The 69,530-nt window shown below is 52.6% G+C and overlaps 2 protein-coding genes across 4 annotated transcripts; one reads left to right on the forward strand and one right to left on the reverse strand.

Moving 5' to 3' along the window:
* Positions 1-264: 264 nt before the first annotated feature.
* SMAP2 (small ArfGAP2) lies at positions 265-19,563 on the reverse strand. 3 transcript variants are annotated; one of them, XM_086480350.1, is made up of 10 exons: positions 19,443-19,563; positions 5,939-6,072; positions 5,229-5,314; positions 4,291-4,369; positions 3,829-3,915; positions 3,277-3,358; positions 2,660-2,760; positions 2,386-2,551; positions 1,799-2,118; positions 265-1,394 (listed from the first exon to the last, which is right to left on the reverse strand). In XM_086480350.1, exons 1-10 carry the CDS (start codon positions 19,543-19,545, stop codon positions 1,269-1,271), a joined length of 1,284 nt encoding a protein of 427 aa, XP_086336476.1. In that variant the 5' UTR covers positions 19,546-19,563; the 3' UTR covers positions 265-1,268. The 3 variants fall into 3 exon arrangements, with proteins under 3 accessions (XP_086336476.1, XP_086336475.1, XP_086336474.1); XM_086480349.1 differs by having other exon boundaries at positions 1,799-2,121; XM_086480348.1 differs by having other exon boundaries at positions 1,799-2,121; positions 2,660-2,775.
* A 2,902-nt stretch (positions 19,564-22,465) lies between these two features.
* On the forward strand, positions 22,466-36,350 carry COL9A2 (collagen type IX alpha 2 chain). Its single transcript, XM_086480347.1, has 32 exons — positions 22,466-22,537; positions 24,461-24,535; positions 25,384-25,419; positions 25,514-25,576; positions 27,021-27,074; positions 27,347-27,382; positions 27,613-27,636; positions 27,783-27,836; positions 28,160-28,213; positions 28,423-28,473; positions 28,771-28,827; positions 29,300-29,353; positions 29,659-29,712; positions 30,451-30,504; positions 30,725-30,778; positions 30,868-30,921; positions 31,121-31,174; positions 31,394-31,447; positions 31,729-31,782; positions 31,973-32,017; positions 32,185-32,238; positions 32,603-32,656; positions 32,736-32,789; positions 33,439-33,510; positions 33,608-33,643; positions 33,850-33,894; positions 34,122-34,154; positions 34,489-34,635; positions 35,210-35,264; positions 35,345-35,533; positions 35,700-35,777; positions 36,145-36,350. The coding sequence occupies exons 1-32, from the start codon at positions 22,466-22,468 to the stop codon at positions 36,348-36,350; spliced, it is 2,076 nt and encodes a 691-aa protein (XP_086336473.1).
* The last annotated feature ends 33,180 nt before the right edge of the window (positions 36,351-69,530 follow it).

Consider the following 69,530-nt stretch of genomic DNA (forward strand, 5'->3'; position numbering starts at 1 on the left):
GCGAGTCTCTCTTGTATATAAAAGTGTCAACTGACCTGATTCTGCCTCTGCTGAGCCTGGTTCTTTGCATGCTGAGAGTCCTTAGCTTTCAGGCAAACACTGTTCCCGCTTGACATTTGGGACACAGCCCTGCTACAAAGCAGATGGAGTTGGTCTCATTTGGATGAAGGGCTCCCAATCCCCACACCTGAAGTGAACAACTCGCACCGCTGACAGCAGCGTTTCACACAATCTGTTACACTGTTTAAAAACAAGGTAAGTCAGTTGAGGTTTCACTGCAATATTTTATTCGGGAATTTACATATACACAGGATAAAGTAGACCGCAGAAGTCTGACTTCTTGCTCACGCCGATGAGTTAAAGCAGTTGTGTTCTACTGAAGATGAGAAAAGAAATCTGACCCACCCACTTCTTATGCCTAGATTAAAATGTCAAAAGCTAGCCAGGAAGGGGTACCAGGATTACACAGGAACAAAAAAAAATATGAAAAAAGTATAAATTAGGATGTCATCGTCATTTTAAAAGTGTAAGAAACCTTGCAGTGGGCTCTCAGCCCTTGATAAGTTAACTCTCAGTTAGATTGTTAAAAGTTAAATACATCAATACCACATATTAGACAGAAAAGCCACTCTGAAGTGCAAGTTTCACATTCCAAACAGCTTGCCCCCACACTGCGCGAGAATCCTGCTTGCTCACGGGGGGAGGGAGAGGGGTCTTCAAAATGACTTTGGTTCCAATGAGGGTTGGCGAGCCAAGCACAGCGAGGCCTCAGCTCCGGAGAACTCCACTCAAGGGAAGAGGTAGCAAGGCTTGCTTGCCCCTGGGCTTGGGTTAAAATCCAGTTCCTCAGCACCGAACAAGGTTTCCACCCCTCTGCTAACCAAAACCCCTACTAATACTGGAGTTGAAGTGATGCTTAAAAAGGCCTGACCTTACAGGCAGTATTAAGTACAGATTTCCCAAGTTCCTCAGTCACACCTCTGCTAAGACACCCAGCAGGACATTAAGTGCTACCCAGAAGCATTAGTGGAGGTTTGTGCAAGGAGGGGGTCCACCCCAGAAGTGTGCATTGACTGTGCTAAATACAGGGGAGCTCATGTTCTGATCACTGAGGTTTCACCGTGTCTGACAGTGAAAAGGCAGAGATGGGTCTTGGTTATGGAAAGAGGTTCAGGCTGGGCAGCCAGCCAGAAAGAAAAACCCTGAATGTCTCATGGAGCAGTTTCGAAGAACAGAACAGAAGGCAAAAATGGTCACAACGCAAGGGATCATTTCCACATCTGAGTGCTGAGGGACTGATTGCTTCCCTGGGCACCTCCTCCACCCATCGACTGTCCATATCCCATCATGCCATTAGCTCCATAGAAATTCATCCCAGCCATCTGCTGGGTCATCTGCAAAGGGGAAAGGAGAGAAGTCAAGGCTATGTCAAGGAGACTGCCAGCCCGCAGCAGTCAAAAGTAAAACTCTGGCTCCCCAACCTATTACAGGCTTAAGTTCTTCTAAAGAGTTATGGTGAAGAGAAGTCACTGGCTTCTCAGGTGCACGCCCATCTAGCCAGCTAAGGAAGTTTTCATTTTAGGCGACACTGCACCGATTTTTGTTCTCCACCAAGCACCAAGACCTCTGAACAAGTTACTCCTTTGGGATCCCTCAGTTTGTCTGCCCGGTCAGCAGACCTCACCCAACCCCAGGAGCCAGGCTACGAAAGCACTGAAGTCTCCAGGTAACAGGTTTAACTGCCCGGGCCTCCCCTGCCCTCCATCCACCTTTGGGTCAGCAGAAGGTCACACCTCACCTGAGCAATGTTCCACTGAAGCTGCTGTGCTGGTTGCACGCCGTAGACGGGCTGGGGAACTGCTGCCATGCCAGCTACGTAGCCAGCCTGCTGCGCAGCCATCATCCCGTTGGGGACGCCAATGACAGCTGCCTGCACGTTACCCACATATCCAGCTGGTATGGCCATGGGAGTCACCATCCCTGCAGCTCCAGGCTGGGCCATCATTCCCACTGATGGTGCCATCATGCCTCCCATCATGCTGCTGGAGGGGGCTACTCCTGGAAAGCTAGTATATGCTGCTGCAGGATATGCCATCTGAGCTGGGGCCATGAACATTGCTCCTAGAGAAAGGCAGAGAAGCGATGAAGGGGAGAACTGCTGCATCCATTGTTGGGGCTGAAATACCAACCTTTGAATTGGAGACTCTCACAACATTCACTTGGCCATGACATCCAGACTAAGCTGCTCAATTATGCTACTCACCAGTTCTCAAGAAGGACCACCTACATCCCCACATCTCTGTAGCTCTTGTCAGTGATCAGGACACCCCACCCACTCCGAATTAGTGTACTGCCGTTCGACAGCTCTATTCTGAGATCCGTTACCTTGCGCAGGCAGCTGAGGTGTTTGAGAGCCGTACAAGGAGAGGATAGAGTCTTTAGAGAGCTGCTTCTTCCCCACTTCCTCCCCTTTGCCTCCCAGCTCAGGGAAGAGATTCAGATTTTCGGGAACAGAACCGGCACTTCCAGATGTTGGCATAGAGCCGGTGACCTGCGACAGAGACAGCACAAGTGCAACAGCCACGTTCAGGGAAGACAGATCATCATCTCATTCAAGCATCTAACTCGGCTTTGTCGAGCACCAATGTTCCCCACTTACCTTCCTGGAGTCAGAGTTTGATCCCACCGATGCAAAAAGATCAAGATCCTTCTCTAAGCTGCTAGGCCTGCCGTTTGTAACCGTGGTCGTCACAGGAGCATCTGGGAGAGACAAAGCTGTGATGGATGTTCACACAGATGGCCTCAGGCCGAAGGGCAGCCTCCTTGCCAATTAAGCAGTTGGCGCATATGCCATCCAACCCAGTGACCCGGCCTGTAACCCACTTCAGCCAACATACTGCCAGCTCTTGGCTCGTCCTTCTGGTGCTGGGAAGGAACTGGCTCCGAGGACCAAGGAACAGCACCATATCTGTCCTATTAACCTCGGAGCAGCCAGGAGCCACGCTGTGTCTGGAGCCCACTACAGCAGCTCCTGTAATACTACAGGCACAGCCACTGCACCAGCATAAAGGAAAACAGACAGAAAACTTCCTGCTGCAGTGCTGAGCCCTGTGCTCGAGTTGCAGTGGAGGAGTTTAAGCAAAACACTCTAGTCTTCCTATCAGCTATTGTTCACCTGACATGGAAAACAAGTTCTGAAAGCTCACCAAATTCACAAGATCAAAGATGGGTGTAGGGTCACTGTCACACACGCAACGAGGCTGGAAAGGCTCTTACCAAGTCCTAGCAAGTCGATCACTGGTTCAGTAGATTTAGGAGAACTTTTTCTAGACTGCTGCGTTTCTTCTTTCTTTTGAGGCTAGGGAAAAAGGACACCAGAAGCCTCGTTCAAATTTTGGTTTTACTCTGATACACTAGAGGCTTTCATGAGAGATTAACCCTTAAAATCCCTTTTTTCCCAGGGGACATAAGTGCTTCCAAAGCAAACAATTGGAGCGTATGACATAGTTGTTTTACTGTCCCATTATGCTGGAACCCACTGCCAGATACAAGTATGCATGCTCTAAACTAGGAAAAAAGTAACCGCTCAAGCTGGACAGCTAAGCAGGGAGTAGCTGGATTCCAATCTGCTCTACACTGCAAGGCAGAGCACATCTGCTTAGTATCTGGTTGAGCAGAGGAAAACAAGCTACTACCATTAGTGTGACTCAATGCATCCACTGCTATGACTGAGGCCAGAAAAAATGCTTCCATATCAAGCTGGATTACCTCTGTTCTGCTTGAGAGAAGTCTTTACAATTGATCCATGACCATGCCTTTTGGTCTTACCATTTTCACCTTCTCAAAGATGATAGGTTCCAGTTTTCTTTCTGATACTGGCTCATTACTCCTTTTCCATTTGTCATCCTTTTCTTTCTGTAAGAAAAAAACCTCAACACTGACGTGAAGGTGAAAACTCATGTCACCATACCAAAAGAAAGTTCATACAGAGCTTTACAGGATGCTGTTACTAATCTAAAAAGCCTCAAAGATACAGCTAAAGACCTGTATTTGAAGCTAGTCCTGCTTTGAGCAAAGAGTTGGTCAAGATGGCCTCCAAAAGGTCCCCTCCAATTTAAATTCTTTCCATGGAATGACTGAATTCAGTCAGCCTTGGAGAAGAGATTAGTCACTAATACAGGAAACATTTAAACTGTCTATTTTCATAGAATCACTGCTTACTCATAAGACAGACATACACTTGTGTCTTAACATGCATTCAAGCTTCTGTAGAAGTGATGAGAAACTAACCCTAAATGCATTGATGTCAATACTTCGGTCCATGTATTTCTTCTTTTCATATTTATCCCGAATGAAGCTCTCCACAGCTCTGCAAGCAGCTTGTTAAAGACAAATGATTCAAGAATAGAAGACTTACGTAGTATTATTTGACATGTGGATACAAGGTACAGGCTGTAACTAAACTAATGACTGTTTAAAGAGCATTTCCAGCAGTAAGTTTCTTAAAATACAGTGTTGGATCCACCTACTTTAGCTACTCAGTTTCTGCCCTTAGGTTATTCCAAGCATGACTGTGCTATAAAAGGTACATCAAATTGGGGCTTAAATTCCTAGCATATTTTCTTCACTGATGCATATTTACTTCAACCATCACTTAAGGGCATACGTGTCATTAGCACGAATCACAGTGGTCAGAAAAATGGATCCTGCTCATACAAAAGCACCTCAGTCACCAGCTTAAGACAAAAACGATGGTAGAGAGGTGCTCCTATGTTTCTCTAGGTTCATATCACTATAACCCTGTTGTGCTCAGCGTCTACAAACCCTCCTGTAAGGTAAAAGTTACAGCTTAATTTTTTCAGAAGTGTTAAACCTTTTTATCTCTCTCCACCGAGAATTTTAAATGCTCAGCACTTGGCAAAGTCAGCCCTCCTAACTTGCCGCAGACTCTGAAGTGCATCTCATGCAACAGCTTCAGGTTGCAACACCCGTGTTCCTGTTCTCCACCCTCACAGCTCGGAAGCAATCCTTTCAGCTCTCTTCTGCTTCGGTCTGTAAGCAAGCAGCCTGCAGGTGAAGCAACGCCCAGAAGGTGCCTAGCTAGGAACTCCTTCTCACAGCTGATGCCCGGGCCCACGAAGTTAAGCCTCCCATGCAAGGAGCGCAGCTACAAAGCGACAAGATGAAAAGACTCCGTGTTTCCCCAGCAGCAAAGGAAGAAAGGATGCTGATCTGTTTGAGGTCGTCTGAAGTTCTCTGGCAGGTAGGCTTCATAAAGACGATTCGCTTTTCCATTTCCCATCTCTTGCATGCACTGCAATTCAAAAGAACTCTTGAGCCGTTTGTTTCACAGGCATTAAAGCTCTTACACATATTGGCAGGCCAGGCTACCAAGCAAGTGTCTGTGTTAACTAGGAGGCACGCGTAGACTTTTGAAGTCTGTTCTGTACCTGAAAGCTGCTCTTCAGGCTTTCGGTGCACACCTCCTAGCTAGGAATCCCTGATGCAGTTGCTATGATTCCCCCCGCCACCCCACCCCATACAATTAGCCAGTCCTAAGCACCACAGCACAATATTTATTCAAAGAAAAGATAAATATCACGTTAGTCTAAAGTCACTCTGGATGTCCAGGATTTGACTGCTGGAAACCTCAAGGAGAAGAGGTGGGCAGCAGCTCCAGACAACAGCAGCCTTTGGCAGTAATACAGAAACTTGCAGAGCATTTGTCTTTACCCTCTGACATTTCAGGCTCTGCAAACATCAGAGGGTAAAGACAAACGCTCTGCAAGTTTCTGTAAAAAGAAAAAAAAAGATACGTAGCTTGGTATCTTCTTCCTGCTTCACTTCCCACATCTTTGGCCTATTCAGACTTTGTTTACTTTCAAGTTTATGAAGCCCTGCTAATGGAACAACACTGTTCATGTTTTGCTCCCGTTACCTGTATCTGTTCTTGTGTCCACTGGTCAAGATTGACAGATTTTACCCTGGATATATGAACTCCTAAATTCCTGTGGATCCCAGCACAACGTATACAGATGAATACACCGATATTCCAGGATGCCCATCGTGGCCCTGCAAAGAGATACAAGAGTTTCATACCATCAAGTCAACCTGTAGTTGCCTTGAGCAACTGAGAAACTGTACCAAGTGAACTGGGACTGAGGCGTCTACATTTTCATCCAGATTAGAAACTGGAATTAGACCCCAACAGGATGTTTAAAGGTTGTCTCCCAAGCATTAAACTTAAAGCTAGTATTTTATTGCCTCCCTCTCCTATTTTGAGAGCTCTACACCAGACAAACTCTAAGAGAAGGAGGGAAGAAAACAGGCATTCAAACCACCCGAGACACTACAAACCCCTGATTTCATCTTGCTTAAACCAATGTAACAGTCATGTCAATATAAGTCTGTGTTCCTGCATTAGCAGTGGAGAATCTTTCTCAGATAACCTTATTGCAGTGGAATCAGTTCCAGAATATTCATTACTGCTCTAGGGAAAGCAGCATAAAATACTCAGCATTTGACACACAGACTGCATCATCCAATCTTCTTCTGCAGGAAGCTACAGCTGAGTAAGTAGCGCAGCACAGACAAAGCCCAGTATTTTGGCCACCAAAACCGTAGAGCCAGGGGCAGAACCCCAGGTTGCAACCCTGGCACAAGACCGATCAACAGTTCACCTCACAGTTTCTACAGCTCTAATCAGATTCATGGTTTGCATGCGGCTTTCAGACAGACAGGAGAGCTCCAAGGTGTAGAAGGGAGATCATGCCAGGGGAAAAAAGCCACAAGGGAAAGATTAACAAGCTTAGTTTTACTCACTGCAACCAGCTCTCTGAAGGAAACCCAGCAATGCATTACCCAGGGGATGGCAGAGGTCCACAGGCACTCCCACCACTCGCAGCCCCCCTCCCAGCCAGGACCAACAGACCCTGGCCATCGAAACCCCCAGTCCCACTGAAGGAAGACCAGCTTCAGAAGTAGTCCTCTGCAGTGCAAGACAAGCAGGTTTTAAAACTAAATCATCTGGCTAGAGCTGCCAGCCAGCCACGCAGTTCAGGTGGCCAGCTTCCATCACGGGTTGGATATCACTGTCCACAGGTACTGGCCAAACAGCCACAGCAAAGCCAGCCTGCAGCAGGGACCCAATGGCCTCCAATAAACCCTGCTAGCCCTTTTTATAGGCATTACAGGCATGATTGCAGATGAAAAGTTATTCTGTCTTTTCTTGCCATAGTTAAAATAGCAAGCCTCAAAGCTAATGAGACTGAGGTGGGAGGGGGAAGAGGGGGGAAGTGTAATTTCAAAGCCCTAAAAAAGCAGCACTGTATTTGACTCTCATAGCTATGCTCGATGGCTGTTAACAGTTTAATTCCTATTTACTGGGAAAGTCTAGAGTACCCTGAGGGATTCAATGCGGCTAATGCAATCATTGGCTCATGGTCCCTTCCAGGGCAAAGGAATGCAACCTCTAACTTACCTCCAGTACCTATTCCTGCTAATTCGTGCCATGAATTTTAAAAAAAAAGCCTTTTTATTAAGTCTTCTGGCCTGTCCTGCCATTGCTTTCTGCGTTATCACTAGAAGAGAGGCCCTCGAGGATGATACTAATTTGATGAAGCTGATGAAAGTCACTTTCCAGCTTAGGAACAGCTCCTGGTGAAGATCTTGAGAAGCATATTCTTGCCTATACCTCAGTTTCTTTATTATACCTACCAAAATCTAGGACTGAATGGATCAAAGCAGGGGCCAATACTCCTAGCAGCACGTAAGTACGCAGTTAAAAAGTAAGGCATGGGAATAAAAGGTTGTTTCTGTGTGATGCCTGTAGTACACCAAGGTGAAGCCAGGAACCCTGATCCTTCATCTGATTTATTTGCGGAGTTCTCTCCCAGATATACCCTGAAGGCTATAACGTGAGACTGCCAGCAGGATTAAGCATGAGATTCAAGGTTAGATTTAAACTCTAGATATATTTAGCCTTTATAGGACTAAAAGGATTAGCAGTCAGCTAGATACTACATCAGGGCTGTAGTAATCAGCTCACTGGTTTGTCACATGTGCTAGCTCAAGCCACTGCAACCTCCCACCCTGCGATACCACAGAAGAGAATGACTCAGTCTGTTATACCCGTCCCGCTTCAGCGTTACTTAATTTGTGATGCAGGATCTGAAACAGCAAGGGCTGAGTACAGGAATAACAGCTGACCATTGCTGCAACTCATAGACCCCAGCTCTGGAAGACCCCAGTACTGAAGCAGCTTCATTATGACAGTGCATATTAAAAAAAAATAAATAAGTAGGCTTTCAAAAATCCTCCTAGCAGCTAGCATTTGTTTTGGTGATAAATACTATTATACAACCAAGGGTAGCTCTCTTCACCAATGCTTAGCCCAGCCAGGGTTTGGGTGTCCTTGCAGTGCCAACAAGTGCCATAAGAAAGGCTTCAGATCTATGGACTAGAGGAACTGCCAGAAGCCTGGGGATGTGGGGTCACTTTTGTCCAGAGACAGGAGGAAGATGGTGATCCCAGAAGCTCAGCAGTCTGCTCTGACACGGTGGTGACTCTAGAGCCACACAAGCAGGGTATTTGGCCAGTTCTCTGAAACGCTGCCCAAGTTCTGCAAGGCACTTGAACTTGAACTCTAGATCTGAGCACCACATGCTTTTGGATATAACTAGTCATTTCTTTAGCCCAGTTACACAGCCCTGTATTCTATCAACATTGTGATGAAAAGATGAACAAGACATGGCTACAGCCCTCAAGAGTGAAAAGCTACTTTAAGATAAGCAACTGCACAAGAGAACCACTTGCCCTGACAGCAGCGAAGGGCTGACACAGCAAGGGGCAATGCAACAGGGAAAGAGGCACTGCTCGAATGATCAGCACTGAGCAGAACAGCTGTCTGTCTGCAGCAGTGAGGCAAGGGAAATTCGTCCAGCTGACTCAAACTCCAAATAACTTCACACTCATTAAAATTATCATTTGATGCCTTGGGCAGCGAGGAACATCACAGAGTTTTTCTGTTGCTGAAAGCAAGGGCATTCAAAGCAAGACGGCCTGTACTAAGCAAGCTGCCACCAAGGAAGCCGTGGGCCAAAGCCCAGATGTCCCAGCCAGGTTGGGTCAGATGCAACATGCAGAGGCACCAGCCCAAACACACACTCTTACTAGACCTTCAGCTTTGCCACCATCTAACGCCCCCATCCATTAACCTAAAACAACATTTTTACCGCTTCATCTCTTATAAAGCACTCAGGTTTTAGAGCAGGGGGGATGGGTTTTGATGCAAACATAAACAAGCCTCCCACTTCCCTCTTTTGAGGCCACAATGAAGGAGCTCGCACTAGAAATCACACAAGGAAGTGCCCAGTAACGATCTGGCTGGGGAGAACTTTGTACAGTCATTTCCCCACAGTTTCACATGCCATTTTCAAGGCGACTGACTTGCAGAAAGCCCCAGGTGATATTTACAGATGTGAGTTCAGTCACATGTTGCAGCATTTAACTTGCCCCAAGCTGAAGACTGTAGAGAAGCTACAGTGACCAAGCATTGACAGAAGGGGTAAAATGCCTTCGTAGAAGTTAGGGCAAATTTTTTGAGAGAAAATTATACTGGTAAGTCACTTCAGAGAACACCACAGCAGTGTTTATCAGCACTGTCAAGGCCACCATGGAGCACTATCTTCCCTCTCAGCCTCGGTGCACGCCCTGACACTTGCCACTAATTGCCTGCGTGAGGGAGCACTTTGCCCTCCAGGTTCAGTGAATCATGGAAACTTATATGGCAAAGGGTTTTAGGACAAGGCTAACAGAAGCTTGTTAAACCTCTAGAAAGAAACATGAAAGAAATTGGTCCTTGCATGAATACTCTCACTAATGTTATAGAACCAGTTCCCTTGAGGCTGGCATCCTCACAGCCACCAGATGGCTTTAGAGCTTAAGGCCTAAAGGAAAACTGACTTCCCGTATGCAAAACTGGGAGTTTGCTGCAATGACAACCAGTATCAGACATGCAAGCCTGATGCTGCAGTCACTTTTGTTTCAGTACTATGGCTAATTTTAACATCCATGGTAAGCAAGTTATTTGGCACTAACCCAGGCTGGGCATAGCTTGTTCTGATTAAGCATCTCGTGCCCCTGCACATCACCTCGCACGTGCACAGATCCTTCCTGGAGAATGCCAACCATCTGCAGGTGAATACAAGATTAAAGAAAATGATAGTTTTGAGTAAGAATCAAAACAGATTTAAGAACTCAGCTATACACTCCGTTCTAGCATGATATTAGGGCTAGATCAGACCACCTTGGGATATATTCCTAGCCTGGCAGTGGTTGCAGGAAGATCACGAGCTTAAAAAGCATCTATTGCTCAGTCAGTTTTCATTTTAGAAAGCTGCATTGAATACTTGAGTGTATTCCTGAGCGAGGATGCATCACCATCCAGCAGAGACTTGAGAGCTATGTGCGAGAAACCCAGCTGCCCAGTCAGTGCTTCCACGAGACAGTTTCACAGCCTGTTTTATATCCCAGCCTGTCAAAATAAACACCACATACCAAGCTGGTCATACCAGCTTAAGTTAGCATGTAAGCCGGAACCATTAATGCCTACAAGGACTGCTTGAATGATCTGCCCTTACTGAAAAGGCTCCTAATTCCCTTTAAAACCCCAGCACAGCCTGGCTAGTCCACTTCACATCATGTCTTAGACACTTGCTGAAAGTTCACGCCCTTGAGTGTTTTTAATCAAGGAATCCCAAAGGGATTCACTCCTCACCCTTTATTCAGACATCAGATTTTGGCTCAAGCTACTCATGCAAGTTTCTTCAGCAATAACCCTCCAGAAGGCATTTAAAAATAAAACAGAAGTTGGCTGCAAAGCCACTGCTCTTTTGAGAAGAGGGGGGTCAGGAAAAAATAGATGCTTTCATCGGCAGGAAGGAGAGAGCATCGCTATTCAAAGCCTAATGAAATATTCTTAGTGCAAACAATCGTTTGACTTGCAGGCTCCCTGCCTGCAAGCACTCCAGCAAAAGCCCAGCTGTAACAGGGAAATGTGCCTGCTCAGCCCATTGATCCCAGCTAACACTGCTGCATGTGTTGGCCTGCGGCACCGTACAACCGTCCCCTCTCAGCACTCGCAGGGGTAGTGGATGTGGGAAATTCTCCTTGGAGCCGGATAATCCCTGTGAGATGACACTCACATCCTCTCGTACAAGCCTTCACCAGTACTTGGAAATTTCTCATCGAGAGAAAGTTGAAAAGCCCTACTTTTTGCAGAGCCAAATGAGGAAATAGCCAAGTATCCAAGGGCTTCCTTTGACTTGTGGTTTCCTTATTCTGGAAAGAGATTGCTTAATGGCTTACTGAAATTCATTCCGCTCATAGAAAAGCTATGACAAAGGCTGTCTTACAAAACAACTTCCTCTGCTCTTTTTCGTAGATGTCTGTTCTACAGTCAAGTGTTCAATTAGTTTGGGGAAACGAGGTAAACTCCACTGGTGAGTAAAAAGCACAGAAACTCAACGTCAACTTCTCTAAATTACGCTATTTAGCTGTCAACACAGGCTAGTTAGTTACTGGCCTGGGCACACATCCTGATGCAGGGCTCTGCTCCACCCCCAGATTTAGTATCAGGCTAAGCTATTTGTGAAGTTTTCACAAAGCCATTGGAAGGAACCCAGTGAAACAGGGATGCTAAAGCCTAAAAGCTCTGTGGCAAGGGAGTTCGATAAAGATACATGCCTAGTTAAGCAGTTCAGTGGTTCAAAAATTCAACTTTATGCCATCCTTTGAAAAAGGAAAGGGCTGTTTGGGAGGGGGTGGTTCTTTGTCTTGGTTGTTTTGGGGTTGGTTTTTTTTTTTCAGTAAAAGATTGCTGCAGTAATTACAGGCTTTAACCACTCTTTGCAGGAAGAAGGAAGAGCCAGAGGCATCTACGGGGGTTGAGAATATTGCTTCCAACAACAGCTTGGAGCTTTGACCTAAAAATCTTCTTGGCTGTATTAGCAGCAACCAGTATACTGCCTCCTTCCCCAAACCATGTTTGTTACAGGTACCTCACTGGCTCCGTTTCCTCTCAAGAACAGGCTTTGAATCTTCTACAGTTTACCAGAAACACATAACATTTGAGTGCTCAGTGTCCTTGAAGCAGCTACGCAGCAACATTTGATCTAACTTTGAGTAGCAGTAAGCTTGCAGAAGCAGCCTTCAGCACACACCTTATCACTGTTACCATCTTGTTCTCTGAAGAAGCGCTGTGATGGTACAAACGCAGATGGAGCAAGGTGGAGGAAATTAAAATAGATGCTGTGAACAGCAGGGTGGGTCTTTCCTGCTGTTTAAGGAAGTGATGTTTATTACTTCAGTAAATAAACTGTGAAAGTGACAATTTCAAGCAGAGCCTATAATAAGAGCCCATGCAAGAGGACCAGCTAACTTTACCAATACTGATGGCAACACAGCCTACAGGTGTAAAAATCAGTCAAGTTCCACAATCCACCTGTTTCCTGTGGTCACTAGGTTTTGACTAAAACTACACACTAGTCAGTGCTAGAAGTTGCTAGGGTAAAGGCAGCAGACTTCAAGGAAGCCTGAATTTCCATGCAATGCAAAAAATTTACATACCTGTGCCCAAATGCACATGTAAACAGAGCAGCAGGATGGAAACTCACACTATCACTACTATTTTACACCATCAAAATTCAGCCTAGAATTTCTTCAGCACCAAATCCCTTACAAGATGTCTTTAGCTCTTCACTGCATGTTAAAAATATTTAGACCCTATTTTCCAATCTCATTTGAGTACTGGAGACATGTAGAAGTCACCAAGTCCTTAAAATAGCTCCTAAGAGAGGAAGGAGTCTCAGCTCCTGGGCCACTTTTTGCTTGATTGAGAATCTCTTCAGTATCTAGAGCTAGACATGAACTATTTTTCACTATCACAGTTACCAAAAAGGACTTGACATTCATAAGGAAAGGGCATAACCTGGCCAGTAAGGAATGGCATGTTTTGCCAAAAATAGAGGTAAGCAGTTTAACAAGGCACTGGAGGTCCGATCCTACCACAGGTAAATCCAGCTTCGCAGTCAGAGGAAGCTTTGCTCTAAGACAGTTTCTCTTAAAAGGTCAAAATTTGTCCTAGATTTCCTGGGACACATGAAGTAATCACTATTCTGGATCAACCTGAAGGAGACTAAAGCTATCCTTGATTCTCTAGTTGGTTTTGATAACCTACTTGCATTTTGAGAGACAAATTACCTTTAAACTGCAGAGGCATCTTCTGAAGAGGCTGGCACACCAGTTCCTGAGCGTGTTTGGTACCTTATGTAATTCCTCCAGCAGTTACTATAGGAACAAACTTTTACTAAAGTTGCAGCTAAGCTCTGAGGATCACATGGCATTTTTGGGCCCTTAATTTACACCCTCTGCTACACAGCCACTCAGCACAGGGGCTCACCATTTCACAGGTGGGTCAATATAGCTGGTACAGAAGAACAACGCTATTAAAGCTGACATGGTTTGCCAAGATGCCCTCTACTTGGAGGACTGTCTTTGTTACCTATTTCTGGCAGAGGCAGAGACACGCATCCACGTATGTGAGTCAGAGCTCTGCATATCTTTTCTTAAAGGAGGGTATCTTCCTACAACTCCAAGCACAAACCAATTCCAGAATAAGTCCCCACTGAAAAAGCTGATGCTTTTTTTCCCCCCCTCACTTTGTGCTTGAATGGGAAGTTACAACTTCAAGCAGATCTGCGTAGGGTCAGGCTCACAGCCAGACAGAGTTGTGTTCCCTCCCAGCCAGTCTTGCACCACAGCAGCACTGCTCAGACTCCTCAGATGAAGATCACTAAGGGATAAAGCCAGCCTCACAGACCAAGTTAGTTTCTGAACATTAACACTCACTTGAAGTTAATACTGCTTTATGCACAAGACTAGTCCTTTCAGACCTGACTTTAGAACAGTCGAGCAGTTCAAAAGCAGAAGAGACAATGTAGTGCTCATTAAGATAACTGCAGAATCGTGTGACTGCAGCTAAGAATTAAAATGAGTATACAAGCACATACACATCCCCCCTCTAACAAGCTTCCATTATGTAAGACTGAAATTTCTCCCAGTACAAGATTTTCCAAGACAAGCTGAGCAGCTTTAGTCCTACCGCTCCGGTTTCTGAAGCCCACTGCAGGCAAACAGTATGCATCACTACCCACTGCTCAGTTTTCCCATAATGATAATTTCTTCATCATATGCAGTTGTTCTAGGCAGCTATTTAAAAAGTTACTCTTCATGTTGCTTTCACTGAAAAGGAAATTCAGCTGCAATTCAATAGTCTGCTAATGGAGGAGTTGAGTCACAACGGATTTTTGTTGAATATTAGCAACGTGTTTTATATTAAATCTAGTCTGGCTGGACTAAACCAACTGTAATAAGCTAACTCCTCCATTTCCCTGGAAGTCACCCTTCCTTAACTGCACCTACTTCAGCCCCCAACTTTTTATCCTGCTCTTCCTGCTTCCTATCCAATATTGAACCACCTACTTTCAAAGTTCTACCCATCTTTCAGAAAAGGCTGCTTGAAGAATTAGATCTGGGTGAGTGTTGTGTTCAGCAACAAATAGTTTCCCATCTAACCACTAAAGTTCGAAGAAGGGGTTGATTTTGGCATGGAACCCACAGTTCTCTCAAGACACAAGGGACGAAGGGAAGAGTCAGACAAACCAGGAGGAGCACAGGGCAACCTTAACTGATGGACAGATACAGCAGTCCTCGTTGGTGCTCCCTGTGGAGGAACCTGCCGTTCCGACGTCAACGAAACTGGATCCAAGGAGCCTGTTGGATAGATAGGACTGGAAGAGCAGAGGGGAAGAGTTTGGGAGAAGGAGAGAATCAAATATAATTAGCTGTATGTTACACAAGTTCAGCACAGAGCTTGAGTCAGAAATACAGACAAGAACTCAGTTAACGTAAGTGCCTCTCAGCCCAAGATATTTTCCATTTACTGGAAGACATCTGAATACTTAGGTCAAGTCCAACTTGCCCAGATGACACCATATCCTTCTTTCATCTACATCGCAATTTCAGCCTCCAGACTGATTCTGATGGTCAGCAGCGTGACAGATACTCGATAGAGTCACACTGCTTCAGTTGCGCTATCTTACACACATGTGAAGCCACAGCAGCAACACAACTGCCCTCAAAGGCCCTTCACCATGAGAGATGCGCTGGTAGAAGGGATCCCACTCTCACTCATCAACAGCTTCTCTTTTAAGGTGTTTTGTTCAAGAGATTCATACAGCAAAGGCCTACAAAAGAGGATTATGATAATTCATCACTCCAGCTTTTAATGAAGACAGCCACTCTACTGCCTTAGCTGTGCTGGGGAGAGTTGTGCCACTGCAGGTGTGCAGTGCTGCTAGGACTGCACGCTGGACCATGGCATCTGATCGTTGATGTTAGTATCGTGACAGCATTCAGAGTTGCACGTGAAAACCGCCGAGGCGAGTAACCTTTGACAGCACTTGCAATGGGAAATCTGCTGTTCTGCGCCTAACTCTGCCAGATCACGTCCTGAAAGGCTGCCACAGAGCTCCCGAGTCCCTTCTTGATCGAGTAATGAAGACCCCTCTCACATGCACAGAAGTTTTCACTCCTAAGCTCGGCTGCCAGAAAGCCATCTAGCCACGCTCTGCTCCTGCACAGGCTGTACTACTTACTACCTGCCCACCCGCTTTCGATCCCATCACGCAGTTCACCCACAGTTACTCTGGACAGAAAGTCTGCAAGGCAAAGAGGAAGCAGCAGGCGAGAGATCTCGCCCAACTTCCTCCAAAATAAGAGCCTCTAACCACCGCAGTGTTTGTTGCTGCAGAAGCAAGAACGACCCTGAGCTTTCTTTCCCAGTTTCCTTGTCTTTTTTCCCCCCCACTCCAACCACTTAGACCCAGGACATTAACAGCTGTCTAGGGAAGCAGTTGGGCTCATGCTTCTGCAGTTCTCCTTTCAGGCTCATCTGTGTAACTCTCAGAGTTATGCAGACAAAGCACGTGAAGCCATCGCTGTCTCCAACAGCTTGTCAGAAGAAATGCATTGGGAAGAGCAACATGCCCCATAGAAGTTACTTGAATCCCAGACATATGAGACATATGAGGGAAGGAGAATATATTGGAGAAACTAGTTTTCCACCCTTTTATCACACTTACAGATGCAAGTTGGACTAGGAATCTCTTACACGCACTGCCTGCTGGAAAGCAAGCAATAGCAAGAACCCAGAAGACCACCTTCTCTCTCAGCAATCACTTTGACGAGGGCAGAAGAGATGGAAGATACCCATCTTTTTACCAGCATGGCATAGCAAACGAGATGGTGTTTGCTATACTGGTCCCAGAGTGCAGGGCCCAACCAGTGGCCAGCATCAGAGAGCTGATGTTCCTGAAAACCAGACTTTTACCCTAACACTGAGAGTTTCTATAGAGCACAAAATCAGGCAGGTACACACTAGCACCGCAGCTCACACTATCGGGTACTGTAATCTCATTTAGTTCTGTACATAGAAGTAGAAAAAAAATACAGTAACAAAACCCAGCAAGTAGCTAGGTCATTGGGAACATGCATAATGGAAGTGTGGGTGGCATCTGAACAGTCTCTACCTATGTGTCATGCTAGCTTTGAAACGCTCAGATCAAGCGCCAAACCACTACAAAATTCAGTAACTTCAGCATAAAAACAGATGGTCAAAAGCCAGTGTTTTGTTGTAAAAGCGTCTCGATAGGTGCTGTGTGAGCTGTCAGGTTCTCACTCTGCCTTCAGCTTTGTTGAAACGCCTGCAATAATCCATATGATGCTGAACGTGAGCTGACCAAGGAGGGAGCCGGCGTGAGGACCACCTGCCACCACCGACCAACCCCCCTAGCATCATTTCCTAAGAGCAATCAGATTTCAGCCATGACCTCGGCAAGCTACTACTCACAGAACTGTACACAAGCACGTTCTTCGTGTGCCTCAACTAGCGTAGCCAGACTTGCAATCGGCTGAAAAGAGCAACCATCAGCTGTACAGAAAAGCAGCTGTTCTTCCAGGTAGTGCTGGAAACGTTGAGGGAAGCCCTCCGGAGTTAGCAAATACCACGTGGTCTCATTTGCAGAGAGTTTTAGTTATTAAGCAGCCATACAGCAAACAAAATGAGCTCTTTACTCTGCACATGTGCACCTGGGGCTCAGCTCCATACCCAAAGCAGAATGTTGCAGTTCCTTTCAGTGGCAATAAGAACATCACGGTCCTACTCTGGCAGGGGGGGTTGGACTAGATGATCTCTCGAGGTCCCTTCCAACCCCTAACATTCTATGATCAGGCCTTTCTTGCTACAGCTGCAAGCCAGCTCCTGTGCTGGGAGGTCATGGTCATCAAGCCACAGTAACCGAAATGCAGCCCAGTACGATGCTTTGACTGGCACCACCTCCCCAGTCAGAGAGCTGGCTGGAGAGGTTACTGCACATACACCTCCTGTGGCCCCAGACTCCGTATGCTGCCCTCAAGAATGAGATTTCACATCTCCATGAATCTCATTAGCACAGTGGATAATTATTTTGCCAGATAACTCAGTACAACAGAACATTACTCTTCATCACGGATGCAACCTGCTTTCCCAGACACAAGCAGCTTCCAGCTTTAGCAGCAATGCTGAACTGTACACTTTGACTTCTATGCATAATTTACCACAAAACTGCGTTTCCAGGATGTATGATGAACAGGAGAAGCTATACAATCACACCAAAACAAGTAGCCTAGAACTGTGATAAGAATTTGTTTCTACAGTGTGTACATGACTGCCTCATGCCTCAAAATACAAGATAGCTATTTCTGCCCTTGGCACTGGCACTAGGAGCCAAGAGATAAGTGATTTGCAAGTGAGAGGAATATTCTGCTCTCTGCCAACAGCACCACGTTCAACCTGCATGGCCAACCAAAGCCAGGTGTGAAACATCACAAAATACGCCACCTCCAAGATAAGACAGGCTGTCACGCCATGGTTACTATGTTTTGAGATTTGTTTTTTTTCAGAGCAGGGCTGAAAGCAAACCTTAATAGCACCACTTTTAATGCTGTTCAGTGGTGCTCTCTGCAGTTTTTAGAGGTCATACTGAGGTGACTAAGTCTCCTACCTACAGATAGGCATCTAAAGACAACCCCTGATCCAAGTTCATTTATTGCAGCTATTGAGAAACAAGCCTCAGGTTCAAGTCTCCAAGTCATCATTACAGCTCATTAAAATAGGATTTCAGGTAGGCGTGGGCATAACCTTAAACCCTTTTGCTATAGAAAAGCAAAGCATTTCACAGTAGCAAGCTACAGAAAGACACCTGCACCACCACAGAACAAGTAACTGTCATTTTATCAATTTGTTTTGTCTTCTGGAATTCAAACATTTACATCTGACTTCCTCCCTACCCCCCTCCCACTCCTTTCTAAGAAAGGTAATGATCGCAACATGCCTCGAAATCAATATTAAGTGGAAAAGGAAACACAGGACAAAAATCTGAAATTCCTTCAGTGGTACATGGTTCCAGGGCTAGGTTAAAACTCCTTTCTTTTCCTTACACACTGTATCTTCAACTGCTGCTCCCATCAGATCCTCCAAAGATGACTCGCTGCTCACGTTACAGCTCCGATTTACAGGATATTACTCCTCAGCAGGAATGCCCTCCAAAATTACACAACACCAGCTTTCCAAGTTCCTCTTATTACAAGGCTTCTCCACAAGAGCAATCCCCACATGAGATTAGGTTTTTTCCCGCTGACATCCGAGATCAAGCCCCAGGAGGGTGAGAAAGCCGCTGAGGTTCATAAGCGGATCCTGGGCAGTCCGCTACTCAACTCACTTGCCGAACAAGCAAGAACAGCAGACGCGGGCTTAGAGGCACTGTGAGCCGTTTCTCCAACGGCAGCACAGCCGGCTACAACTAACTGTGAATTAAACTCGGCTGAAGCGAAATCTGGGTTTGTTTTTGGTTGGTTTTTGGTTTGTTCTTTTCACCCCACTCAACCAAAGGTGAAACCACTTGCCGTGCTACGAACCCCCAAACCACCCGGGCCCCCGCTACAGCGGCCTTAAGCAGCACCACTGCCCCTGCCCGCAGCCGGAGCGCTCCCTGCCCGCTCCCAGGGAGGCTGGAGCGCGGAGCCGTCACCCCCCAAGCCCCAGCCGGGCCTGTCCTCCCAGAGGAGGCCTCCCACCCCCCGCCGTTCCAGCGGACCCCAGGCAGGGGGGGACACCGGAGGGCCCCGACAGCCCACTGCCTCGGCAGCAAACCACGGGGAGGGAGAGGGGGGCAGCGCCCTGCCACACGCTGCCACCGAGGGGGTGACGACCGCGCGGGCCCACCGGTCCCACCAGGCCCCGCCGCCCCCTCAGCCGGCGCGGCCCACGGGGAGGCCGCCGGTACCTTTGGCCTGGCAGTCGGCGCAGTACTTGTTCTCCTCCTCCACCAGCAGGCTGGCCAGCACCGCCTGGTACCGGTCCACGTCGCGGACCGACTTGCCCGTCATGGTGCGGCCGGCGCAGCCCGCCCGCGGGTCACGGCGCCGCCGTCCCGGGCACCCGACGCTTCCTACTTCCGGCCGGCAGCGGAGGGGGGCGGAGCGACGAAGGGGAGGAGCCAATAGGCGGCAGCGCGCGCGCTTTAACGCCTTTCCCACCCCACCCTCCCCCCTCATGCCGCTCCCCTTCGCCGTTGATTCGCTGCGACGCGGGAGCCAATCGGAGGAGGCGGGGCGGGGGCGGGGGCGGGATGAATGGGCAGGGTCACGTGACGGGCTGAGCCGGGGGCGTGGGGCTGCGGCGGGAGGGGAGGGGCTGGGAGGGGGCGGGGCGGGGCGGGAGGTGTTGAGGGGTGTAAGGAGGTTGGGTGCGGGGTTCGGGGGGCTTGGGGGGGCTGGCTGGGGGTGCTGGCTGGGGGTTTGGGGGGCTTAGGGGTGGCTGGGCGTGCAGGGGTGCTGGCTGGGGGTTTGGGAGGCTGGGGTGCTTGAGGGGGCTGGGTAGGGGTACAGGGGTGCTGGCTGGAGGCTTGGTGGGGATGGCGGTAGGATGGAAGGGGTGCTGTGGGATGCGGGGGGCTGCTTGGGGGGGCTGGGGGTGCAGGGATGCTGGCTGGTGGTTTGGGGGTGCTGGTTGTGGGATTGGGGGTGTGGGGGGGGGCTGGCGGGGGGTTTGGGGGGGCTGGGGGGGGTGCTGGCTGGGGGTTTGGGGGGCTTAGGGGAGGCTGGGGGTGCAGGGGTGCTGGCTGGGGGTTTGGGAGGCTGGGGTGCTTGAGGGGGCTGGGTAGGGGTACAGGGGTGCTGGCTGGAGGCTTGGTGGGGATGGCGGTAGGATGGAAGGAGTGCTGTGGGATGCGGGGGGCTGCTTGGGGGGGCTGGGGGGGCTGGTTGTGGGACTGGGGGGGTGGGGGGGGGCTGGCGGGGGGTTTGGGGGGGCTGCACAGAGGGGTGCTCCCTGGAGAAGGTGAAGAGGGGAGGAGGAGGAGGACGTCCCTCCTCAGCACCTTCATACCTGCCCAGGAGAGCTCCAGGTCTCTGCCCCACAGAGGCACCCGTGACTTGGGGCCACCCCACAACTCTCCTGGGGTCCTGGCCTTCAGCAGCCTGTTGGGCCAGAGACATGCGGGGCCTGGCTCCTCCTAACCCCATTTCTCACCCTGTCCCCACAGTCTGGGACACGAATGTGCCTGGTGCAAGGTCACCGCGGGCCCGATCCTCCTGCAGCTCCTCTGGGGAGGTGAGGGGGACCCCAGGGGCAGCGGGTCAGACCCTGCAACACTTACCCCCAGGTATGCGGGGGGACCACTGCTCAAAGGCAAATGTTCTGGTTGGATTCCTCAGTAAAATTAATGGGAGAGGAAAAGATTTGAGTCTTTTAAACAAGATGGAGAGCAACCAAACCCCGGCATTCCTGCACCGAGGTGCTGGGGGGAGAATTTGAGAAATGGCAATACATGAAAAGCTGCAATCAAATGAGCAGTGGCATCAAAAGCAGAAAAAAATATGTTGCTATGTAGTAATCTGAGAGACACTTGAAATTACATAATTCTTCCAAAAGTGACACTCATGTCCCAGAAAGGCGTGGGGCTCGGTGGTGGCGCTGGGATACATCTGTCTCAGGCACAAGGAGAAATATGCCAGTGGCTCCATGAATGGTGAGGATCCAAATTTAGATGCTCTGAAAACAAGGTGCTCTCAGCCTAGAGCCGAAAGGATTTTTGTCTCAAAACACCAGGTTTTGGTGGAAGTGCTTCCCTGCTGCTGCCGAGGCTCGGAGAAGGTTTTGCTGCCCGTCAGGAGAGCGGGGAGGGCAGGACCCCACCGGTCTTCCCTGTAACAGGCTGGGACACGGGGAGGAAGAACTAGAGAGATACTAGCCCAGACCGTCTCAATGGGTCCCTGTGCTGGGATGGCCCCATGCCCACTGGAGAGGCAGCAGCCTCCTCGCTCTGGGGGGGTCACTGAGCCCCCCCAATACCAATGAATCAGTCTGCAGCGGCTCGTCGCGGAGCCTTCGAGCCCTATGTGAGGAGGAGGAAGAAATCACCAGGATGAATCATCCCCGCGTTCCCTGGGAGCTGGGGGGTGGCGAGTTTGGGGGGGTGGCTGCCAGCGAAGGCAGGAGCTGGGGGCGGGGGGAGCTGGGCATGGGGGGTGTTGAGTGGAGCATCTGTGTCCCCCCAGACATGGGTGACTTGTGACCCACCAGGGCTGTGGGGAGCAGCCAGGTCACCCCCTGGCACAGCCCCCCTTCCCCTCCCAGTGCCATACTGGGGCCACAGGGGCATTTTGCAGGGGTGTCCCAGGACCTGCAGTGGGATGGCCACCCTGCTGGGGGCTGCACGGGGGCTCACAGGGCAGAAATTGGGTCAGACACGTCAGAAATCCTCCAGCACCCTCCGCAGGATGGCAGGAACTGGCTCCCAGTGCTGACCCATCATGGGGTGTAGGGGCAACCACAACCCCAGCGCCGGGCAGTATGATGTCCCGTGGCACTGGCACAGGCATCTTGATGGGGACAACACAGGGGACACCCTAGCACTGCTGGGGCTGCCCATGCAGATGTCCTAGATGGGGTCTCACAATGCAGCTCCAACAGCAGCCCCCCAGCTCATCCCCCTCCTCTCCCAGCCACTTCTCTGCACCAAAGCCCCTTTGTGCCACTCATGCCAAATCCCCCCGTGCCATCGTGCCAAATCCTCCGCCACCATTGTGCCAAATGCTTTTGGCAGCGTCCAAGCCCAAAATAGCCACGGGCTCACCTGAGCAGGGGCGGGGGGGGGCTGGGGCTGCCCGCCTGCCCTCGTCCCACTGCTCCATATTAATGAGCCCCCTCCTCCTCCTCCGGTGTCCGGCTGTGCAGTCGCGGCTGCCGCCGTACCTGACCGCAGCGAGACGAGGCCATCGCTGCTTGGTGCCAGCCGCCCTCGCCATGGCCGGCTGCTCCCCCGTGCTCCAGCTCTGCCTCTTGCTCCAAGCTGCCTGCCTCTGCCTGGCCCAAATTGTAAGTTCTTTGCTTGGTCCCTGCTCTGCACCGGGCTGGGATGGGGGTCGGAGAGGGGGATAGAGAGGGGATGGTCCCCATCTCCCCCGTCGCAGATGCTCACTCGCAGTGCTGAGCACTCCTGGCACTTTCTACTTATTTTCCTAGCACCTTTTGCTCACTTTTCCCAGGAATGTCCCGTTGCGGGGGTGGCTGGGAGCAGCCACCAGCCGGGACCCACAGCCCCAACCCACCAGCGACCTCTCCGTGTCGAAAGCTGCCTCTGGCTCCGCAGGACAGGGACAGGGCTGGGCTGTTTGAAGTTTGGGACTTGTTGGCTGAACAAGTTTAGTTTTATTTTCCCCTTGGGGCAGCAATGGGGGACTCTCTGCTGTTTCTCTCCCCAGCAGCCGCCAGATCTTCTGCCTCCCATCACCTGGGAAAATGCTTATTTGCTTCTGCCTTGCTGGGACGCTCTGTGGAGCCGGGCTGAGGGGGGCTGAGTAGGGCTGAGGGGGGCTCTGAGCCTCCCAGGGCTGCCCCGGGGCTCTGCAGGGGCTTGCTGAGGGGCAGCAGGGAGGGACACCGGTGGCAGAGATGCTGGGGGCCAGGGGTACTGGTGGGTTCTCCAAACTCACCCAGGGGCAGGAAAAAATATGTCGGAAAAAGGCGAAGGGAAGGTATCCCTCTGTTCCTTGGGGCGAGTGCTGCGAGCGGGGCAGGCAGTGTTGCTCCTGGGATCCCACCTGAAAGGAGAAAAACTCTTCCTGCCTTGCAACCAGGAAAAAAATCAGATTTTTAGGAAAGATTTTGAAAAAATCTTCCCATGTGGCTCCTGAGCTGCCTGCCGGCACAGACAGCCTGGCTGCAGAGGGCTGGGGGGGCAGCTGCCTTCCTAAAACAGCCCCCCGGGATGCCCATGGGCTTGTGGTGGCCGAGGGAGCCAGCTTGGGTTGGAGCAAAGGTAACGTGGGAGCTCTTGGAACAAGGAACCGTTTGGAAATCATTCGGGCAGGACAAAGGTACCATTCACGGGTGCTCCCAGGGACCAGTGCTCGCTCCCACCCCAGCCGCGGGGTTTGCTTCCAAGGCAAAGCCAGGGCTCTCCTAGTTCTGTGAAGAAACCAGCAACACTTCTCATCCTTATATATTTCACTTTAACATAAATAAGCCTGGAAGGACGGAGAAGTCGCAGGCGTGCAGCCCCAGCCAGCCCATCTGGTTTTCATTTCCAGGAACACCAGAGGTTCGGTCTCCAGGACCAGAGTCTCTTCCCTGCAAACACACCGTTAGGATAACAGAGATTTCTTTGCAAAGCTGCTCCTGTGGAGTCCTGCGCAAACCTCAAAGCTGGGGCCAGGCTGCTCGGGGAGCTCCCCTGCTGCCAGCTGAATGGTGCTTTTGTGCGATGCTGCGGAGTGGTGCTGCGGGCAGCGAGCCAGCCCGGCGCAGGGGGGCAGCGCGCCCACAGAGGCGACTGGGGGTCCCCATTTCACACCAGGGCTTCAGGCACCTAAATCCTGCCTGTGCTCTTAGAAACCCCAGTGCTGAGCTTGCACCCCAAGCTGAGAGAGGTCTTTGCGAGTGCTGCCATCGCCCCATCGAGACCCTGCTCCAGCTGGGGCAGGAGCCCTGCTGGCACCAGTGCAGGAGGGGGCAGCAATGGGGTGGAAATTGGGCACGGGATGGGGAGCTGGCTGTGCCAGTGTGTGAGGAGATTTCCTAGATTTCTCCATCCATGCCTTTGCTGGGCAGCGGAGCACCCACGGAGAGGGGCAGAGCTCTGACACCTTGGGGTGCTCATTCCATCCCAGCTCTCTGGAGACAGGTCCTCAGCAGACACCGGCAACAAGTGCTGCACCCTGGGCTCCCTCTGGCCCCCAGCATCACTCGAGATCTGACTGCTCCTTCCTGATGTGGGTCCCATCCCCTTTTTCCCCTTAGCGAGGGCCACCAGGAGAACCTGGCCCACGAGGACCCCCCGGTCCCCCAGGAGTGCCGGGAGTGGATGGCATTGACGTGAGTACGGCGCGGCCGGGAACCTGTGCAGGCTGGAGGGAGGGAGGGAGGAGACCTGCAGCACAAAGAGGGACATTGTGCTGGGGCAGAGGCTCAGCAGAGGGCAGGGGATGCTGATGCCGTGTGATTCCCGCACTGTGCTGCTCCTGGGCTGGTGCAGATGGAGCACCCCCGGCTTTGCCAGTGGCCCTGGGCAGCAATGATGGCATGGGGGGAGCAGAGCTCCTGCACCGCAGCTCCATCCACCTCCCCAGGACAGCAGCCCGTGGCCCTCTGATTGAGAAACGGGACCTGAAATGCTTTTTGGGGAGCACAGCGGCAGGGAGGTTTGGGTGCTGGGTGCTCAGGGCACCCTCATCCAGGCAGCAGAGGGTGCTCGGAGGGGCTGGGTGCAGGGATCAGCCTAGAGATGCCCATTGAGGAGGAGGAGCTGGGGGGGGGGAGGGGGGGGGGCTGGTGGGGAGCAGGACACCCAGGTCGGGTACACGCAGAGCGGCGACGTGGCCGAGGGCTGTGGCTCCGGAGCCCCCCCAGGGCTGTGCAGAGGGAGCCTGAACAGAGGGGAGATCTGTGAGCCAAAAGAAAGTGCCCTTTCTCTGAGACTTGCCCTGGGGTGTGCTTTTAGTGTTATTTATACCCAGAACAGCCGCAGCCCTCCCACAACCCCTGCACAGCCCTCTCTTCTCTACGCCAGCCCCATCCTGACCTGGCTGCCACTCTGCAGGATCCAGCATCTCATTCTGGCTTGGGGAGGAACATGGGAGACACGGGTCCTGAGCCCCTGCACAGCTGGGCCTGGCTCCCTGGGGTGACAGACCCCTTTTTACAACCTCCTTCTCTTTCCCCAGGGTGACAAAGGCTCTGCTGGAGCTCCCGGGTCCCCGGTGAGTACCCGTGCCTCCCTGAATCTTGCTGACAGTCTCTCCCCTTCTGGAGGAGCTCCTTTCAATCTGACCCCATGTCTCTTCTCTTTTAAAGGGTGCCAAGGGGGAGCCTGGAGCCCCCGGTCCAGACGGGCCTCCAGGGAAGCCTGGCATCGATGTGAGTACCGACCCCCTGTCCCACCCTGCAGTGTCCCTGACCACAGCCCCCGGGGTCACAGCACGGTCTCAGCAAACTCCTCTTACCCCCGGCGCAGGGATCTTTTTCTGTCGCACATAAGAATGTGCCAAAACCCCTTCGTGCCGGAGCTGAAAGCACCTTTTGAACCACGGCAGGAAACACAGGCAGAGCTGGGGCAGGGCTGCTGCCACCCCATCCCGCTGCTCGGGCTCCAAAAGAGCATCCCCCTCCACCCCACACAGGCGAAAGCTGCGCCAGGAAAGCCACAGCACCAACACCCCTGAACACAAAAAGGCTTTTCCTTGCTCTTTACTGCAGCTGCTCTCCTGAGCCCTGGTTCAGCTCTCGTTTCCTCCAGAATAAATGTGGAGCAATCCCCTGGCCGCCCCCCAGAGTCACCCCTTGGCACCCACATAGGTGGCATTGGTGACTTCCCCACTGTCCCCTCCCCAGCAGAAGCACAGCCCGAGATAGGGGTGGCAGGCAGAAACGGGAGGGAGCTGCCTCCTTGCCCTGCCTTGATGCTGTGATGGGCCAGCTCCTGGCCCCATGGTCCCCTGGCTGGGGTACACAGAGGTGTGTGATGGGCGCCCAGGGAGGTTTGGGTTGGGTGCCTGCCCCCCATCCCCAGTGCAGCACTGAGGTAAGTGGTAACACAGGGTAAGCGCCTGTGAGCGTCAGGCATTTACTCACTCATGAGAAGGGAACCCAAACTACGGTGTCCTCTTTTGTGTCTCTGGACAGCAGTTCATAAATCTTTGGGGTTTTAGTTATTCTTCAATAATAAATGAATGGAATAATAACTGTCATTCTAAGCATGCATTATTCATCCAGGCTAATCTGCCTGCAAAAGAGTTTGGCTCCTTTGAATACAGATGCTGAGCAGAGCTGGGCTGAGCGAAGGGCCCTCCACCCGTGCCGTCCCCACATGCCCAGCGGCATGCAGGAATTAGCTCATGGGTGAAGCTCAAGCCATCAGCTGCAGGGATCCGAACCCTGGCACAGACACAGCCCTCACCTGCTCTGGAGTTGGGGATGGAGGAGCCAGAGTGTGACTTGGAGTTGCTGTAACAGGGATCACAGACGGGCTGAGCTTCCCACAAGCCTCCGCTGGAGCTGGGGCAGCCGTGCTGGATGTGCCTGGCAGTGAGAGGGTCCCTGCTGAGCCCCAGAGTGGGGTTTCGGAGCTGGGCAGCTCGCGGGGGCTCTGGAGCATCGCTGCAAGGCTCTCTGTGCCAGCGGGGCTTGGGGTCCAGGTGCCAGTTGCATCTCCAGGTTTGCTGCGTGACATGCACAGCAGTGACAAGCACAAATTCCCCACTAATAACCCTCAGACTCTCGTGATGGAAAGAGCCCCAGCAAAAACATCTGGCTGGAGAACAGAAGCGCTGGCAATAACCTCCCACCATCTCTCCTCTTGCAGGGCCTGACGGGAGCGAAAGGGGAGCCAGGGCCCATTGGCGGGCCAGGACTTAAAGTGAGTGAAGGGCTGCTCTGGGGCAGCCACTCTGGGCTCCCACCTTCTCCTCCTGGAGCCAGCGGGGCCTGGCCAGGCTGGGACCAGCCCCATCGCCGTGGAGGGGATGCACGGATGCAGGAATTGGGCGATGGAGTACTTGGCAACGAGGGGGCACTGAGGCTGGATTCAGGGAGAGGCGAATTTTAGCAGTTGACACAGCAGCGGAGCAGGGCTTGGTGGGGCCAGACCCTCCTGTTTCGGCTTCTGACTCTCCCCTTTCATCCTGGCAGGGCCAGCCTGGACTCCCAGGGCCACCGGGGCTCCCCGTGAGTATCTGCCTCTCCCGTGGGTGCTAGTGATGCACCCACTTTTGGCTCTGGTACCCATTCCCTGAGCACCCACAAGCGGGGTTGGAGCGGAGCGGGGATCCAGCCCCAGCTCCCCCAGCTGCATCCTTGGTGGCGGTGGGGGCATTGTCCTGCTCAGGGCAGGGTTGCTGGTGGTTTTGGGGGGTGTTGGAGAATTTGGACCAACCGTGTCTTTCTTCTTGTTGCAGGGTCCTTCTCTGCCAGGACCACCTGTAAGTGCCATGCTACTAGGGCTGGGGCAGGCAGCCAGGGACCCCACTTGGGGCTGTTCTGGAAGAGCTCAAATCTCAGCACCCCCAAAGCGGGGGTCTTGGGGCTCAGCCTCTCTCATTCAGTGAATGTCTCTCTTCTCCTCAAGGGGCTTCCAGGCCAGGTTGGGCTTCCTGGAGAGATCGGAGCGCTGGGACCCAAGGTGAGGGGTCAGGAGGGGGCACAGGAAAACCTCCCCTCCTTACACCAGCATCCACTTCACCACACTTCAGGGATCCTGGGATAAACAGGGATGATCCCGTAATGTGGGAGAGTGGGGTCCTGCAGTGAGTGATGGACTCTGTGCCAGCAGCCAGGTCCACTAGTGCCTTCCATCCCCGCCCAGCTCATGGCTGGGGGATGCCCCAGTTCCTGCTGTGACAGCCTGGGTCTCTGGTGCTTCATCACCCCTCTCTACCCTGGCTCCAGCAGTACCTGTCACCTCTCCACCCCTAAATCTCCTTTCCTGTGGTTCTTCTTTCTTAGGGTGACCCTGGACCCGATGGCCCGCGGGGTCCCCCAGGCCCTCCAGGGAAACCCGTGAGTATCTCCCCAGTCAACAGCATTTTTGTGCAAGAGGGAGGAGCTTCCACCTATGCTCAGCCCAGGATTTGGGGCTGGGATTTGGGCTCTGGCACACAACTCCGACCCCATGCCTTGCTCCCCTCCCTCCCAGGTGTAGTGTTAACCCCTCCTGTAAAATAGTGCTGATGATAAACTACAGATGCTGATAGTTTCCTTCCCTCCAGGGCCCCCCAGGACACATCCAAGGACTGGAGGAAGGCAGCGCTGATTTCTTGGTGAGAGCTGCCATTACCGTGTCCCTTCAGCAGGCCTTTGCAGGGTAACGGCCACTGGGAGACTGTGTGCAGCCCTGGCCTGAAATACAGCCACCAGTGTAATTTGGTAACTGGGGGCCGACGGAGCGGGGAGGAGCAGGGTCCTCAGCTGAAACCTTGCTGTGAGCGGTGAGCCCCCTGCATCATCACACGGACCGGCTTCACCGTGTGGTGCAGGAGCCCATCCTTCCCAGCACGGCTTCTCTGCAGCCTTTGGGTCCTTTCCCAACTCAACCTGTGCTTCTTCTTCCCCATCAGTGCCCGACCAGCTGCCCGCCGGGTCCCAAGGGCCCCCAGGGACTGCAGGGACTGAAGGTAAGGGAGCCATCAGGGAGAAAACAGGGACCATCACCTCCAGCATGATGTGCCTGAGTGGAGGAGCCTTCCCCAGTCAAGAGGCACAGGGAGCTTGGGAGCTGCTCTACTCCCCTGGGAGCACAAGGACATGCATGTACAGAGTCCTGGCGGCAAAGGTGTTATGGGAGAGGTCCCCCACGGCTCCCCAGCTTCTGCCAGCCCCTTCCTGGGGGCGAGACCCTGTGCTGAAGCCCCAGCTGTGCTGCTGCCTGGCTCCCTGCACTGCAAAGCCTGGAGGGTTAAACCCAGCGAGCATCCTCACTGCGTGCCCTCACGGCTGCGAGATGCTGAGCCCCTTCCATGTCACCAGCGGGCACGCTAGGGTGGGGCATCACGGGCAGGGTGGCTCTGGGTGATGCATCTGTGAGGATGCTGCCTCCACCCCGCTGCTCTGCCCTGGGATGCTCATGATCTTCCTCTTCACCCTTAGGGACACAGAGGCCGCCCCGGTGCCCTTGGGGAGCCCGGCAGGCAGGGCAGGCAGGTGAGTGACCTCTCTGGCAGCTTCCCAGCGTGCTTGCCTCTGGGGGAGCTGGGGCTGGACCGGAGGGCAGGGGGCTTTGGGGAGAGAAAGGAGGAAGGAAGGAAAGAGGTGGGAGAGGGAGGAGGGAGATCTGGGGCTGGGAGATGGAGGGTGGACAGGGTCTTCTTCCCACGGTGGCTCCCTGGGTGGGGGGACCTGTCCCCATCCCCTGCTGGGTCCCAGGTGAGGGGGTCTCGAGTCCCCAGGGCAGTTTATACCCCTGCTCCACCCCAACACTCATCTTGCTTTTCTCCACCCCTCAACAGGGCCCCAAGGGTGATGTCGGTGTCTCTGGAGAACAAGGTGTCCCAGGCCCTCCGGTAATATGTTTATTCCTCTTTGATGCTTTGCTCTTTGCTGCTCTGTCCCCCATGGGTGCCCCAGGGGTTGGGGGCAGCCCATTTGTGCTTGGCCCCAGACGCCGGGGACATGACACTGGTATGTCCCTGCTCCCAGGGACCCACTGCTGGGACCGGAGCAAAGCCTTCGTGCCATCCAACTCCCTCCTCCCAGCCATGAAGCCACCACCAGGAGGGTGGCAAAGCTGCATCCTGATGGAGACCTCCATGGTCAGGGCTGGCTCGGGCACCTCAGTTGTTAGCGCACGTTAACGTGGATAATTCACCAGCCAGGGACAAATTGCCCATGTACACCAAGCCCCCCCTTACCCCACCTGAACGGGGCGGGGGTGCAGTTCCCGACTCGCCGCTGGGACGTGGGGATTAAAGCTGTTTGAGCTCGCTGAGCACTTTGAAGATGAAAAGCAATTAATGGGCTGAGCCCTTCAGTCTGGGAAAGGGCAAAACCGCTTTGAAGCCAAGAGCTTTGGCGGGGGAAGCAGCACCAGTTTGGGCCCATTGCTGTTATGGAACCGACAGCTGGAAAGGCGCCTGGTGGGGGGGCTGCAGAATTAGGAGCGAGTGGCGGGACTGAAATACCTTGCATTTGGCAAAACCGGCTGATTTCCAGTACCGGCTTTGGCTTTAATTGCAGCTTCCCCCTGGGCTGCTCCTTGGGCCATTTCCAGCTAAGGCATCTGTTGTTTTCCTTCCCTGCAGGGGCCGCAGGGCCTGAGGGGTTACCCCGGGATGGCGGGACCCAAGGGCGAGACGGTAAGCACCGGCGGGACGCAGGGGCAGCTGGGCCCAGCTCCGGGGTCAGAGGGACCAGCTCCCATGGGGGTGCTTCCCAGGCTGGAGGCTGCTTCCCAGGAGCATCACTTACATGGCTGTTTGGCCATCTGGGGCAGCTAGACGCTGCTAGTGGGGTCAGACCTGGCTGGGGGCTGAGGTTGGGATGGGAGGAGTTGACCCTCTTGTCCTCTCTTTGCAGGGTCCTGCTGGTTACAAAGGGATGGTCGGGACCATCGGAGCGGCTGGGCGGCCGGTGAGTGCCCTCCCTTGTCCCCTGGGGGCTGCAGGGCAGGTGGGGGACCCTGCACTTCGCTGCTCAGCCCCCATCTTTCTCCCCTCCAGGGCAGAGAAGGCCCCAAGGGACCACCTGGGGACCCTGGTGAGAAGGGAGATCTGGTAGGTAACCTGCCCCATGGGGGAGGGCAGCGCTGTGCCCTGTGCGATGCCAATGCCCCCCATTCCCCAGCTTGGCCCTGCTCCCCGGCACAGACAGGGGCTCTGCCCGGGTGCCTCGGTGGGCATCTCCTCCTTCTCCCAGCGCTGCCCCCTGCACCGAGAGGGCAGCTGAAATAACACTTGCTCTCTCCTGCTCTAGGGTGGCCGTGGCATCAGGGGTCCCCAAGGAGATATTGGCCCCAAGGGGGAGAATGTAAGTACAGCCAGCAGCACCTGTGCCCACATCTAGGGCTGAGCCCCTCGCAAGGAGAAGTTCTCTCTGTCCCGTTTGGGGCCATCCTGCATCCTTGCACCCTGGCTCAGCTGAGGGCTGGAGCTTTGCTTTCCCTTCCCAGCCTTATTTTACCCCCACCGCGAGCCTTTCCGTCCCTCTCAGAGGTGTCAGACTGAGCAACTCTTCCCCCTTTTGCAGGGTCTCCCAGGCATCGACGGCAAAGATGGCACTCCGGGTATCCCGGGCGTGAAGGTGAGCTGCTGCGGGCAGGGCCTGCCTGGTGCTGCCTGCACCGGCAATGGGGAACGGACACATGCTGTTCCTTGTACCAGTGCTTGCTGGAAATAATGGGGACAGCAAGTGGCATATGGTCCTAGTCCTTGACGTGACATCTCCTGACTAGTGGAGTGTGGCTGTTCCCACAAGGTCAAGGGCAGCGTCCCCCTTTGGCCAGGAGTCCCTTGTCCCACCATGGCCACCTTGTTTCTGCATCTTTCTCCGTCACACCATAACATCCTCTCTGTCCCTCGCAGGGTGGCGTGGGACAGGCCGGCCGCCCAGGAACGCCGGGACACCGGGGACAAGCTGTGAGTACAGGAGTGTGGGAGCCCCATGCCCGGGCAGGTTACCCATGGGGTGGCACCCCTCCATCCCAGGGTGGTGCCAGGGTGCAGGGCCAGCACCCAGCAGAGATGCTGCCCCTGCGCACAGGGCACCGGGCAGGGTCGCTGCCTCCGATGCTGTGCACGGGGTTTGATCCTGGCTTGCTTTCTGCAGGGCTTGCCAGGCCAGCCGGGAAGTAAAGGTGGCCCAGGAGACAAGGTGGGTCTGGGGCAACCAGGGCTGTGGTCACCCCCTCGGGGGTCACCCCTGTCCCACGCAGTGCTGTGGCAGCCTCCACGTTTCATCCCTGAGCCCGCAGCATTGTCCCCATGCCATCCCCTCCCAGTCCTTGCCGTCCCTGAACAACCTCTGTCTCCCATTCGCAGGGTGAAGTGGGTGCTCGGGGCCAGCCCGGTGTCACCGGTGCCCCGGGGCAGATCGTAAGTATGGAGAGGTCACCATGTTCCAGCCTGCGCGTTGCTGTCTCTCTCTTTTGCTCTTCTTTCCCTATTTGCTGGCAAACAGAAAACAGAGTTGGGCACTTTACCCCCCCTGTAACCCTCCTCGACCCTCTGCCCCCGCAGCAGCTTCCTCATGGGGAAGCTCCTGGGGCCAGTTCTCCAGCCCTGTGTCCAGCACCTCCTTGGCCACCTGGGGCAGTGGCAGCTCTTTGCACGGCTGCAGGGGACAAGGACAGGGCCACACAACCCTTGGGGAAGGATGGAGGGCAGATGATGGCACGCGAATGCAAGAGAGGCAGCTGGTCTGGGTTTGGTGGTGTTTTTTTTTCCCCCCACATTTTAGGGTGAGCCTGGACCTCGGGGTGAGCAGGGACCGCCGGGTGTCCCTGGGATGAAGGTGAGTCTGGGGCATTGTGGGGGTTTGTGGTGGTGCTGGGAGCTGCCCCTGACTCTCATCTCTTCCTGGGTCTCCGCAGGGCGACCGGGGTGAACGTGGCCTCGTGGGCCCCCCCGGCGAGCAGGGGAAAGTGGTGAGTTGTGCCCACAGCCAAGCTGGGAAATGGTCTTCGCCTTGGGATTGCTTGGGATTGCCCAGCCCCGGGTGTGCAGGTGGGGAGGAGGGATGGGGGCAGCGGGGCATGGCTGGCACTGCCTGCCTGGACGTCTCGCTTTGATCACGGCTGGGGTCCATCACGCGCCCCATCCCGCTGTGCCTGGCTGCTGGGGTGAGGGATTAGCTGATGGGGCAAATAGCTTGGGGATTAGTGGTCCGGGGGCCACGCTGGGTTTGCAGCCCCAGCCGGGAGAGGAATTTCCTCCCAGCCTAGCGAGAGCTGCCTGGCCCCTCTTGGAGACTTTCCTGGGGTGGAAAAATGGCCAAAAAGTGACCTTTGTCCCTCTGGCTTCCTTGGGGACAGGGCTCCATCTCTGGCAGAGCCCCCTTCTCTCAGCATGGCTGGGAGGGAAGGCTCCTCCATCATTTTCTGCCCTGTTCACCCACAGAGGCTGGATTCAGGGCAGGTTGGGATCCTGCGGGGCAGCCTGAGCTGCTGGAGGGGATGGGGTGCTGCCTGAGCATCTCATTGCCTTGGGGAGGATGCTCTGACGGGGGAGGAGGGTCCTCCCCACCACCTCTTCTTGCTCATTTTTCTCTTTTTCCTGTGTTATCTTGATTTCCAGGGGCCGAAGGGTGAGCAGGGCCCACCGGGGATCCCAGGACCCCAAGGCTTGCCAGGAGTCAAAGGAGACAAGGTGACTGCTCCTGGCTGCAGGGGATGGACTGCTCTGGGGTCCAGCTCAGGGAAGCTGCACTGAGCTGGGCTGACACTCCCCCTTCTCCTTTCTCCAGGGCTCCCCAGGGAAAACCGGCCCCAAAGGCAGTACTGTGAGTACATCACCCTCCTGCGCAGGCTGGGGAATCACTGACACCCCTGTTTAACAGGGCTGACACCCACTGACACCGAGTGCTTTCTCCATCAATACCTCTGGCATCCTGGTCGAGCGCAGTGGGTGGAAAACGGGGTTAAAGTGGCTGCAGAGGAGGTGGGTGCTGGTGGCGAAGGTTCACATTTCTCGTTGCCTTTCCTCTAGGGAGACCCCGGCGTTCACGGCCTTGCAGGGCTGAAGGGAGAGAAGGTGGGTCCTGGGGGTAGGGTTCCTGGGGTAGGGTGAAGGAACATGGATGGGATGTGGGTCCCTGCCCATGCTGGGGTCTTCTGCCCAGCATGGCCCTGGGCACTGCAGCATTACATCCCAGCACAACGGCAGTGCACTCTGGAGGGGAATACGTGTGCCCCTTCACCAGCTGCAGCTCCAAATTTGTGCTGTATCCCCACTGCATTTCTTGTGTCCTCTGTCCCCAGGGTGAATCAGGCGAGCCAGGACCAAAGGGACAGGTGAGTGACTGGGGGTTTGGGAACGAGAGACCCCCTGCATCTCCACGCTGGGTGGCTCTGCAGGACCCTCAGCTGGAGGTGATCCTCCTGACCAAGGCAGCAGCGCTTGGAGCTGGTGCACGCTGCACGCTGGTGGGACGAGAAAGTATTGTCACTGGAGATGTGCTTCAGTGACCACGTCCAGCCCTGGATTCAGGTTCAGACCCCATTCAGGGCTCAGACCTCAGCTGCAGCAGTTGACACTGGAAGCTCTCAGGGTCTCAGGGTGCAGCCCCTGCGCGCAGGACAGGGCTGAGCTCCCCTCTCCTGACACCACTCTCCATCCCCACCGCAGCAAGGCATCCAGGGCGAGCTCGGTTTCCCCGGCCCCTCAGGGGACGCAGGCGCACCCGGCGTGCGAGGCTACCCGGGACCCCCCGGCCCACGAGGACTCGTCGGGGAGCGCGGCGTGCCGGGGATGCCCGGCCAGCGGGGCGTAGCGGTGAGTACCCCCAGCGCCCCGCATCCCCTCCTCACCTCCTGCACCGTGCAGGGGGCTGCTGCCACCAGCTTGTTCAGCTCCGCAGGTGAATTGCCTCTGACCTTTTCTTACCAACCAGTTCCTCTGGGAAATGCCGCTGTTTGGCTCAGGAGCTGCCAGTGCTCCCCCATGAGCTCTCCAGGAGGGCCGAGCTGGGATCCCACCTTTCTAGAAAAGAGGAATTCTTTATTTCTCACCATATATAGCACCAGTAGCAGGCTTAGCTCCAATGTGTGGCTTTGCAGCCTGTCTGGGGGACAGAATTCTTCCATATAAGCCTCATTTTATACTTGCAACATGATGTTGCAGAAAGTTAACACTGTGAGCAGGTTGCAGCTTGGCTGGGCACGTGAACCAAGGCTAGAGCACTTGTACTGGGACCAAACAGAAAACAAAGAAGGGTGGGAAGGCGGCATGGGGTGCATGAAGGTGCTCTGGACTGGGGGGGTCAGGATGGCACTGGCTCTGCGAGAGCAGATGGGGCTGGAAAAAGCGATGTCGCTTTACAGCGTGTCCCTCTTGTCGCTGCTGGCAGGGCCGGGATGCTGGGGACCAGCACATCGTTGATGTGGTCCTGAAGATGCTGCAAGGTGAGCGGGCAAGCGGGGCACCGCTGGCTGGGCGGCTGTCACCGCATCCCATCCCACACCGGCCTCTCTCTGCCTTACAGAGCAGCTGGCAGAGGTGGCGGTCAGTGCCAAGAGAGCTGCCCTGGGTGGAGTTGGTGCCATGGGCCCCCCTGGACCCCCCGGTCCCCCAGGGCCACCCGGTGAGCAGGGCCCACATGGACCCATGGGACCCCGAGGCGTCCCTGGCATCCTGGGCGCTGCTGGGCAGATTGGCAACGTAGGACCTAAAGGTAGGTGGTGGGTGGCCGTACCCCCACCATACTGGACAAAAATCCTCCGAGGGGCTGACTTTGCCTCCTCCTGCCACACTTGTCCCCCACCTCAATCCCTGAGCAGGGTCTGTGTTTCCCGCTGAGGCTCCAGCGAGTCCTTCCCTCCCTGTTTCTTTCCCCACAGGGAAGCGAGGCGAGAAGGGCGAGCGGGGAGAAGCTGGCCGTGGCCACCCGGGCATGCCAGGTCCCCCGGGGATCCCAGGTAAGCCCTTCTCCCCCCCCAGCACAGAAGGGCAGGCAGTGGCGGGTCCCCACTGGGCAGCAGCAGCCCCTGTGTGCGATGACGAGCCCAGCAGGGTCTCGGGACCTTCTGGTCCATCCCTGCAAACTTGCACGGCTTCATCTGACACCTCTCCAACCTGTAGCACCCTTTGCTGCCTCCGGCTCTGCCAGCCGCTTTCCTGGCCCCTCGGTGTTGCTCGCTTGCTGTGCTGCTCTGCTAACCCATCCCCATCCTCACCAGCAGCTTTTCCCACACCCCAGCCCCTGCTCTGCTCCGGCAAAGGCTGGGCTCAGCACCCGCAAACGCGGCACGCACACACCCGCTGAGGGCCACGCTCCCGTTGCAGGTCTCCCTGGCATCCCCGGCCATGCACTTGATGGCAAGGCCGGTGAGCGAGGTTTGCCAGGCTCCCCGGGCGAGGCTGGCCGGCCGGGCTTGCCCGGTCCCGCTGGCCTGCCAGGGTTTTGCGAGCCGGCCGCCTGCCTGGGAGCCTCGGCATACGCCGCCGCACGCCTGACAGAGCCAGGGGCTGTCAAGGGACCCATCTACTGAGGAGGTACCGGCACCGCAGCAGACCTGGCCGCGGCAAACCCATGCCGGGGCTGGCAGCAAAGTGACCAGAAAACTGCAAATCCGTAGGGAGCAACCTCTGCCCATCCCAGCTGTGGGAGGGCGCTGGGCTCGGGGTTGCTGCTGGAGGGGAAACACAGCCTCGGGAATTTAATTTGGTGTAGGTGTCACCCCCCTCCCACAGCTCAGGGGACAGTGAAGAATAAGGAGAGGTCACCCCAAGGCCTGTCCTCATACTTGGGGTTCGCTAACTGCCCCCTCTGCCCATCCTCTGCTCCCTGTGCCCCTTCCCAAAGAAATAAATTGTCTTTTATACAAACCCTCTCACTCTGTTATGTCCTGCTTGGTGCTGAATTGGCTCTTTGCCAATCTCCTTTTTGTCCTTTTTTATAAAACAAAAACAAAATTGTGGTTTGATTATTTAAGAGACTTGCCAGACCCAGCCTTGCTCACTGCTGGGCACTCACAGAGCTGTAAATCTTTGTAAAATAGGATTGTTTTATAACTATGAATATAAAAACACCAACTTTTTAAAAAATGGACAATAAAAATGAGATGGACTGTTAATGAAGTGACATGTTGATTTCTTCAAATCAAACCAAGACTGTACTGGTGTGGGGGGGGGTGTTATTGAGGACTGAAGTTAGTTTTTTCTGTTATTTCGAGCCCCTCATTGGGAGTCTCAATTGCTCTTTTGCATTTTTGGGGACAATTTCAGCCTCTCAATAAGTTTATTGAGCAAAAGCTCCTTCTATTTTCCCCTCTACCACCACAAACGCGCAGAGGAATTCACCACCCCCGAGCCCCGCCGTGTCAGACCAAATTTGCCAGAAATGCATCAAGCACCTTCAACAAAGGCCAAGTCAGCCCGAGTCCCCCTGCAATCAAGTGGGCCAGAAAACTATTAGCAGCATTGCAAAGGGTATCGATCTCTTAATAGTTAAAAAGGAGGCCTGTGGCTCTAACAGGATCCGCAGGTGTCTTTCTCATTATTGCCATCGACAGCAGCAAGGATTAAAGCTGCGCGGCGGGAGCAATGGGGCTTCGCTTTGTAAGATAAATAAAAATCAATTTTTGTTTATTAGCAAAGCATGTTCGGCTTGGCAGGGTAACAAATCCCAGGGAGCGGTGGTGGGAGGGGCTGGCTGGGTCCCTCCTGCAGCACACACCATCGCTGCCACCAGCGCCAGGACCGCTGGCAAACCGCAGCCAACCCGGAGCTCAGCCCCACCGGAGGGGTCTAATCCTGGCAAGGACCAGATCCCACCCCGGCAGATCCAGCACCATGTGCTCTTCCCTCCCCCATGCACCTCGCTGTGCAGCAGTGCGTTTTCCCCTATGGATCCTTGTCTGTCGCTGTGTCCCCAGACCCTTCGGAAGTGTCCTGTACTCATCCTCCATTTAAATTACCTTCTCTGTGCCCTTTTGCAAACCGCTGCCTTGTCACTTAATGTGCAATCAGCTAACATTAAGGGGACAGTCTTTTATTAAAAAAAAATAATTTGGAAGTGAATTGCAAATGTTTTATTTGCAAGTTGGAATTTAATCAAGGAATTAAGAAGGCTGCATATTAATTAGGGGCCAGACTCTAGTTGTTTCCAATGAGTGGCAAACATGCTCCGAATCTGCCTCTTCATCAGAGCCCTCATAAATATTCATCCAATAAATAGCAGATTGGATGCCATTAAAGAGACAAGAGAGATTGAAACCCAAGTATCTGTGGAAATGAAACAGCTGGAAAGCGTCCAATCTCTGCCCCAAATAATAACAAATCATTATTAGGAGAGGTGAAGAAATAGCCCTGGTGAGCACTTGTTTCCATTTCTGGACAAATGGGGAGGTTCGACCTCATTCTTTTCAGGGGGGAATTCAGGTTATCAAACCCCTTCGGGGACAGCCCGAGGCTGGGCTTGCCCAGGGCTCCAGCTGTGCAGCACATCTGGGGCTGCACCCCAGCTCCGCTGCCCAAATCAGATCTTTAGCTTTTTTTTTCTTCCCCCACGAGAGGGAGCTGCCAGCCCGCTGAATCCCCCTCTTCCCAGGCAGCCCACGCTTGGGCTGTTACCACTAAAACCAGTTTTTACCCTTGGCAGAGGCTCGCTGCGGGGGGTGTGCGTGCATGTCCCCCTCCCCAGGCTGCGCCTTGCGAGGGCTGCGCTCTCCCCTTCTCTTTGGGGGGTGGAAAGGGTGAACCCCACCTTGCTCAGCCACTTCCCACCTCCAGGATGAACATGCTGGGAGAAGGGAACAGGTTTGCTGCAGGGACATCAGTACAAGGAGGGCTGGGAGCCGAAGCTGTGGTCCTGGAGCAGGGACAGGCCGTTTCCCAGGGAGTGCCCAAGGGCTGCTGGAGGCAGGAAAGGTGCCGCTGTGCCTGCAGAGGGTCCCGGCCTGCCCAGGAGGACGCAGGGTTCTTTGCAAGAAGCCCAGAGGTTCCTCACTCTTGCACCCAAGCACGCACATCCCCAGGCAGGGCTGGCTGGGAAAAGTGCTCCAGCAGAGTCAGGGACACTGGTCTTGCTGACCCACTGCTGTTCAGAGCCACACACGGCCTCCCAAATGTGCCGACTGTGGTGGTGGCTGAGCTCTCCCTGAGCAAGAGGCAGGTTTGACCTTCGGCGGGCTACCGTGCTCCCCGGCCACAGCCCGGGAGGTGCTGCAGGGCAGGCACAGCTACTGTTGGGTTCTGTGCAGCCTCACAAGTCGGAGGTTGGCCAGGCCAGTGTCTGGGAAGATCAACAAGTTCAGGTTTTAATTAAAGTGCCAAGAAAGCAGCTGTCCGGAGCTCTTCCTCTTTTCTCTCCCACCTCCCAAGTTTGACATGGTGGGTTGTGCTGCAGGTGGGGCTGCAAGGAGCCAGCCCAAGTCCTCGCCACCTCGCCTATCTCACCAGCCTTGGTGATACACAGCAGCTGAGAGCAGCCCAATCTGTTTACTGTCCCCAGTTGTTCAAACATCAGGGACTGGGCCACAGCCAGTCACGCCTTATTTTCAAAGCAAATATATGTGTAATCTTTTAAAATTATTTCAAGGGGTTTAAGAAACTGCTCCCAAGCTTGTCCCTGCAGCTACAAAGGCTCCAGAAACACAAAGGCGTGGAAACAAGCATCATCATGTGGTTTTCATGTGATGTGAGAGACAAAAGGGAAGAAATAAAAGGAAATCAAGGTGGATCCCTTCGGGGTCGTACCAACTGCCCCGCTGGGCCTGCTGAGACCTCCTGCAAGAGTCACAGCTTTCATCCTCTTCCCCTCTCCTCAGAAAGCCGTGGGAAAACAATAAATGGAAGTCCAATTTCTGTAGCCTGGAGTAATTAGGGGGCCTCTGATTACTACCATTCAAAGCTGACGAGGCTGGCGTTGGCTGCAGTTCGCATTTGGACAAGCACCACTTGTTCCACTCCGGGGCCACGTGCACCACTGCTGCAGCTGAATGTGCTATTCGTGCTCCGACACGGCCCTGGCAGGAGGCAGCCACAGCTCCCTTCCATCCCAGCGGAGCCCTGAGCAGCAGAGACTCTTCCCACGCATGCCGTCAGGAGAGGAGAAACCCACCTGCACGGCTCAGGAGAGGGGACATCCAGCAGAGAGGGTGGGATCCACCATCTCATGGGCCACCCTTGCCCATGGGAAGGGCTTTTCATCCCTAGCAGAGCATTGCCAAGAGGAGGCATTGCTGCCTGCTTGGTTATCCCCAGTCACTTTACCAGCATCATCCTCGCATCCCACCCCGGTGACATTTCTGCGGCACAGGGGCCACCGCATGTGCCCATGGCGAGGGGCGGCCCTGCCGCATGAATAATTCAGGGCAATGAGAAAAAAGTTGCCTTGAGCAAGCTAATGCATTGATTAGACCAAATTGCCTCCCTCACTCTCGAGGAGGTAAAAATGAGCTAATCACCGTTTGTTCTCTCTTGATAGATGATTAACCACAAATTAGAATATTAAACAGAGGACTTTGGGTACGTAAATTAACAGCTGAGAACTAAGTTAATTATTGGAGGAGCCATAAAACTGCTTATTTTTATTCTTGGATTATTGTTTGATGTTTTTGCCTTTTATAAAGAGGCAGTTATTTTTAAAATGGCTTGCTCTGCTGCTTGTGGCCAGGAGTGCTGGGCCAGCCAGGACACACAGGGTAAATGAATCTCACGCTCCATCAGCAGTATACAGGGGAAATTAATCTCCCCTCTACTCCAGGGAAGGGTGCTGCTAGCCCCATCCATGCTCCACGGGCAGGATGCCCTACGCTGGGACAAGCAGGGTGCCCCAGGGCCATGCAGCCAGCTGCAGAAGCTGGTCCTGCTTCTCCAAAGAAAAGGTCAAATTTGGATACCGGCTCTACCCAAAGAAGTGACAAGACTCCTCCAGAGCAGGGACACAGCAATATGGTGTGCAGGGAATTAACTTTGTTAATAGCCCATTCATTTAAATGTAAATGGTGAGCCTGGCTTATATAATGAGGCTGGGAAATCTTATTAGAGACCAAATTAAAGGTTTGTGGGTGAGTACACGCAGGAGCGGGCCTGAATGTGAGATAGGGGCTGCCAGGGGGAGAACATGGGCATGGGTTTGCACCCCGTCAGAAAGCAAACATCCTGGGAGGGAAGGGTGGATTTGGGGTTAGATGGATGCTGGAGGCAAGACATGGGGCATTAATGCCTGCCCTTACAGCTCTGTGCCTGTCCCATGGCTGGTGCCTGCAGCATCTGGGGCAGACAGGGCAGGAAGGGGCTGGGGGGTTGTGCCACTGACCCCTTAGGGGCAAAGCAAGAGCCCTACATGTAACTGGGGCCAGCCCATAGGCCCTCTTGTGCAGAGCAGGGCAAGGTCTCCCGTCCTCAGAAGGGGTGGGCACCGCCTGAGCCCACACCGGGGGGATTTCAGGGCTGGCAAGAACCTCGAGCGAGATGCTGCTGCAACGAGCCCCTTGCGAGCAGCCCCGTTCCTCTCTGATTTCAATTAGCGGTGCCAACCGTGGCAGCGGGCCACCGGCACAGCGAGTGCTCTCCGGGGCGCATGCTCCTCCTTTGGAGGGGTCCTGCCACGCTGCTCCCGCACCCAGCAAAGGGGGAAGGAGCGTGCTGACAAAAGGCTGATTTAATTACTAGAATTGTTCTGATTACAGCCTGCAAACACTGTTATCTTGTAATTATTGCCAAGAACATGCCATTAGTACATGATTAAACACAACGTCTTGTGGGCTGCTAGCTGATTGTCTGATGCCTTATGAACTTAATTACTTCACGCTGATAGAAAGCGACTGGAAGGATGGAGCGGGGCAATGGCTCCGGAGGGCAGCTGGGTCTGGGGCTCTGCTGGGGCACCCCACAATGAAGGGGCCCTCAGCCCCCTTCCCAGATGCTTGGTCTGTGTCCACAGATGGACTCGCGATCCCAGTCCCTAAAGAGCCACAGCCAGGGTGGGTTGGGTGGATGGATAGATGCAGGAAGCGAATCCTCTTCCAAGCACTGCTGCTCCGGGACGCTGGGGTCTGAGTCCCAGCAGGCAAAGTGAGAGAAGATCCTGCTGCTGCTGGGTGAAGGTCCTGCCTGCAGCCCTTGGCTCCCCCGTCCCTGGGAGCCCTCAAGGACGAGCTCAGCAGTGCCTCGCAGCCCACAACAGCGCCAGCCGTGAGCGGTTTGGTTTCCTTCCAGAAAAAAATCAAGTAGCCGCCTGCCTCAGGGACCCTTCAGCACCTCTCACACGCTGTCACCCTGCCCTGGTGACAAGGACATACAAACTAATCCTGACATCTCATTAGCAGGATTAATTCTCAACCTCATTCTCCTCTCGGCTGAGAAATTGGCACTTCCACTTGCCACCGCACTGAGCCCTGCTCCCTTGGCCAGGGATGCAGCTCCAGCTGAGCAAACAGCAAGGAGCAGGAAAATACACTTCTCTCCCACTTCCCTTCTGCCTCCTGCCCTGGCACCCAGTGCTCAGGTGGCCTCTGGCTGGTCACCTGCATTCCCTGTCCCCCTCTGTGCACCCACGCTGTGTTACCTGCTTGCAGAGGAGTCTCCACCTTCCTGTGGGAACTGCATCCCCTCAGCAGCTGGGACACGCCAGTCTCAGGCTTCCCAGGCACCGAACTCACATAACTTTTAAACAAAGATGATGGGAGTCCTCAGTGCAGGCTCTGTCAGCATGGGACAGACCCACAACCTCCCAAAGGGTCAAGGCTACCTGGCTGAGTGCATTTATAGCAGAGGAGGCATGCAGCTGGGATGGGGAGGCAGCAGGAGCAGGTGCCGCAGGGAAACCCGTCAGCCCCAGTAATTGCTTTCAGGCTGATCATCTGCTGGATTTTTTCATGCTTGCTTTGTAAACAGGGAGTGTGTCCTCCCAGGGAAGGGAAAGTCATGGAGAAAACTCAAAGTTTCTCTTCTCTGCAAGAAGTTTTCTCCATGTTTCCTCATCCTCTGCCTGTGGCATCAGAGTTATATGGATATACCATCCCCTGTACCTTGCGTGGCACGAGAAAAAACTCCTTGTGTGAGCGACAAATTAGGCCCATGAAAGGCAATGGAAAAGAGGGAAACATGTTGGGAATGGGTCTATTAGCCCAGCCCGAGCTTAGTAAAGGATCTATGAATAAAATATGAAAAGCACGAATTTATAATGGCTCATAAACATTTAATCCCCTTATGCAGAACATACATATTTTTATATCCAGACGTATGGGCTGCAGAGCCCTCTATTTATGGAAGCGCAGTCTGGGTAAACAGCCTGCTGCTGGGCGAGTGGAAATCGCTGGGTACGGGCCCACTCAGCCCCTTCCCCTGCTCGCCCTCCCACGGAGCCCACCGGCGCATGGATGAGGACGTTTGCCCATCCCTGTGCCCCTGCCTGCTCCGCCGGGATGCTGCCGGGATAAGGCTTTGCACGGTACCGGGAAAAACCCTCAGACACCCGGCTGCGGTGCTGGCTCTCGCCTCGCTGCAATGGGGAAAACTGTGTCTGTTCAGATCTTTTGCCTTCCTCTTAAAAGATGATTTCCATTCCAACAGCTTTGCTCCTGTCAGGAGGCAGCCTGGTGTCAGATCCAGTTTTATGGCCCGCTGAGAATGCCTTTTCTGTGCCGGCTCCTTCCCGTCCTTTCTCTTCTACCCTTTATTTCCTGTCTTGCAGGAAAAGAAGAGAAAATCCCCAGCAGATTTGCTGATTATAGAGTCGTGTTCAACATGAGCAAATCAATACAACAAACTGTACAGTGTGATTCTGGGCCTTGAATAAACAAGGTCCCAGGCAATTTAGCCAGGTGCCTGTCATGTTCAGGCATCCTCCGGATCGCAGCCTGAAATGAAACCAAAACATCTCTTTGCAGGAGTTAATTACAGCTCTAAATTTCTCATCTCTCTTCACCACCGGCGCTATATTGTGTGGCTTTAGGTCACAGGCAATTTCAGCTGGGCTGGAGGAGGCTCCTGCATCTTGTATACCCAGGCAGTGAATTTTGGTGACGGCAGTGGGGACATAGAGGCAAGGACAGGGGAAAGAGGGCAGGGCTGAGCCTGGCTGGGCTCAGGAGACATTTTGTGGGGAGAAATGCTGCCCGGTCAGGAGTGACTGGGGTCCTGGTCTGGGTGCTGCCACTGAGCTTCTTTACCTTCTGTGCCCAAATCTCTCGTTGGCAGAGAAAGAGGGCTCTCTGTGCTCCTTGAGCACGTTGAGACTGGGGTGACCGAAGCTGGGGTGGGATTTGGTGTGGGGCTGCTACTATCCGTCACGTGCAAAGACGGCTGGACCTGAGCTTTCGATAGAGGCACTTCGCAGAATCAGATTTTGCTTCTTTGAAGTCAGACCCCACCAAAAGCTCCTGCAGAGATGCCGTCGGTGGTGTCGTGCTCGCAGAGGACTCAAGGCCACGTGCTGGCTTTGCTCCAGCCACACACGCTGTACAAGCCAGCAATCAATGCAATGGGCACAACCACGAACTACACCAGCGAAGGGGGATTTTCATTAAATGGGAACAGTTCTCACTAGTCACCAGCTTATAACAGGCAAAAGCAGCTTTTAGCTGCCTCTTGCTCCGCTCTCCAGCAGGAGCGGTGCCCATGGCAGCAGATCCATCAACATCCTTTGGGACTGGTGCTGGGCCCATCACCTTGGGGCTGCAAGCACCTATTCACTAACATTACTGAAGCACCTTGAGATCCACAGAGAGTGCCATAGAGATGCAAAGTGTTATTAAACCCATAGACAAGCCATCAATCATCCGGCCTGACTGTTGCAATACCATATTTCTTATTGATGGAATTAGCAACACTGAGCTCCCAGCCCAATCAATAGCCTTAATAATTCCATCAAGGTCATGTCAGCTTTCACTTCCCTCGCTATGTTTTCCAAAAGACACTCATTTCTAAAACCCAGAAGTAAAGGTGTTGCCTACCTCTTACACAGCTACTGCTCCAAGGGGAAGCCTGGGGCAGTCTCGGGTGGTGGGACCCCCTGCAGCCTTGCTGTGCTGTGCAATAAATGGGGAGGCATCACCCATCAGATGCAGAAACCTGCCTGAGCTCGGTGTTTAGGTCCCCCAGTGAGGACTGGCTTAGCAATAGCTTTGATGGACAGACAGGTAGTGACTGCACAATTAATACAATCCCCTTGTCATGTCCCTCACTGCCGGACAGCTTCTGTTGTCCTTCAGAATATATTTCCATCCCAAACACACCCAGATTTCCAGTTTCTTCGCACTAGTAAATCTTTCTCTTGCTTCTTGTGCTGCCCTTTGCTGAGGAAGGACAAGCTGTTCTCCAGCTGCGGGGCAAGCCCTGGCCCTCTGCATCCCACAGACCAGCGCTTTCTGCAGCCTCGAGCTGTGGTGGAGCCTCAGGGCCGTAGCCGTGCCGTGCCGGCCAGTGCCACAGCTGGGAGGGTGACTTTTCTGCGGGGAAGGGTACGCCACCAGTTGAGAGCAGCTGTCAGCAGAGAGAGGGTATTACGGAAACACAGGACTTTCAGATGAAATGGTCATTACATTTCAAAGCTACAAACAGCAGCTGTAAGCAGCTCAAGCCTCAGAGGTCTGATGCCTCAAAGAATTCCTGTATTTACCAGTCACACTTCAAATTGCCGTCTGAACGAAAAGATTTGATTGCAGTTTAAAAGTAAAATTACTGTCTGTTAAGAGCGTGTTGGGAAGTTATTAGAGACCTGTTTACTGGGGTTTTGGAAACATCTTCTGCTAAAATCTCTCTGCAGGAGCTTTGCAGGTGACTGCCACGGGTTTACTACAGGTGCGACAGTAAATGAGCAATAATTAGGGTGCAATAATAATAGGGGTGCAATGGGAGAGCGCTTTCCCCGTGGCACACAAGCAGGCAGTGGCCATGGCTGGGTGCTGGGGACCAAAACACACTCCAACAGAGGTGGAGCCTCCCCCAGCTCCTCAGGAAAGGCAAACTGCTGCCCCCAGGTTTTCCTGCACAATGGTGGGATTAGGGAGGCGAATGAACAGCTCGGCCGTAGGCAGCAGCTTTGCTTCCCGTTCTCCTTGGAAGGACTCGGGGCTGCAGGAGTCCTCTTAGAGGCTGTTCTGCGCTCTGCTGACGACCCTAATCCTCCCTCGCATCAGGGCCCTGCCATTGTCTGAGCTTTACAGGCCCTGAATCTGTGCTCGAATCTTTTCGTGTGTATTATTAATCCTGTGTCTTCATTCCTGTGGAGATGGATTTAATGAGCATAATTACGATTTCCAAGAGAAAAACCGCTCAAGCTGCAAATAGGGCCAGCAATTCACCTTTTTCTCTCTCTGCAACAGTAACTCTCAAAGCACCAAGAAACCCTGTGTTCCCTGCTTAGCTGGAAAACAAGGTCCCACAGCTTTACTCTGGCAAGGAGGCCCCTGTTGCTGCTTGCTAAACGTGCTGCCCTGGTCTCTGTCTGCTGGGAGAAATGCTCCCCATTACGCTGTTAAAGCAAGCTGCAGCGCCTGCTGATGGGGCAGGAGCAGCTCCCCAGAGCCAGCACTCTGCTGTGGATACACCCAGGGACCTGCTGCAGCCTGCCAAGACTCTGAGTCCACGCTGGAAATATCCTTGGAAGCAAGAAATTCCTAAGCTGGAGCCCACCTGCCCCAGCCTAGTGCTTGCCAGCATCCCGCTGGCTGCTGAGAAATGAAAGGACCAGGGGCACTTGACGAGGGTTCGTCTGCAGCATCCAGGGTCTTGGTGGCTGCTCTGGAGCTCATAGGCTGTTGGAAGCTCCTGTAGATTCCCCCGTTAAAGAGAAGGATGCTTTAGCCTTGTTTTTCCTGATGGATTAGTTCCGCAAGAACAGCCTCGATTCTCCCAGGGATTTCAACCATATCTGATTTTCTCATTTCTTCTTTCTCTGTGCCTGTGTGCCCCAGGGGGTCGCTTTGAAACCCCAGAGTCTGCTGCTAGAGGCTGTGCTGGGAGAGAGGTTGGGGAGGGGGGGGGGGAACATGCTGGTGGAGGGAGTAATGAGTACCCAGGGACGCTGCAAAAAGTTTGATTTCAGTGGTCAAGATTACAGGTACAAAATATTAGGGAAGTCCAAACTAACAGATGCCTCGCCTCGTTTATTCTTCTCTGCCTGCTGATGGCAGCTCATCGATCTGTTAGCCCACTCCTCCATCTAGGCTGACCAGTGCATTCCAGGTTGCTGAACTTCTATTGCAAAGAGAGTGTCTTCAAAGACACCAGATCATCTCTGCCCACTCTTCAGCCAGCTCTTCTTCCAAGCCCAGCTCTGTATCTCTCTTCCTTATCTCAAGTCAATACTTTTCCCTTTGTAGCTTGAGAAACACTAAGTTTTGTATTAACTCCCGTTCTCTCTGCCTTATTTACTTATTTACTGCCTGCATTGCATTAAATCTTGGATGTGTCAGCTGCAAAGCCCGTATTTCAGACACCCAACGGCCCAAGGTGCTTGGGAGGAGGACTCTGGGATGTGTAAGAGTAAATTTTTTCTAAGGATTTAGCTCAAAATGGAGACAGATTTTCATGGCTTGCCTCAACGTGAAGAGATTTGCATGTTCTTAAATACTGGTGCAAACTCAGTGCTTGTAGTGCCTGTGTCTGCACCGCTGCACGTTGGTGTGGGTAAGGCAAGTCAAAATCGACACAAACTGTGTCAACAGCATTATAAGAAAGGAGAAACATAAGACTTACCATAAAAATCCATCTTTCCATAAAGATGGATTGAAAGGTGCTCTGCTTCTCCTGGGATAAACTCACTCCCTATCTCTAGGGAGCAGGCACAGGGTTTCATGGCACTGTAAATCCAGCTTCAGGGCTTCTAGCACCAGATAAAAAGCCTCTGTGGCTGTATGACATAACACACTGATCGAGTATAAATTCCCTCTGCCAGTTCGTATTTGCTCAGGCAGTTTTGATAGGCTCTGTCTGTCTGACAGCTTTATGCTAGATCAGGTATCATCTGTCCTCCTGCAAGCTGCAGAAAACCGGACTAAATTTCTCATTGTCTGCTCAGGGTGAGTTTGGGCTGTGCTGATCCGCCTTTCGGCTGCGCTGCCGTGGCACCCAGTGTTGCACCCCCCCCAGTACCAGGGACTGCATCACCGCTGCGGAAAACTCAGCTACTGACTTTTTCCCAGGGCTGGGGGAATGTTCCTAGTTGGGAAGAGGAGAAACAGGGCAGTTTTGGTTTGCAAAAGTTTCCTACCTTGCTTGCTTTACCTCCCCCTCCGGCTCTCAAACATTACCACACGGATTAAGCACACACGCCCCCTCCACCCCAGCTACTTCTGATGCGGCAGGTGATGGGAGCCGAGAGGGACGAAGCCTGGAGCATCCTCGCCCAGGGCTCCCCGCTCCCCCCTCGCTCCGACACTAGGGGGGGGCAGAGCCCCGCGGATGCGGCCACGCGTGGGGCTGCGCGCACCGCGCTCCCCCCGCAGCTCCTGGGCGAGGGGCGGTGAAACGGGCGGAATCCCTTTGCAGGGTGGTTCTCTCGCTTCCAGCCTAAACCCAGCTAAATTAATCTCCCTTAAAATCAAACTGGTTTTTTTTTTTCCTTTTTTTTTTTTTCCTTTTATTTTTTTTCCCCCCTAGTTGCAGCATCCTGTTCATTGCTGTGTAGACCAGCCCTGAGATGGTAGGGGGTCTAGCCTTCAGAGCAGCCTCACTCTTCCCTCAGCCCAAAGTTTTTACTTACTACGCTCCCTGACGTACCTCTGCTGCGATTTCCCCCCACCCAGCAGCTCCCTCTGAGCTTTGCAGTGGCCCTTTAGGTCTCCTGCCTGACCCCCCGGGCCTCTCCTCTTCAAGCTAAACCTCATATCCCCCAGGTTTCTTTGGACATCAGTGGAGGGATAGCAGGGCTGTCTCAGCGCCCCTGCTTTTTTGGGGAAATAGTAACAATTGAGATAAGAAGGCGCTTGCAGCCGACCGACACCCCAGCCTGCTGCTGCGGAGGGCTCCAGTCTGTCCAGAGGTGCCCGTTACGGGAGGTGTTTGGCAGCCTCTGCTCCCCTTCCCTGGTAAGATGTGACTGACTGAGCCAAGGCACTGCAGGTGCCAGTCTGATACCACTTGTAGCAGGTCACTGAACAGGTGGGAAACACCCGTCTCCTTCTTAATGTATGACTTGAGAGAAAAATACACAAAACGGGAGAGGTGCAGAGCCCGTTCGCATGTATATGAATTGCTCTGACTGCCCTGTATTGATCTTGCTCTACTTTATCTTTCCCCACCTGCTTACCCCACTTCTTCAGGTACCTGCGAAATCCCAATGCAGAGAGCGAGGCAGAAAACAAATGGGTTTTTTCCCTAAAGCTGTGGGATTTTTGGTGGACTTGGGTGAGGAACACTATTTGTTAGCATCTTCCTCTTCCAAACACCGCCCAGAATGTCGTAACATCAGCTGTGCAAGAGCTGTAAGCCTCCAGTCCTTTTGGACACTAAAAGTGTGCATGATTGTATAGAGGAATGCACATCTCTGCAAACGTGCACCTGTGTCTGCAGCAACTTTTCTCAGCTGTGCACTCACACAAGCCTACAGGTCCCTGGGAAACATTCAGACTAACTCCTATATATGTCCCTGCATGCATTAGGTACGTATCTGCTTGTCTATCCATATGCATGAATTGAAATGAATATGGATTGGTGTTTGCAGGCTGTGCGTTATTACATGATGGAGGATGAGCACAGTGTCTTGGATCCTGTTTCTGTAGGTGCTGTTAAAACCACAGAACAAAGAGGGGGGTAACCTGCGAATGGGGGATGCTCGACATGCGGGGAAACACGATGGTTTAGACGGCAGTTCATGAGCTCGGCAAACAGAGGGGCTGTGTGCTGCCCTGGAGCTGTCACAGCCAGAGAGAGCTTTGGGCAGGGTCTGGGCAATGGTGATGAACACCAACGTTAGCAAACGCGGGGCAGTCTTGTTTGAAAAGGCATGAGACAGCAACAGTTTGGCATCTCCTGCGTCAGGCGGTGTGAGGCTGAGGCAGGGTACGTGTGTGTGCACGCGCGACGTGCAGATCTGCAACCAGGAATGGGGGCTGTGGGGAGGGTAACCCCCTTCCCAAATTAACGGTGCCCCGTGGAGGAAGAGGGGCTGCGCCTCCTGGTGAGGAAAACACAGCTTTCCCCATGAACATTACAACTATATTCATCCCCCAAACTTATGGTTGTACATTAATGCTAAGTGCATCCTGAAATAAATGCATCCATGGCATATATCTCTGCACATACTTCACACTCCCACGTCTGCTGCGATTCAGGACCCAGGTCTGCTCAGCCATAAAGAGCTGTGAGGTGTTTTAAACTATTTCCTTCTCTTTACAAATCCTCCTCCTATTTTCTAATACACTGAACTATGAAATTAGGAGCCTACATGGCAGGCGCGTGAGCCCTTGTCGTCAGAATCTTTCCCAAGTGATGGGGGATGTTTGGCAAAATTCAGAACCAGAAGAACACCCCCAACTGCATTTTTAACTTATTAAACAAAGGTTGTCAGCAGCTTTGTAAAATTGCTGTATTTTCATGTTTACTTTCAAGCCAAGCTGCGTATTGCCCGTGCCTGCTGCTGGGCCGGTGACTTGCCCTTGTGCAGTGTCCCCAGTGCTGCCCACGCTCTCTCCAGGGTATATTTTACTCCCCAGCACAACACAAGGTGCAAGGAAGTCAAGCTGAGCTAATGGCAGGTTAGGGACTAAGGGAAGCATTAATATGCACCTCCCTGTAAGCCTTAAACAGTAGGGCCCCAAAATTTAAATCTCTTCTGCTTCAGGAATTTTAATGAGCAAAGGATGAGGCTTGAACCTGAAGCTCTCCAGAGCTCAAGCCATGACCTCCTACTGTTTGTCAAAACAAGTAACATCGTTGCCTGGCTCCCGGGAAGGGAAAATCAGCAATTAGAGGGCAAATGTTGGTTGCTGGGACCATGGTCTGGATGTTGGGGTGAAAACCTCTGTGTTTGCACCTCAAGGTCTATCTTGGTGCTTCTTTCAGTCCTGGTTCACGCACTGCAGTTTAAATAATGTTCCCTGAGCCCCAGGAGAGCGGTCAAGGACACCCCGGGCTCCCCCAGCACACCTGGTTTCTCCCTCAGCTTTGCTCTCATGACTGCCTTGCCTTTTGCTTTTGACAGAAAGCAGCTCAGAGTGGACAAAACGATGAATCTGAAACTTTTAAAAGGAGCCAAAATAAATGAATCTATAAATATCTTTGTCCCTAACTATTCATCTCACTGTTGCAGATGTTGTTTGGAATTAGAAATCCCCTTGGCCCTTTTTAGCTTGTATGTATTTAATGGGAAATTAGGTCTTAAATCCTCCGTCTCCTCGCCGGCTGCAGGAGCCCTTGCTGAGGTTAGGCAAAGGTTTGGTCCAAGGCCAAGTGCAGGATCAGGACTCAGCACTTCTGCAGTGAATCTGAGTCTTGGTGTCTTCCTTTGGGAACTCTGGCTCTGCTTTTTTGCCCACCCTTGCCATAACCAGAGGCTGTAGAGAGCCAGAGCCACCAGAGACACACTCAGTACCCAAGTGGGGAGAATAGGGCATTACCTGCTCGTTTTACCCCCCGCTGTTGACCAGCCCTGCCAGAAAGGCTTAATTTTGTAATTATTTCCCTTTCATTAGCCCCAGCTGCAGCTCATCAGGAGGGTCCCCAGCCACAGGTAGATGCTGCCACTCAGCTTTTCCCCCTTTCCTCCTTTTTTCCAGCTTTGAGACCCGGAGAACAGCTGCACAGTTGGATTCATTTACTTACTCGGAGCCACCAGCAGCCAAGGAGAACTGGAATCCAACAGAAATATTTTAGTGGTGCTAATTATGGCAACACCATCAATAGCAAGCCGGGGTTTGTACCTATGGCAGAGGCGCTTTCTCTCCCTGGTGCGCAACTAGGAATTGACTGTGAGGGACTCAGAACAACAATTAAAATGCAACTTAAGCTGGAAGTGACCCACAGGGAATTAGAGTGCAAGCGGAGAATCAGCTCTTTGAGCAGGTTTTGTGATGCTTTTGGTGAGGCAGGTAAGGTCTCAGCTGCTGTCCCCAGTATAGCCCAGAGGGTCGCTCCTGGGTCTCTGGGACGTCCTCCAAAGGAACCAGGCCACCCAAACATCCCCTTGCCTCCATTAACCTGCTCTGCAGGGAGAGTTATCGGTGCCTCTGCGTTTATTACAGGTCAGGCTTTCCCAGCCACCGGCTCGTGGCTGAGAGGGCCCTGAATCGACGGGTAATTTATGGAGGTGAGTGGGAAAAGGAGTGTTTTTCTAGCTTGCTTTTTTGTCTCAGTTCAGGGAAATCTGTAGGCGGTTCAGCCCGCTAAATTGGGGAACAAACCAGACCCCTCTGCAGCCCTACCTGCTTTGCCCCATCACCGATCCTTGCTGGGCACTGAGGTGGGCTCAGCACAGGAGGAGAGGCAGAAGCTGGAGCATCTCTGAGCCCAGCAAGGGGCTCACCGAGACCCACACGCTGCGCCGCCAGCCCCAGGGTTGCTGCACAGCCCTGCCGTGGCAACGTCCCCAGGCGCTTGCCGGGGGGGGATGAAGCAAACCCCTGCTGCTGGAGCAGAAAGGCAAGGAGAGGGGAGCGATTGTCAGACAGCGGGGAGCAGATCCCAGCCCCTCTCCCGCAGACCTCAAGGTGAGGTTGAGGCAGACATTACCTACTGCCTGTACCAGCCTTCGGGCTGAGGAGGACATCAGCAGCAGCTCATCTCTTGGCTGCAGCCCTGCTAGCCCAAGCTTTCCCCCATCCCTATGGTGGCCCTTTTCCCACCTTTAGAGGAAAGAGCTGCAGGTTCATCTCCCTCCCCAGGTAGAAGCTGTAAACTATTTTCCTTTTAAAGCATCGCTAATGAGCATCGATGGGGCTCAGCCTCTTCCCTGCCGAGCCAGCGCCGCTGCCAAAGGGCTGTGGGAAGATGGATCCACAGCATTCACCTGCACCGCTCCCCAGAGCCTTCCTCTGTCTCTTTTCTCAAAAAAAAAAAGATAAAGGTTTCTTCAATACCTGATGGGGGGATGTTCATCAGCATAGCAAGCCCAGCCGGCCTCGTGGCAAATGGTGCCGGGCTGCTGGTGGGATCCTGCAGCCGCCCCTTGCTCTGCGCTGGTTCCCTGCTGCGGACCGAGGGCTGGATGCCTGGCTCTGGTGCTGAGGCACAGACCTTTCCCTCCTCTGTATCCCACTGTCATTAGACCGGGATGCTGCAAAAGGCTAATGAAGGAAGAGGCATTTAGAAAAGAAAGTAGTATTTAATAAGACTAAAGTAAAAAAGAAGTATTTTTAAAAAATAATGACGAAAAGAAGGGTTCAAAAGTCAAGGTTTGTGCGATGGTAACGGATGGGGGAAGCTCGTTTCCGTCTCTCCCACTCTCCCTGCTGCGTGGGAGGGAGGTGACTACCAGCACTTCAAAATTCAGTATCTCCTCCAGGCAAACTCTAACTGTACACGGAGAGCTGCCCCATTTCCATTTCAACGTGCTGGGTTGTCACAAACCCCGAAGCTCACAAGGAACTATTTTGCAACCGGTTTGTCCCCATCCTGCATCGCAGCTCCAGGTGTTTCCCAGCGCAGAGCCCGCGGGTGCAGGATGGGGCGAGCCCCCTGGCAGCCGGGGAGCGCCCACGGCGCAGTTATTCCAGCCGCAGCCCGGCGAGGAAATGCCAACGCACCGCAGGGCCGAGTCGTTTTTAAGGCTGGCTTATTTGCTGCAAATTCCTGGCAGTAAACAACATCAAGGAATGAATTGATTCTGTGCAATCTCTACATTAGATGCGATTATATCTTATGATCTGGTAAAAGCCAGGATTTATCTCCTGCTTTGATAGGCAGCCCTTTTCGTCCTCCAGTGTTTTAGCCATAAATCTCTCTCCCTCTCGTTATACTTTATCACCATGCAAACGGTTTGGGGAGAAAGATATTTTAAATGTTGAATTAACATACAAATGTAAAAAAAAAAAAAAAATAACAACCAAAACCCATGCCCTGCAAGAGCAGCATAAATATGGAGAAAAATAATTGTGCATTAATGCTAATTGAAACAGTGAGGGCCCCACTTATACCATTTTGAATATGCATCAAGTGAATGAAGAATTAATGGAACTTAAAATAAAATAATTCTGACAATAGATCCACCATTTCTTTTTCACCATTAATATTGTTAAAATGTTTTACATTCTGTGAATAATTGTCTGTTTGTGAGTGAGAATTAACCCGTGAGTCATCAGGTCATTGCATATTATTATCTTTAATAGTTATTATTATTTTCACATTTCCCAGAATCAGGCTAAACACACCATAAAAACAAACCAGACCCAGCACTCAGGGGTCTTTAGAGAAAAATATAGCGGCCACAGCTAGGCAGTCTGTGCTAAGTTGCTTCCTTGCCTCAGTTTCCCCAGTGCAGCTGGAGATCTCCGCTTCCTTGCCTCAGTTTCCCCAGTGCAGCTCCCTCCTCTTTCACCTTCTTGGCCGGGAGCTGCCCCATCGTGGGCAGCGAGCTCACTTGTGACCCTCACGGGCACCTTTCTTCTTCCTAAAGCCACCAGCATCTTCCTTGGGTCGAGGCGACCCCCTGCTCACCCGCGGCGCTGTGCTCGTGTGCAGGTCTGCACCCGCTCCCAGGCATTTCAGTAGCTGAAGCCGCTCCTGGTATTGTTCGATTTCTTTATGTGACCCCGAGGTCTGAGGATTCAATTAAAACCACTGTATAAATTACTGCATATGCTAATGGCGGTGGAAGAAGTTCAGTGCAACACCAAAGCCTCTGAAAGCGTCAACGGCAGAGTTCAAACGGCCTCGCTGCAAGGAATGAAACACCAGCCAGGATCCGGAGTTTAGGTGATAATTAAGATTTAAAGCAGAGCACCTTTCGAGGGGGTGAAAGCGGAGGGATTTCAAAAATAATGAGCGATGCATGAATAAACTATGAGTGACTGGGAAGAAAGTTGGTTATTGCTTTATAGAGAGCCTTAGTTTAATTAAGGTGTGCAGAGGCTCTGCCGAAGCCAGCCCCGGGACAGTGATCTCCACCACCTCTGTGTCTTTCCCTTCCCCATCCCTAAATTCTTGATTCTGCAAATTATAGTTCCATTTAATTTTTTCTTTGCTGCTGTTCAAATAAGATGTCCCACCTCTCTCCAGCATTTCCCATTGCAGGTGTGATTAAATCCTGGCATCCCTGCTGCTCTCCATGAACTGGGCTCCTCTCGAAGCCCAGCCCGGTCGTTCCTCCTTGAGTCTCACCAAGCTGGGAGTTTGAAGGCTGCATTGCCACTCACTACATCTTTAATACCTCGAGGCCAGACTACATTTATGGGAATGTAACTAGGTTAGAGGAGAGAAAAAAAAAAAAAAAAGAAAGAAAAAAATCCTGGCATGTGAATGTAGGCTAAGGAGGCCACAAGCTTTAATCTTCTTCAGGGTGATAAATGGGAAAGAGATGGAAAAATTTTTCCTGTCCGATGTTCCCTATATATATACAAAAATTAATTTTTTTTCCTTTTCCCCAAAAAGTGCCTTTGTGAAGCTGGGAGAATACCTCAAATGTGACGTAAAAATGAATTTTCTCAGGCTGGGCACCAATGCCAAAGCCTTTCAGCTAAATCTGAGCAGCCCCTGCGACACCAGCGATGAAGGAGCAACCAGTGTGCAGCGTGGTCCAGCACACCAGACCCTGCGACAGCATCTGCAGGGGCTCAGGGCTCCCAGCTCCCTCTATCCCCTCCATTCACTCCCCGTTTCTCTTTGTCTGGCTGGTTTCCCGACAGCATGGCAGCACCCATCCCCGTCTCTGAGCTGGCCCAGGGGTGGCGGGCCAGGATTTCAAGGGCATCGTCCACGTCGTGAGCTCCTCCGAGCAGCTGCTGCATCCTGTGCGAGGTGCTGGGCCCCCCTCCGAGGGCACAGATGGTGTTTATGGGTTAGGAACAACCTGAGCTCACTACAGCTGCCTGAGCTCCTGAATGGTTATCGTGGCACCAGCAAGCTGCCGAATTTCCCCGTGCGGGATCCAAAAAGGAAAGCAGCCGAGGTGTGCTCCCAGGTGTGTTCCCAGCCCTGGAGGACAGGCCAGGAGCCTGTTTTATGCAGCTCATTGCAGGGCTGTAATAGTCTTCAGGTGCCTTAAACCCAACCAGCCACTGAGGGTGGTGGGTATAAACTGTATGATGAAGCCAATTTCTCTCTGCTGTAAGCATGGGGTACAGAAAATCAGGCACTGAGGACGCTGGAGAAGCTTCCAGCTGAGCTGCAGTGTGACAACAGTCAATTCCCTTCCTTTCAGAGGAGGCAAAATGCCACGCTCCAGCCACCTCCTCTGCACATCTCACCTTCCCCGTCATCTGGGAGGTGCTGGCTATCCACAGGAGGATGTCTGAGCAGCCCAAGCCTTCTCCAGCTGGCGCTTGGTCGCAAGGCTTCCATCCAGGCAGCTCCAAGGGCGCTCACGGCACTGTGCATCCAGCCAGCTCCACCCTTCCTGCGGGTGGGCTCAGCGCAGGGCAAAGCACCGCAGGAGAGATTTCCATCTCTGTGGGCAGCAGATCCCAAACTAAGGCAAAATCAGCCATGATGCCAAGGTATGCAAAGAAAACCTGGATCTTTGCCCTTCTGGGGCATCCGTAATGTGCTCTGGAAAGCAATGGCAGGCTTATTCCTGATGTCCTTTCTGCTTGGCAGGCACCAGCAGTACATTGGCTGGTGAGCTGCAGGAGCCGATGAGGTCTGCGACAGCTCTGAGACGTAGGACAAATTGCTGGAGACAGTGATGGATGGCTCGCTGCAGCTTGTGCCGTGCCTCTGCCGCTGCTCTCTCGGCTGCTCGGCGTCCCTTGGAGTTAACTCCAGGACAGCTTCGGTGCAGGGGCAGTCACTTCTCCTCTCCATCTTCTCTGGGAAGCCAGTGCCCTCACCCTGGATAATTCTTACCCAAAAGGTCACTCTCTACACTAATGCTGCAGTATGGAGAAGTTTTTAAGGGCCAGAAACAGCCACCTTGAAAATAGCCTCTGCTTTGTAACACTTCTTTGACGATACAGAGCTGGGGAAGGTTCAAGGGTTCCTCCCTGTTCCCCCACCCAGCTGGTGTGCATCCCACCACCGGATCCAGGCGGTGATGTGCTGCACCGGAACGGGAAAGCTCTTGGAGCCTCTTGACGGGAATGAGCTTAACCCAGCTCCTCCATGCCTGAGGTTACACGGCAGACCGCCCCCTCTCCAGGCAGCCTTGCAGGGAGGGGTTAATGCATTTTCAAATTAGCTCTGTATGCAAAGAAGGGGACAGCTGTTTCCTGTTTATAAATGAAATAATGTTGATTGGGTCTCCTAATGCCGGCCGGCTGTAGAGCTAATTAGCTACCAGACTCTGAGCCTCAGCAGATGCTGGAAGGGGTCCGATCCTGGAGAGGTGGCTGTCACACTGATGAGGGGAGGCAGAGGAGGGTCTGGGATGCTGCAAGACAGCCCAGCACTTGGGATGGGTTCCCAAGAAACCCGATTCCTGGGGTATAAGATTTCTGGGCTTTACTCTGTTGTCATTAACCCCACATTGACCTCAAATCCTGGCAGCCCTGTCACTTGCTGTAGTCATCTCTTTGGGCCGGAGCCAAATTTGAATGTGGTATCTTTAAACCATTCTATGCTGCCAACATAATTTTGTTCCCATCAGCTTACCGGGGGGAGGGGGGGCAGTTTCCAAAGGAGGTCACTGCAGCCCAGCTCCGACTTGGCAGCACCATCCTGCTCCGAAAGCTGGTCTCCCCATTAGTTCGGCGCAGCATCGTTAGGTTAACGAGCCGCCGGCGGAGGGAACGGCAGCACCAGCCAGGCTGCTGCGCTGCTGCCGCACGTGCCACCGCTGAGAAGCATGTAGGAAAAAATAACGAAACCCAGCAGGGAGCAGATTTTCGAAGCCAATACCATCTGGGGTTTCAGCGCCAGTAGGCGAGAGCTGTTTCCCAGCAGAAGCGGGCAGTTCAGAGCCAAGATCAAGGTGCAAGGCTTTGCCAGGCTGCCCATCGGAACGCTTCAGCTCCTGGCAGATGTGGCACGGGGCAGGTTATTTGTGCACTTGTGCCCTCTCTCCATGCGCCTTGGCCCATTTTGCATTGCCTGGGCGGGTCATGGAGCAGGTTCCTGAGCTGTTCCTGTGGGAGAGCTGAGCCTGGCAGCTCTTAGCTGATGCTGTGTCCCAGAGCACTCCAGGTTAAAGCAAGCTCAACCCTGTCTGTCTGCATCACAGTTACATTTCTTCCTGGGCATACAGATGTGACCCCAGGGATTATACCCCTGACTCCCTGGGCTGGCTACGTTTGTCTGCCTCTTGCTTAAAACCCATGGGGAAGGGACGGCTTCATCATTCTTGACCTGTACAGCATCAAACAGAGCACAGGCCTGTGCGGGGCCAGCAGGCTCTTTTGTGGTGTCTGTACACATATTTTAAATAGTTTCTTTCAGTTTTTTGAAAAATTTGCTGGTAGGACAATGAGGCTGCATGCAGGTAAACTGTCTGCTGAACTCCTGCAATTACATGGCTGCCCCAAAGCGACTATCATTTGCTACAGCAATGTTTTCTAGGCAGCCAAATAGTGGTAGAAGTAGGAAAAAATCAATAGCTACAATCCCATTGGCTTGATTTTACCGATGAGCCATGCTTTCTGCTGCAAAAGCTTCTCTAACAGAAAATTACTTCATGTAGCTGAAGGTTTTCAGTTGGCCAGAAACAATTCAGCGCGTGCACAGGGAGAGGTTCAACGTAAAAAAGCCCCGCTGAATTTCTGAGGCTTTAAACAGCAAATCCGGTCAAAACAATCTGATTAAATGCATAGGGCTGCAGACTGTCTGCTTAAACCAGCTCCAGCGCCGGGCTGGAGTAATCAGCAGAGAGATTATGGGCAGCGAGAGCAGGAGATTTACCAACTCAGAGGAAAGTTTGGCGTCTAAATCTTCAGCAGAGCTGCGGCAGATGGCGATGCCTCGTGTTTCATGGGGAAGGGGTGTTTCTTCTGCTTGTCAGCCCGGTGGTGAGCAAGGTGTCACCTCCTGCATTGGCTTTGGATGCTAAATTAGCACTGCTGCTGTTTTAGGTTACCCCTTTCATAGCTCTGTGCCTCAGTTTCCCTTCTTCTTCTGTCTTGCCTATCTAAAATGTGAGTTCTCTGGTGATGGGCAATCCCTAGCTGTGTGTATGAGCCATGCCTCCATTGCATAATCCAGCAAGCAAAAGTGGTCTCTAGTAATAACCATGTAGTTGAGAAATTGTGGGCTATATCACAGGCACTGAGATACAGCAGAATGGGATGGGTGGATTTGATAATGCAGTGGGGCAAGGCAAGGCAGGGCACCTCCTCTGCAGAGGCTCAGTTAGTTATTAAGTCTCTTTAGGGTCTGAACTAAAAGAGAGTTATTCCCTCACAGGTTGGACTTTGGGGTAGTCAATCATTTCCACGCTGCAGTGCCCAGACACCGAGCCAGGGAAGCAGTCCCAGCTCTTCCAAGGAGGCTCATCAATAATGCACCAGTAATACAACCTTCAGCTTAGTCAGATGCTCCAGTCATTCACCTATCAGGGGGGACCCATTCATCCCCCAAAGCACACGCTCGTCGGGAGCCTGGGCCTGGCTTTTCGTTACGGGCTTTGAGCAAACTTTCAGGGTCCTGAAAGAGCCCGAAGGTTAGGGGCACCGGGGCAGGACCAGCCCAGGAGCTCGTGGTCTTCAGTTCCTGGGGATGGGGAAGGGGCTGAATACTTTTCAGTTCCTCTGGGGAGAAACACAGACTCTGCTGCTCCAGTCTTCCCATCTTCCAGGCTATCCATGCAGCATGCATCACTGGTAGAGAAATGGTGGACCTGGTGACACTGATGGCTATAAATCCCAGGGATTTTTGTAAAGACGAGCCAGCACTGCTCCCTTCCCCGTTGTAAAGGAGGCACAGGAGGGTGAAAGCGAGCTCGTGGCAGGGCTTCAGCAGAGGAACTGGGGCACGGCGGAGACAGCAGAGAGAGGAGGCAGAGATGGCTTTTATGGAGAATAAATCACTGTCACAACATGTAAATGAAGATCACTCAGCGCGGGTGGCTTTTCCCAGGCAGTGCAGACAGCGTTATGGGATCAAGACCCAGACATTTAAAAATCAAAGGGATTTGACTCTTCTTTTAGTATCTGTCAAATGCTCTGTGCTGGGAAGCCTGCCTCTGCTCAGGCTGAGCCCAGCAAATGCCTCCTGTAACGGCCTCAGCGGCGTGGGGAATGGATTGCATTGCTCGCCCTTTCTCTCCCCACAAAATCTATTCCCACTACACTGCTGACTAATTTCCTGCCTGTTTCTTCTCTGCAGCTGGAAAATGGCTGAGAATGACCTGGGAAGGCTGGCTCGCCTTTCCGACAGAGACCTTGACTAGCCAAGAAGGCATCCTGGGGACAAACCTATTTAGAGCCACTCAGTGCCATCAGATTCTCAGCAGTGGGTAGAAATTGCTGGTCAGGGGAAGCAGAGGCCAAAATACAGCTCGCATGTGCATTTGTGCACAGTCACAGTACAAGCCTCAAGAAGTGGACGAGTGTCTCTGTTTCCCTATGCGGCAGTGGAGGAGCAGGAGCCAAAGAAATAATGACAGCTCCCATCCCTCACCGTGGTTAACGCTCTCCTGGGATGGCTATGCCAACACTGCAGCCAGGGTAAGAGGAGGGTTGGATATTGGAATCATAAACCCCGTCTGACCTCATGCTTCAGGGCATCTGCAAGGGGTCAGGAAGGGGATCGTTATGCTTGGTATGTGTTAGGAAATTATTATTGATACTGATCCACGTCTGGGTTGGGGTCACTGGAATTACTTTCCTAGGGTTGTGAAAAGGTATTATACCTTCTTTGCAGTATTGAAATAAAACGCTCCTACCCCATGAAAGAATTGGCCTTGCTAAGCTGCTTAATGGCAGATTTGCCTCCTGTAGACTTGAAGCATCAGGAAAACCCAGCTTGCCTCCTACACCAACACCACGGGCAGCCGCGCCTGAGCTCGGCATTACCGGAGCCTAGCACCATGAGCCTGCAAGACAGTGTCCTCTCCCCAAGAGCTCTGCCCCAGCACAGTCCAGCTCCTTTTCTTCTGTTTTCTTAAGGGAGGGACTGGTTTCATTCCTGCATAGACAACCCCTCTGGCCTTCCAGGCTGGTCCCCTGCAGCACACTGGGTGCCCAAACCAGGCAGCTATGTATAGTAAGGTAATCTGCGCTGTTTAAAATTTTCATGAGGATATTACAGGAATGGAGCAGAGCCCATCCATCACCTAAATTACATTTCTTACTATGACGGTGCCATGCATGTTGGGAGCTGAGGCAGCAGGACAGGGCAGGGGATGGAAATATTACAGGCGGTTTTTGTCATCATTCCGTTTTCAAGAAAAAGCTGCAGTGACAAGGCAGCTGCGGGGAAACCATCAGGTTCCCTGGACCTACACTCAGATGAGACTGCAGGACTCCCCAGCCCCCGGGATAGAAGGGACTGAAGAGACTTTTGGGGACCTAAGAAGCGGTAGATGATGCTCCTTGAGCTGTCCCAGGGGGTCTGACTGGAGCACAGGGCTCACCTCTGGTGTCCTCTCGCTGCCTCTTACACTTAACCTTCTGCTAACCTTATTTCTCTGAAAGGTGCAAACACGCCCCTCCAATTTTTGAGGCTTAATTTAATAACCCTGCTGATGTGCACTGAAATCCTTTAATGGGAGAGAGGCCAAGGATTGCTGCATAGGTGAAGGATTTCGAAGAAGCCACAGAGATGTGTTCGGTAATAAGCTGAAATGACTGTTTAAAAGGGCAAATGGAGCAATATTTCCTGAGAGTAATTCTCGGGCGCAGCATGATCCTGCCTGTACACACCCTTATCTCTCCATCTTTAGGCTGAAGGGCTAACATACAGTTGTATTTAATTTATAGAAAGAGTGGTATTAAATAACAGCTGGGAGAAACCACTGTTTCAGTCTTCTTTCCTGCTTGTACTTTACTGTACACAGAGTCTTTACTCAGGGAGTTTTCCATGGCTTGTTTTAACTGTAGCTTGCATTATTTTAGGACAGCAGACAGTTGTTTTCTGAGTAAGCTCTAGCTTTTGGGGATTTATTTTAAAATACAAAAATTCTAATTAAAAACATCTCATGAATTTTTGGAACAAGCCAGCTATTGACAGCAGGGCATGGATTCCACAGCGCCCATTACTGCGGGCAGCAAAAGCAGCTGGGGCACAGCTCATGTCACTGCAACGATGCAGGAGCCAGGGGTCCCATGCGATGCTCATGGTGAAGTCCTCTGCTGTCCTTCATCTAGTTCCCGGGGCCCTTTAACCCACAGCTCCTACCCAAGAGTGTCTGAAAGAGCCTTTTGTGGAGGCAGGGATTTTCCCAGAGCTCCCGCCACCCACGAGCAGCCCCCAGCATTGACGGGGCTGGGGGATGTGGAGCGGTGACACCTGGAGCCACTAACCAGGAGATAAACCTGCCGAGCTCTTGTCTACATCCTTGTCTGCTTCACCTTGTGCTCACATCTGCCCTCCCCACCACCGCGGCTCTGCTCCCAGGTCTCCACGGCTGGTGGTGGAGGCAGAGCAGGTTACGTTGAGCTGCACCAACTATTCTCGTAAAAATCCAGGAGAGAGTCAGGGCCACGTGGCACGTGCATTTTAAATTGCCTTAAAAATGACTTGGCTACAGACTTAATGAAGTGTTAATATATGAAAATATCTCATTAAAAAGCCAAACTGCAGAGGCTTTTAATGACTGGCTGGCCAGACTCTGAACTGAGACCAATTAGATATGCAAAGTTTTTCCAGAGACCTTTGCTTCCGTACCTGCCAGCTTGCTCTCCCAGCTGCTGCGCCGCTGCTATTTTTTTTTTTTCCCCCCAGAAGGTGCCGGGTTGAATCTCCAGCTTCAAGCACAGGGCAAGCACTGGGGCTTGTGCTGCGGCTGCAGACGGCGCTGGGCTGAGCTGCGCCTCGCTCTGCTCTTTCAGGAGCGAGCTGGTGGGAACCTCTGTCCCACGGGCACACTGTGGAGGGGAAAAAAGAGCAGCTGGGGACACGTCTTCCTGCTTCTTGGGGATGGACAGGGGCAGCACAAAAGGATGCTTTCTGCCTGCTGTTTCTGTGCTGTGGTGGTTTTATTAAATGGCTCCAGCAGGGATGGAGCAACCAAGGAGGGTGGGCAGCAGAGCCCAGGCTCGCAGGCACGGCTGGGGCCATGCAGCTGCCTCCAGCACTTGGCGGCTGTGCTGGGCGAAAGCTTGACCCAAAGGGATGGGGTACAACCGACCACGCTGGGGGACACCTGGGATCTTGTCCTCTTCTGCCATCATCCTTTCATGCTTCATGTCACCGTGGTCCCTGCGGTGCTCAGCTCCTCATCGCCATGTGCCTGTTGAATAATTCATTCCCACTGCCCCCATAGAAGATGAAATAGTAAACACTGTTATTCAGCTCGTTTTTTATGTTCTGTTTCCCAGGGAGGGAAATGGCACATTTACTTTTAGTAGCCGCCATAAAACACACTCTGAAACCCTCCCTTGTGGCTGCTGGAGGTGGGCAGGTGGGGCGAGGGCACGGCTGGCCAGGTTCCTCGCATGGGGCACTCGGGATGCTCCTGCTCGTGGCCGAGACAGCCTCCTCCCCCTCCTCCTCCTCCTCCTCCTCAGCCTCATGCTCGGTGTGCAGAGGGACGCCCTGGCTGGGGCAGCAGCAGTAAATGTGCAGCGGGAGCCGTGAATGCAGCCGGTGCCATAAATGTAAATGAAAGAGTTTGGGAACAGAAGGATGGAAAACAACCCAGTGAGGCTTCTCCAGAGAATGCCACTCGGCTGGCACCCCAAAACATTCCCAGCCTTGGGATTATTTGTTATCAAGACCACAGTGCTTGGCTGCGGGGTCTGACAGACCCCCCTTGTGTTGGCAAGGCAAGACCCTGCTGTGACGGGCAGGTGATCTGAACAACCCCCATGTTGGAGGAGGGAAACCAAGGGACAGGGAGCTCGTGGGCAGGATTCCTACGGCTGCGCAGGTCTGGGGTGAGCACGCGGGATGCTGGGCAGGAATGCACATGGGTGACCTGGAGCCACCACCACCAACTGCTCCTGGAAGCATCTCAAATGATGCTGCAAAGAGCCAGCGGCAGGAAGCAAAGCCGCTTCTGCTGAGCCCCAGGCCCAGCATTTTTGCCTAAGGCCATCTTCATGCTCTTCCCTTAGGGCAAGCCAGTCCAGGCTCCTCATGTCAGCACTCAAACCGCCCGCAGCTGCAGAACAGCAATGCCCACTTCTTATCCAGCACCCGTCATTTATAGATGGCAGAGAGCTTTACAGAGGAGACCGGGCTTTGGTAATAGGATGGCAGAAGCTATCAAGCGGTTGATTTCTGCCCTGCAGACTGCATACCCCTCACCATATGTGAGTTACTTTTATACCCTTTACCACATGTGAATAACTTTTTTAAAGCACATGAACTATAGCTAAGAAAAGAAATATTATTGCTGAGCTCACATTTACTGTCCAAGATCCTGCACCCCATTAAGATGAATAAAGGCTGAATATCACCCTTGTGGAAACATATGGCTATCTAGATACTGTACTGTAGGACTACGAAGTACATGAATCTTAAGGATTTTTTTTTCTCATTTCCTGAACGAAACTTTTAAACCAAATATATAACAAATAATGAGCAAAACTGCTGCAAGGGTGGAGAACTGGATGAACTATGGTGCTCTCTCAGGATACAGGATCTCAGATGAATAGCAAGCAAGCAGAGCACAGGAGTACAGCCTCGCATTCCCCCAGCCATCCCTGGACTGTGCCTGCTGCTCCTGGAGCCTCTGGGCAGGGCTGGCTCAACAGCTGAGCATCACTCCAGCACCCTCTTCAGTCATCCAGCTCTTCCAGGCTTCCTTCTTTTGTTTTCTTAAATTAAAGAAGGAAAAAAAAAAAGATGCAGGCAATTAAATAGCCTCTTCTTTTCAAATGACTTTTCCCTTCTCTTGCTTTTAATTACTCAGGCAGGTCTTTGCCTTGGTAGTGAATGCATTTGCATAATGCTTGTTTTGTAGGAATTGCTTTGTTTTGGGAAGAATTACCCCAAATGCAAGTCAGCATCTTATGCTTTCGTGACATGTCCTGCAAGAGTGCGCAGGCGGTGACTTTGTGAGTCTGAACACAGCTCGTCCCTCTGCAGAACCATCTCCCTATCCGCAACAGCGACGTGATCAAAAGCACCGGTAGGAGTTAGCTTTTGTCAAGAACCAGGAGCAAAACTGTTTTGGGGGAGGTAACTATAGATATCACCTGCTGCTCACCGGGCTCGGAAGTCCCCGAGCAATACAGGGAAATGTTGCTTATAAAAACTGAGAGGTGATTTTGTCTTCAAATCATTTCTTTGCAGTCACCTGCTGCTCTGCCACCTGGGAATGTCAGGCTTTGTGTAAATATAAATTAATCCTGATGATACTCTTGCGAGACAGCTGGTGTCATACTGAAATGAAGTACGAGGAGGTTTGTGGCCTCACGGGTGTCTCGCACCCCACACAAATCCAGCCTTCTCCCCCAGCGACGGGAGGGATGCTTTGCAGAACGGCCATCCCAGCCCAGCTGGCGGGTGGGGAATATTTTTGGCACATATGTGATTAAACCTCTTCCGCATTCAGGAACCCACATTGCAATAAAGCTGCTTTGCCACCGTTTCTGGCAGAAGAAGAAAGAAACACACCAAAGCCCATGGCTTTAATTTCCCTCTGTACAACAGAAGAGAGTGGACGGTAACCTGTGCAGCAGCAGGGCAGCCGGCACTGACTGTCCTCTGCAATCCCAGCACTGACACTTATTTGCTGCTGCACAACGGGAGAAGAATAATGCGTATGAAGCAGGCGCTGGATGGACGTCCCGCTTTGCAGCCATTAAAACATGGGAGCAGCGAAAGAAATGGAATCCAGCAGGAGAAGACAGATGCTATTAGGATAACTCTCCAGAGAAAATCAAGCCTATCAGTGTGAAACCAATTTCCCTTTCCCCTCCTGAGAGGGTTTTCACAGACCTGTGTGTCACCAGTCCTGCTAGCAGGAGCCCAGAGACCAGCGAGGACAGGGGTTATACCCACAAGTCAGGACAAAGCGGCTCTGTTATCTTTAGATCAGCCCCCGCTTTCCAGCACCGATCCCCAGCGCTGTAAAGGCACTTGGGAGCTTTTGGTGTGTTCAGCCGAGCAATGGAGACATCATCGTGTGGCTCGCACAGAAACGGGGAGCGAGAGACAGATCCCTACTCTGCCACGGCAGCCCTTCCCCAGGGAATGACAGCCCAAATGGGTAAAAGGGGTCAGAGGATGCCCTGGGCTTCCATTTGGAGCCGATGCTGCAAAATCCCATGGCAAAGCCCAGTGAGCTGCAAAGCACTGGGGTGGTTTTAAACGCCCACATGGCCTTTATTGGCTTCCTACAGCAAGTGAGACTGTAGATTTATACACTTCCAGAAATCCCAAAGGTTTTGCTTTCCAGATAGCCAAGAGGTTGAGGAGCCACTGAGCACTGCTTGCCTGGAGGAGACAGAGCTGAAAGGAGACCCAGGGACCGTCACGGCTGGGAGCTGGAAAGAGAAAGGGAATTAATTCACTGTTCTCTGCGGCCGTTTTAGGTCAGACAAGCAGCCGTCAGGTTAAGCTGTAGCAAGGGAGACTTAGATACGAGAGGAGATTTCTACCTTAAAGTAGCCTAGACAAGCTCCTTAAGTCCCTTCCTCTGTGTTTCAATAAATCATAACATTTATCTTGTAAAGATCTTTAAGCACCTAAACTCCCAGGAGATTTCCCAGCGCGCTCTCCAGCAGTGCCTAATGCCCCATGACATCCATTAGCACCAGGCTCAGCGCTCGCAGCTCTCTGCCTGCGGTGCGGGCGTTCAGCGCAAAACGCTGCTGAGATTTTTGACCGAAGACCCTTTTGAAAAGGGGAAACTCAGCCCAAACCCTCTCTCTGGCTTGCGGTCTTTCATTTTGAAAAGAAACGTCAGCGGGTGCTGCACTCCCCCTAATTGCTTGTACCCGAAGGAGACCCCCAATACCTGTTCCCTGGGTCATCGTGGAACAATGCTGGTGGGCTGCCTTTGCTCACAGGGCTTGAAAACTCTGTGCTTTGTGGAGATGGAGATTAAAACGCGCTTTACTACCACCCGGGGATGGGCGATACTGCGTGCCTGACTCTCGGTGCCGCTAGCCCGGTGCTGGCAGTGCTAAGGGGCCATCCGCCAGCCGTAAATGTGATTTACACCCACTTAAGAGCCCCTTTACACCTTCAGAGGGACGTAAGACAGGCTCAGCAAAGCTGAGGCTTGTGGAAGCAGATGGGAACACGCCCTCCAAAGTGCTTCTTGCCCCAGATTCAGCAAAGCACTTAAGCGTGCAGTAAAATGCCACCAAGTTCAGTGAGTACAGGAGAACCGAGCGGCTTTGCTGAGCTGGGTGAGCCAGTGGCAGGGCAGGGCTGGGCTGCAGAGGCAGCAGCAGCCCCAGAGGTGCCAAAATCCTGTCCTCTGCCAGCCTCCCCATCGCTCCAAAAGCAGGCTCTGTCTCCCAGACCATCCTCCCCGAAGGACTCCAAAGATTGTTAGCTATAATGAGGACATCTACGCAGGAGGGATTCAGAAGCATCTTCTCTGCTTGATGTCCCTTTTTAAGGAAATCCACGTTTAAAAGAAAAAAGTCAAGAACCAAAAGCAGAAAATCCCAAACAAATCCAATGAGTTATTTCTTTGTGGTTTCTCCTCTGCCAAAAATGTTTCTAGAGGAAAATTCTCATGATGGACATGTGGCTGTACCACTCTTGACAAGAAAACATTTCAATGGGTGCATTAAAACTGGCATCTTGTCAAACTTTCAATTTTTGAATGATTGTGCTTTCCTTAGAGGATGCACAGAAGCATCGCACTCGAAAATTACTGTTCTCCTCCACTGAAGAGCCAACAGGTCTAATTATCACCAAGATCTGCTGAGGCCGGGTGGCTTGTCAGCGTAATGCTACGGGATAATTAAAGTCCCAACTTTCTCTAGCAGAAAGAAGCAGCTTCTCATTAAAACAGGTTTTTCAGATTTTTGATGCCCCCTGCAGACACGGGAGCGAAAAACCTGTCAGGTGTCGCTGCTGGTGGGGCTGGCTTGGGTGGTAAAACCAAAATAAACCCCAAACTGAATATGCAACACAAATAAAAGCCCCGCTTGCAACCGGAGGTCCTGTGGCAGTAGCAGAGGTGCCGGGTCCCGTGGGCACCGCACTGGCGGCGTTCGATGAGAGGCGGCAGCCAAAGAGAATGATGGAAACTGCTGCGGCTGGGCAGGACTGAGACCCCTCGCTCCCCCCCCTGCACCGCTCCTCCTGTCGAGATAGATCTAAGGTAACACCTGGAAAAGCTGCTTGTTTTTTATCTTCAAGCAAAGCGGACGAGCAGGGCAAATGTGGGCGGGCAGAGCAAAGCTGCTGCGGGCAGGTCCCGAGACAGTGGGGTTTGCAGGAACCCTCATTTCTCACGACATTTACCCAGCACAGGGGGGTCTGACCCCGCTTAGTTCTGCACAGCGCGAATGGGGCAGCAACGGCATCACACGCACCATCACCAACACGCACCATCACCAACCCACAAACACCATCACCAAACACCCCGTGTCTGCAGGAGGGAAGTGTCTTCTGAGAAACGACTCTCCCAGCGACACGTTCATCGCAGGCAGCCGGGCTCATGGCACTTCCTTCATCTGCAGACACTTAACCGCAGTCGTCCGCACGGCATCCGAAGGCAGCCACCACCTCTGCTCGGCGCTGATAAGGTGTCGGCGGTGGGCATGTGCGTCGGGTGGATGTGGAGCTGCTGGGGCGAGACCCGGGCAGCAGCGGCATCAGCACCCGCCAGCACCTCGGACCTGCCCTGGCACACAGGGGATGTGCTTTGATGTATGCACGCTAAAATAGAAAATGACACCGTGTATATAGGTATAAACGTATTTAAATACATATACACACAAATAAAATCAACCAGGCCAGCCGAGCCAGGACCTGCACTCACAGTGAGCCTCCAACAGACTCACTTGCAGAGACACCGTGAAAACGGGTTAAGCCGGGACTGATGGTGCTGCTCCTCTTGCTGGTGTTGGAAGGTTCCCCTTGGGTCACAGCCAAGCTCTGACTTGGGTAATTTTATTCTGCTGCCAGTTTAAAAAGCCTCTACGTGTTCATAGGGAGAGATAGATCTCTATCTTGGTGCACACGCACAGATAGCAGTAAACCCAATAATTACATTAGCATTAGCTATACAGAAGTATTAAAACCTTCTTGTTAAACGTTCCAGCAAGTAACGCGTTACTAACCGCCTTTCCCCCAGCGCTGGAATGTGTCTGTGTCTTACTACAACAACAAATTTGCTTTGGCTTTTGCATTCGGGGTGTTGTAATCACACGTGCTCTCTTCTGGCCCAGACGCTGCATCCATCTGATAACGCTGGCAATCAGGCAGCCAGACTTCCCCGGAGCACGGGGCTGTAATCAGATGACACAGTCCTGTACTGCTGGAGATTACCATTCCAGCACTGGTAGTTAGTGGGTTTTCAGCACTCGTACTTGGAAGGCACTGATGCCTGCGTTTATCAGCGTGTTAGCGATCGGGCTAGGTGAATAATTGATTTTTTTTTGGTGCTCTCAAATCCAGAA

The sequence above is a fragment of the Leptosomus discolor genome, chromosome Z, assembly GCF_034619465.1.
Source record: "Leptosomus discolor isolate bLepDis1 chromosome Z, bLepDis1.hap2, whole genome shotgun sequence".
NCBI lineage: Eukaryota > Metazoa > Chordata > Aves > Leptosomiformes > Leptosomidae > Leptosomus > Leptosomus discolor.

Bases quoted from the DNA above. Each gene is read 5' to 3' on its own strand.
- COL9A2 (XM_086480347.1), top strand. From the start codon at position 22,466: ATGGCCGGCTGCTCCCCCGTGCTCCAGCTCTGCCTCTTGCTCCAAGCT. The intron at 31,783-31,972 runs GTGAGTACAGGA...TGCTTTCTGCAG, and splicing joins CGGGACACCGGGGACAAGCT to GGCTTGCCAGGCCAGCCGGG. The intron at 35,265-35,344 runs GTGAGCGGGCAA...TCTGCCTTACAG, and splicing joins GGTCCTGAAGATGCTGCAAG to AGCAGCTGGCAGAGGTGGCG.
- SMAP2 (XM_086480348.1), bottom strand. From the start codon at position 19,545: ATGACGGGCAAGTCGGTCCGCGACGTGGACCGGTACCAGGCGGTGCTG. The intron at 5,315-5,938 runs GTAACGGGAGCA...TTTGAATTGCAG, and splicing joins GGACACAAGAACAGATACAG to TGCATGCAAGAGATGGGAAA. The intron at 3,359-3,828 runs GTAAGACCAAAA...CTTTTTCCCTAG, and splicing joins TCTTTGAGAAGGTGAAAATG to CCTCAAAAGAAAGAAGAAAC.